Source organism: Gymnodraco acuticeps, unplaced genomic scaffold, assembly GCF_902827175.1.
Source record: "Gymnodraco acuticeps unplaced genomic scaffold, fGymAcu1.1, whole genome shotgun sequence".
NCBI classification, from domain to species: Eukaryota; Metazoa; Chordata; class Actinopteri; order Perciformes; family Bathydraconidae; genus Gymnodraco; species Gymnodraco acuticeps.
This window is the reverse complement of record NW_022990862.1, coordinates 5,588-77,676: the sequence shown is the minus strand read 5'-3', so window position 1 is coordinate 77,676 and position 72,089 is coordinate 5,588. Positions and strand designations below refer to the sequence as shown.

General features: G+C 45.5%; 3 protein-coding genes and 1 long non-coding RNA gene across 6 annotated transcripts in view; 1 reads left to right on the top strand and 3 right to left on the bottom strand.

Moving 5' to 3' along the window:
• Positions 1-14,423: 14,423 nt before the first annotated feature.
• On the top strand, positions 14,424-47,442 carry LOC117557414 (formin-like protein 2). The gene is given in 29 exon segments (XM_034233248.1): positions 14,424-14,831; positions 16,057-16,140; positions 16,276-16,356; positions 17,484-17,560; positions 17,864-17,947; positions 24,818-24,961; positions 25,363-25,489; positions 29,615-29,691; positions 29,858-29,951; positions 30,312-30,386; positions 32,669-32,779; positions 32,915-33,064; positions 33,153-33,254; positions 33,883-34,103; positions 34,345-34,448; positions 34,535-34,563; positions 34,565-34,617; positions 34,619-34,701; positions 35,947-36,071; positions 36,158-36,360; positions 40,279-40,513; positions 40,900-40,968; positions 41,109-41,189; positions 41,274-41,403; positions 41,521-41,681; positions 41,793-41,894; positions 42,008-42,103; positions 45,599-45,722; positions 45,815-47,442. Coding segments are annotated over 29 exon segments (3,228 nt in total). The 5' UTR covers positions 14,424-14,714; the 3' UTR covers positions 45,904-47,442.
• Positions 15,008-36,556, bottom strand: LOC117557416. Of its 2 annotated transcripts, none has more exons than XR_004570707.1 (4): positions 35,929-36,556; positions 33,113-33,262; positions 29,830-29,949; positions 15,008-15,750 (listed from the first exon to the last, which is right to left on the bottom strand). It is a non-coding gene; the product is annotated as an uncharacterized LOC117557416 (long non-coding RNA). The 2 variants fall into 2 exon arrangements; XR_004570708.1 differs by having other exon boundaries at positions 29,841-29,949.
• rgn (regucalcin) lies at positions 47,436-53,909 on the bottom strand. The gene is made up of 8 exons (XM_034233249.1): positions 53,788-53,909; positions 52,523-52,692; positions 52,253-52,435; positions 49,205-49,305; positions 48,403-48,517; positions 48,100-48,231; positions 47,865-48,019; positions 47,436-47,757 (listed from the first exon to the last, which is right to left on the bottom strand). Exons 2-8 carry the CDS (start codon positions 52,686-52,688, stop codon positions 47,707-47,709), a joined length of 903 nt encoding a protein of 300 aa, XP_034089140.1. The 5' UTR covers positions 52,689-52,692; positions 53,788-53,909; the 3' UTR covers positions 47,436-47,706.
• Positions 53,910-61,258: 7,349 nt separating this feature from the next.
• The window catches only part of vps16 (vacuolar protein sorting 16 homolog), a gene marked incomplete at its 5' end in the record, with an annotated part of 16,343 nt that continues 5,512 nt past the window's right edge, over positions 61,259-72,089 (bottom strand). The window contains 14 exon segments of one of the 2 annotated variants that reach the window (XM_034233250.1): positions 61,259-62,564; positions 62,644-62,747; positions 65,192-65,288; positions 66,142-66,224; positions 66,308-66,394; positions 66,526-66,603; positions 66,770-66,874; positions 67,003-67,100; positions 67,391-67,499; positions 67,592-67,726; positions 67,825-67,933; positions 70,487-70,522; positions 70,673-70,800; positions 70,888-71,019. In XM_034233250.1, the coding sequence (XP_034089141.1) occupies positions 62,426-62,564; positions 62,644-62,747; positions 65,192-65,288; positions 66,142-66,224; positions 66,308-66,394; positions 66,526-66,603; positions 66,770-66,874; positions 67,003-67,100; positions 67,391-67,499; positions 67,592-67,726; positions 67,825-67,933; positions 70,487-70,522; positions 70,673-70,800; positions 70,888-71,019 (1,440 nt within the window). 2 annotated transcript variants of the gene reach the window in all.

Sequence of the window (72,089 nt, the reverse complement as noted above, 5' to 3'; positions counted from 1 at the left end):
AAGTCCTAGGATTGTACACTTGGAAAATTCAAGTCCCTGACAGGGAGTTAGTAATACACATTAATGAATTTATACATAGAGAGGAAGTCTAAGCCTATAGGAGCATAAACTAGGGGCTGGTCCAAGGTAAGCCCGAGTTGAAGCTGCAAAGGGGACAAAGACCAGCGTTAATACAAGTTGAACACTGTGTACTAACAGAGGATTCCACATTAAACCAGCGCCAAAACTGCCTTCGCCACCTCAGACCGCCAAAACAACCACGTTCGCCACCTCAGACCGCCAAAACTAACGCGTTGACCACCTCAGACCGCCAAAACCACCACGTTCACCACCTCAAACCACCGCTGAGGTTGTCAACTTGGTGATTTTGGCAGTCTGAGGTGGTGAAGGCAGTTTTGGCGCTGGTTTGATGTGGAATCTTCTGTTAATACAAGTTGAACACTGTGTACTAATGCTGGTCTCTGTCCCCTTTGCAGCTTTAGTTCAGGCTGACCTTGGACCAGCCCCTAGTTTATGCTCCTATAGGCTTAGACTTCCTCTCGATGTATAGATTCATTAATGCATATCACTAACTCACCGTTAGGGACTTGAATTTTCCAAATGTACATTCTGTGTACAATTCTAGGGCTTTACATTGGAGACGCGGGTGCCCAAATGGACGGAAAAGAAAGACACCCTTACTTTTACCCCTGAGTGCACTAAAAATAAGCAAGGGTGGTCTACACCACCAAATCAATCAAACATCAACTTTTTGTAGAAAAAAAAAACACTGCAATTTCTGCAAAGACAATAAAAATGACAAAGTTGACCTACATGAAAATGAAGGATCCATGATGGTGTCAGAAAATGTCCCTGTTACTCCAAAGACGTTACGATGGGCTTCGAGCAGGACCACGGCAACAGGCTCTGTCACGCTCATGATCCAGACCCATCCTGTAATACTGCAAACCTGCAAGAGGAGGGAAACAAAAAATCCGGGGAGCGATGCCCCGGGGGTTGAGTTAGTGATATGCATTAATAAATGTATACCTAGAGAGGAAGTCTAAGCCTATAGGTGCATAAACTAGGGGCTGGTCCAAGGTCAGCCCGAGCTAAAGCTGCAAAGGGGACGGAGACCAGCGTTAATACAAGTTGAACACGGTGTACTAACAGAGGATTCCACATCGAACCAGTGCCAAAACTGCCTTAACCACCTCACACCGCCAAAACAACCTAGTTCACCACCTCAGACCGCCAAAACTACCACCTTAAGCGACCGCCAAAACCATCACCTCAAACGACCGCCAAAACAACTGTGTTCACCACCTCAAACACAACGCCTTCACCATCTCAAAAAACGACCGCAAACACAACCGCCTTGACCACCTCAAACGACAGCCAAAACTACCATATTCACAAACAACCCCATAACAACCATGTTCAATGCTTCAAAAAGTGCGTTTAAATCAATTAAACATCAACTTTTTGGAGAAAAAAAACACTGCAATTCCTGCAAAGACAATAAAAATGACAAAGTTGACCTACATGAAAATGAAGGATCCATGATGGTGTCAGAAAATGTCCCTGTTACTCCAAAGACGTTACGATGGGCTTCGAGCAGGAACACGGCAACAGGCTCTGTCACGGTTCATGATCCAGACCCATCCTGTAATATTTCAAAACCTGCAAGAGGAGGGACACAAACTCCGGGGAGCGGTGCCCCGGGGTTGAGTTAGTGATATGCATTAATGATTGTATACAGATAGAGGAAGTCTAAGTGTAGACCACCCTTGCTTATTTGTAGTGCCCTCAGGGACAAAAGTAAGGGTAACTTTCTGTCTGTCCATTTGGGCATCCGCGTCTCCAATGTAAAGTCCTAGGATTGTACACAGATTGTACATTTGGAAAATTCATGTCCCTAACGGGGAGTTAGTGATACACATTAATGAATTTATACATAGAGAGGAAGTCTAAGCCTATAAGAGCATAAACTAGGGGCTGGTCCAAGGTAAGCCCGAGCTAAAGCTGCAAAGGGGACAAAGACCAGCGTTAATACAAGTTGAACACTGTGTACTAACAGAGGATTCCACATTAAACCAGCGCCAAAACTGCCTTCGCCACCTCAGACCGCCAAAACAACCACGTTCGCCACCTCAGACCGCCAAAACCACCACGTTCACCACCTCAAACCACCCCTGAGGTTGTCAACTTGGTGATTTTGGCAGTCTGAGGTGGTGAAGGCAGTTTTGGCACTGGTTTGATGTGGAATCCTCTGTTAATACAAGTTGAACACCGTGTACTAATGCTGGTCTCTGTCCCCTTTGCAGCTTTAGTTCAGGCTGACCTTGGACCAGCCCCTAGTTTATGCTCCTATAGGCTTAGACTTCGTCTCGATGTATAGATTCATTAATGCATATCACTAACTCACCGTTAGGGACTTGAATTTTCCAAATGTACATTCTGTGTACAATTCTAGGGCTTTACATTGGAGACGCGGGTGCCCAAATGGACGGAAAAGAAAGACACCCTTACTTTTGTTCCTGAGTGCACTAAAAATAAGCAAGGGTGGTCTACACCACTAAATCAATCAAACATCAACTTTTTGTAGAAAAAAAAACACTGCAATTCCTGCAAAGACAATAAAAATGACAAAGTTGACCTACATGAAAATGAAGGATCCATGATGGTGTCAGAAAATGTCCCTGTTACTCCAAAGACGTTACGATGGGTTTGGAGCAGGACCACGGCAACAGGCTCTGTCACGGTTCATGATCCAGACCCATCCTGTAATACTGCAAGAGGAGGGAAACAAAAACTCCATGGAGCGATGCCCCGGGGGTTGAGTTAGTGATATGCATTAATAAATGTATATCTAGAGAGGAAGTCTAATTCTAGAGGAGCATAAACTAGGGGCTGGTCCAAGGTCAGCCCGAGCTAAAGCTGCAAAGGGGACAGAGACCAGCGTTAATACAAGTTGAACACTGTGTACAAACAGAGGATTCCACATCAAACCAGCGCCAAAACTGCCTTCGCCACCTCAGACCGCCAAAACAACCACGTTCACCACCTCAGACCGCCAACACCACCACCTTAAGCGACCGCCAAAACCACCACCTTAAGCGACTGCCAAAACCACCACCTTAAGCGACCGCCAAAACCACAACCTCAAACGACCGCCAAAACAACTGTGTTCACCACCTCAAACACAACGCCATCACCATTTCAAAAAACGACCGCAAACACAACCGTCTTGACCACCTCAAACGACAGCCAAAACTACCACATTCACAAACAACCCCATAACAACCACGTTCAATGCTTCAAAAAGTGCGTTTAAGTCAATTAAACATCAACTTTTTGGTGAAAAAAAACACTGCAATTTCTGCAAAGACAATAACAATGACAAAGTTGACTTACATGAAAATGAAGGATCCATGATGGTGTCAGAAAATGTCTCTGTTACTCCAAAGACGTTACGATGGAATTCGAGCAGGACCACGGCAACAGGCTCTGTCACGGTTCATTATCCAGACCCATCCTGTAATATTTCAAAACCTAAAAGAGGAGGGACACAAACTCCGGGGAGCGATGCCCCGGGGGTTGAGTTAATGATATGCATTAATGATTGTAGACAGAGGAAGTCTAAGTGTAGACCACCCTTGCTTATTTTTAGTGCCCTCAGGGGCAAAAGTAAGGGTAACTTTCTGTATGTTAATTTGGGCATCCGCGTCTCCAATGTAAAGTCCTAGGATTGTACACAGTTTGTACATTTGGAAAATTCAAGTCCCTAACGGGGAGTTAGTGATACACATTAATGAATTTATACATAGAGAGGAAGTCTAAGCCTATAAGAGCATAAACTAGGGGCTGGTCCAAGGTAAGCCCGAGCTAAAGCTGCAAAGGGGACAAAGACCAGCGTTAATACAAGTTGAACACTGTGTACTAACAGAGGATTCCACATTAAACCAGCGCCAAAACTGCCTTCACCACCTCAGACCACCAAAATCACCACGTTGACCATCTCAGCGGTGGTTTGAGGTGGTGAAGGCGGTAGTTTTGGCGGTCTGAGGTGGTGAACGTGGTTGTTTTTGCGGTCTGAGGTGGCGAAGGCAGTTTTGGCGCTGGTTTGATGTGGAATCCTCTGTTAATACAAGTTGAACACCGTGTACTAATGCTGGTTTCTGTCCCCTTTGCATCTTTAGTTCGGGCTGACCTTTGACCAGCCCCTAGTTTATGCTTCTATAGGCTTAGACTTCCTCTCGATGTATAGATTCATTAATGCATATCACTAACTCACCGTTAGGGACTTGAACTTTCCAAATGTACAATCTGTCTACAATTCTAGGGCTTTACATTGGAGACGCGGGTGCCCAAATGGACGGAAAAGAAAGACACCCTTACTTTTGTTCCTGAGTGCACTAAAAATAAGCAAGGGTGGTCTACACCACCAAATCAATCAAACATCAACTTTTTGTAGAAAAAAAAACACTGCAATTTCTGCAAAGACAAAAAAAATGACAAAGTTGACCTACATGAAAATGAAGGATCCATGATGGTGTCAGAAAATGTCCCTGTTACTCCAAAGACGTTACGATGGGCTTCGAGCAGGACCACGGCAACAGGCTCTGTCACGCTCATGATCCAGACCCATCCTGTAATACTGCAAACCTGCAAGAGGAGGGAAACAAAAAATCCGGGGAGCGATGCCCCGGGGGTTGAGTTAGTGATATGCATTAATAAATGTATACCTAGAGAGGAAGTCTAAGCCTATAGGTGCATAAACTAGGGGCTGGTCCAAGGTCAGCCCGAGCTAAAGCTGCAAAGGGGACGGAGACCAGCGTTAATACAAGTTGAACACGGTGTACTAACAGAGGATTCCACATCGAACCAGTGCCAAAACTGCCTTAAACCACCTCACACCGCCAAAACAACCTAGTTCACCACCTCAGACCGCCAAAACTACCACCTTAAGCGACCGCCAAAACCATCACCTCAAACGACCGCCAAAACAACTGTGTTCACCACCTCAAACACAACGCCTTCACCATCTCAAAAAACGACCGCAAACACAACCGCCTTGACCACCTCAAACGACAGCCAAAACTACCATATTCACAAACAACCCCATAACAACCACGTTCAATGCTTCAAAAAGTGCGTTTAAATCAATTAAACATCAACTTTTTGGAGAAAAAAAACACTGCAATTCCTGCAAAGACAATAAAAATGACAAAGTTGACCTACATGAAAATGAAGGATCCATGATGGTGTCAGAAAATGTCCCTGTTACTCCAAAGACGTTACGATGGGCTTCGAGCAGGAACACGGCAACAGGCTCTGTCACGGTTCATGATCCAGACCCATCCTGTATTATTTCAAAACCTGCAAGAGGAGGGACACAAACTCCGGGGAGCGGTGCCCCGGGGTTGAGTTAGTGATATGCATTAATGATTGTATACAGATAGAGGAAGTCTAAGTGTAGACCACCCTTGCTTATTTGTAGTGCCCTCAGGGACAAAAGTAAGGGTAACTTTCTGTCTGTCCATTTGGGCATCCGGGTCTCCAATGTAAAGTCCTAGGATTGTACACAGATTGTACATTTGGAAAATTCATGTCCCTAACGGGGAGTTAGTGATACACATTAATGAATTTATACATAGAGAGGAAGTCTAAGCCTATAAGAGCATAAACTAGGGGCTGGTCCAAGGTAAGCCCGAGCTAAAGCTGCAAAGGGGACAAAGACCAGCGTTAATACAAGTTGAACACTGTGTACTAACAGAGGATTCCACATTAAACCAGCGCCAAAACTGCCTTCGCCACCTCAGACCGCCAAAACAACCACGTTCGCCACCTCAGACCGCCAAAACCACCACGTTCACCACCTCAAACCACCGCTGAGGTTGTCAACTTGGTGATTTTGGCAGTCTGAGGTGGTGAAGGCAGTTTTGGCACTGGTTTGATGTGGAATCCTCTGTTAATACAAGTTGAACACTGTGTACTAATGCTGGTCTCTGTCCCCTTTGCAGCTTTAGTTCAGGCTGACCTTGGACCAGCCCCTAGTTTATGCTCCTATAGGCTTAGACTTCGTCTCGATGTATAGATTCATTAATGCATATCACTAACTCACCGTTAGGGACTTGAATTTTCCAAATGTACATTCTGTGTACAATTCTAGGGCTTTACATTGGAGACGCGGGTGCCCAAATGGACGGACAGAAAGACACCCTTACTTTTGTTCCTGAGTGCACTAAAAATAAGCAAGGGTGGTCTACACCACCAAATCAATCAAACATCAACTTTTTGTAGAAAGAAAAAACACTGCAATTCCTGCAAAGACAAAAAAAATGACAAGTTGACTTACATGGAAATGAAGGATCCATGATGGTGTCAGAAAATGTCCCTGTTACTCCAAAGACGTTACGATGGGTTTGGAGCAGGACCACGGCAACAGGCTCTGTCACGGTTCATGATCCAGACCCATCCTGTAATACTGCAAGAGGAGGGAAACAAAAACTCCATGGAGCGATGCCCCGGGGGTTGAGTTAGTGATATGCATTAATAAATGTATATCTAGAGAGGAAATCTAATTCTAGAGGAGCATAAACTAGGGGCTGGTCCAAGGTCAGCCCGAGCTAAAGCTGCAAAGGGGACAGAGACCAGCGTTAATACAAGTTGAACACTGTGTACAAACAGAGGATTCCACATCAAACCAGCGCCAAAACTGCCTTCGCCACCTCAGACCGCCAAAACAACCACGTTCACCACCTCAGACCGCCAAAACCACCACCTTAAGCGACCGCCAAAACCACCACCTTAAGCGACTGCCAAAACCACCACCTTAAGCGACCGCCAAAACCACCACCTCAAACGACCGCCAAAACAACTGTGTTCACCACCTCAAACACAACGCCCTCACCATTTCAAAAAACGACCGCAAACACAACCGTCTTGACCACCTCAAACGACAGCCAAAACTACCACATTCACAAACAACCCCATAACAACCACGTTCAATGCTTCAAAAAGTGCGTTTAAGTCAATTAAACATCAACTTTTTGGTGAAAAAAAAACACTGCAATTTCTGCAAAGACAATAACAATGACAAAGTTGACTTACATGAAAATGAAGGATCCATGATGGTGTCAGAAAATGTCCCTGTTACTCCAAAGACGTTACGATGGGCTTCGAGCAGGACCACGGCAACAGGCTCTGTCACGGTTCATGATCCAGACCCATCCTGTAATATTTCAAAACCTAAAAGAGGAGGGACACAAACTCCGGGGAGCGATGCCCCGGGGGTTGAGTTAATGATATGCATTAATGATTGTAGACAGAGGAAGTCTAAGTGTAGACCACCCTTGCTTATTTTTAGTGCCCTCAGGGGCAAAAGTAAGGGTAACTTTCTGTATGTTAATTTGGGCATCCGCGTCTCCAATGTAAAGTCCTAGGATTGTACACAGTTTGTACATTTGGAAAATTCAAGTCCCTAACGGGGAGTTAGTGATACACATTAATGAATTTATACATAGAGAAGAAGTCTAAGCCTATAAGAGCATAAACTAGGGGCTGGTCCAAGGTAAGCCCGAGCTAAAGCTGCAAAGGGGACAAAGACCAGCGTTAATACAAGTTGAACACTGTGTACTAACAGAGGGTTCCACATTAAACCAGCGCCAAAACTGCCTTCACCACCTCAGACCACCAAAATCACCACGTTGACCATCTCAGCGGTGGTTTGAGGTGGTGAAGGCGGTAGTTTTGGCGGTCTGAGGTGGTGAACGTGGTTGTTTTTGCGGTCTGAGGTGGCGAAGGCAGTTTTGGCGCTGGTTTGATGTGGAATCCTCTGTTAATACAAGTTGAACACCGTGTACTAATGCTGGTCTCTGTCCCCTTTGCATCTTTAGTTCGGGCTGACCTTTGACCAGCCCCTAGTTTATGCTTCTATAGGCTTAGACTTCCTCTCGATGTATAGATTCATTAATGCATATCACTAACTCACCGTTAGGGACTTGAACTTTCCAAATGTACAATCTGTCTACAATTCTAGGGCTTTACATTGGAGATGCGGGTGCCCAAATGGACGGACAGAAAGACACCCTTACTTTTGTTCCTGAGTGCACTAAAAATAAGCAAGGGTGGTCTACACCACCAAATCAATCAAACATCAACTTTTTGTAGAAAGAAAAAACACTGCAATTCCTGCAAAGACAAAAAAAATGACAAGTTGACTTACATGAAAATGAAGGATCCATGATGGTGTCAGAAAATGTCCCTGTTACTCCAAAGACGTTACGATGGGTTTGGAGCAGGACCACGGCAACAGGCTCTGTCACGGTTCATGATCCAGACCCATCCTGTAATACTGCAAGAGGAGGGAAACAAAAACTCCATAGAGCGATGCCCCGGGGGTTGAGTTAGTGATATGCATTAATAAATGTATATCTAGAGAGGAAGTCTAAGCCTATAGGAGCATAAACTAGGGGCTGGTCCAAGGTCAGCCCGAGCTAAAGCTGCAAAGGGGACAGAGACCAGCGTTAATACAAGTTGAACACTGTGTACTAACATAGGATTCCACATCAAACCAGCGCCAAAACTGCCTTCGCCACCTCAGACCACCAAAACAACCACGTTCACCACCTCAGACCGCCAAAACCACCACCTTAAGCGACCGCCAAAACCACCACCTCAAACGACCGCCAAAACAACTGTGTTCACCACCTCAAACACAACGCCCTCACCATTTCAAAAAACGACCGCAAACACAACCGTCTTGACCACCTCAAACGACAGCCAAAACGACCACATTCACAAACAACCCCATAACAACCACGTTCAATGCTTCAAAAAGTGCGTTTAAGTAAATTAAACATCAACTTTTTGGTGAAAAAAAACACTGCAATTTCTGCAAAGACAATAACAATGACAAAGTTGACTTACATGAAAATGAAGGATCCATGATGGTGTCAGAAAATGTCCCCGTTACTCCAAAGACGTTACGATGGGCTTCGAGCAGGACCACGGCAACAGGCTCTGTCACGGTTCATTATCCAGACCCATCCTGTAATATTTCAAAACCTAAAAGAGGAGGGACACAAACTCCGGGGAGCGATGCCCCGGGGGTTGAGTTAATGATATGCATTAATGATTGTAGACAGAGGAAGTCTATGTGTAGACCACCCTTGCTTATTTTTAGTGCCTTCAGGGGCAAAAGTAAGGGTAACTTTCTGTCTGTCCATTTGGGCATCCGCGTCTCCAATGTAAAGTCCTAGGATTGTACACAGTTTGTACATTTGGAAAATTCAAGTCCCTAACGGGGAGTTAGTGATACACATTAATGAATTTATACATAGAGAGGAAGTCTAAGCCTATAAGAGCATAAACTAGGGGCTGGTCCAAGGTAAGCCCGAGCTAAAGCTGCAAAGGGGACAAAGACCAGCGTTAATACAAGTTGAACACTGTGTACTAACAGAGGATTCCACATTAAACCAGCGCCAAAACTGCCTTCACCACCTCAGACCACCAAAATCACCACGTTGACCATCTCAGCGGTGGTTTGAGGTGGTGAAGGCGGTGGTTTTGGCGGTCAAAGCGGTAGTTTTGGCGGTCTGAGGTGGTGAACGTGGTTGTTTTTGCGGTCTGAGGTGGCGAAGGCAGTTTTGGTGCTGGTTTGATGTGGAATCCTCTGTTAATACAAGTTGAACACCGTGTACTAATGCTGGTCTCTGTCCCCTTTGCATCTTTAGTTCGGGCTGACCTTTGACCAGCCCCTAGTTTATGCTTCTATAGGCTTAGACTTCCTCTCGATGTATAGATTCATTAATGCATATCACTAACTCACCGTTAGGGACTTGAACTTTCCAAATGTACAATCTGTCTACAATTCTAGGGCTTTACATTGGAGATGCGGGTGCCCAAATGGACGGACAGAAAGACACCCTAACTTTTGTTCCTGAGTGCACTAAAAATAAGCAAGGGTGGTCTACACCACCAAATCAATCAAACATCAACTTTTTGTAGAAAGAAAAAACACTGCAATTCCTGCAAAGACAAAAAAAATGACAAGTTGACTTACATGAAAATGAAGGATCCATGATGGTGTCAGAAAATGTCCCTGTTACTCCAAAGACGTTACGATGGGTTTCGAGCAGGACCACGGCAACAGGCTCTGTCACGGTTCATGATCCAGACCCATCCTGTAATACTGCTAGAGGAGGGAAACAAAAACTCCGGGGAGCGATGCCCCGGGGGTTGAGTTAGTGATATGTATTAATGAATGTATACATAGAGAGGAATTCTAAGCCTATAGGAGCATAAACTAGGGGCTGGTCCAAGGTCAGCCCGAGCTAAAGCTGCAAAGGGGACGGAGACCAGCGTTTACAAGTTGAACACTGTGTACTAACAGAGGATTCCACATCAAACCAGCGCCAAAACTGCCTTCGCCACCTCAGACCGCCAAAACGACCACGTTCACCACCTCAGACCTTCAAAACCACCACCTCAAACGACCGCCAAAACAACTGTGTTCACCACCTCAAACACAACGCCTTCACCATCTCAAAAAACGACCGCAAACACAACCGCCTTGACCACCTCAAACGACAGCCAAAACGACCACATTCACAAACAACCCCATGACAACCACGTGCAATGCTTCAAAAAGTGCATTTAAATCAATTAAACATCAACTTTTTGGAGAAAAAAAACACTGCAATTTCTGCAAAGACAATAACAATGACAAAGTTGACTTACATGAAAATGAAGGATCCATGATGGTGTCAGAAAATGTCCCTGTTACTCCAAAGACGTTACGATGGGCTTCGAGCAGGACCACGGCAACAGGCTCTGTCACGGTTCATGATCCAGACCCATCCTGTAATATTTCAAAACCTGCAAGAAGAGGGACACAAACTCCGGGGAGCGATGCCCCGGGGGTTGAGTTAGTGATGTGATATGCATTAATGAATGTATACATAGAGAGGAAGTCTAAGCCTATAGGAGCATAAACTAGGGGCTGGTCCAAGGTCAGCCCGAGCTAAAGCTGCAAACTATTTTATCGTTAAAAAAGCACATAAAATCATTACTACTGAGTGCTATGGGAATAGAAGGCTCAATCGAGCTGTGGCTATCTGTCAGCCTGGCTACAGTGCTGAAAAGAAATCTTGCATTATTGTTATTCCCATCTATTAATGAAGAGTAGTAGGCTGCTCTCGCTTTACGCAGTGCTTTCTTATATTCATTGAGAGTAATATGCCAAATTAAACGAGATTCTTCAAGTTTAGTGGAACGCCATATCCTTTCAAGTTGTCTCGACTTTTGCTTTATTTTGCGGGTTTGGGCATTATGCCATGGAGCTAATCTTTGTTGTTTTATTTTCTTCTTTTTCAAAGGAGCAACAGAGTCTAATTTTATTCGCAGCGCATCTGTAGCACTATCAACAACATGATCAATTTGGGGTGGTGTACATTTTGTATAAGTTTCCTCCCCTACATGCAGACATGCCATCGAGTTAAGTATTGGTGGAATCTCTTCCTTAAATTTGGCTATAGCACTAACAGATAGTTTTCTCAAACAACCACATTCACCACCTCAAAACAACCGCGCTCGTAGAACGCTTTGAATTAGGGACATTTTATGGCACTGTTGGCCTGCCATAATTCAGCGCTCATACATCCTCATAGTTTCTACAGCAAAAAAGTGTCTAAACATCCGTTTTTTTCAAGGAAACCAGTGTCCAAACATCCGCACAGCAGCTTCCTCTTTAAACTGACGCAGCGCACACAGTCACTTTTACACGCGACACACTGCGCGAGGCTGCTGCTGTCCTTCACATTTCACAAACAATTGCAGAGCACCTGTTACCTCACCTGTGTGCATTTAAACATTATGGTGTGTAAATACAATAGAGACCTGCTCACCTGCTCGGTCTAAAAGAAATGGCACCTCAGTGTTCTCATTTAAATAGGGAGCACCTGATCAACGCGAACAAGTAACAGCTGACAAACAGATCATGTGACAAACAGGTAACAGCTGACAACATGTCTTTATTTATAATGTGATATCATTCAAACAGCAGATTTAAAACATATATATTTAAAGGGGACCTATCATGCAAAATGCACTTTTGTACGTCTTGTATACATGAACATGTGTCCCCGGTGTTCCAGGGAACTCACCAAGTGTCAGAAAATACAACCCTCTCTATTTTCCTCCATACCCAAATCTCTAAAAAAAAAAGGGGCTGCAACGGATCTGATAAAAACTGATCCAGATTTGAAAGTTCTCTGATGTCAATAAAGTGGCGCTACGGCTATTGTTCAATTCTCCACCTATCAGGGGAATGAGAGGTTGGGCCACGGCCGGCCATTGCTGCTCGAAAGCGCTGGAGACACTGTAGTACATATGCCAGGCCTGTAAGTGGCGCTGTAGTCTGAATCAAAAGCAGCGAAGAAGACTTCCCTTGCATGGTTGCCATGGTTGCCCTTCTGTCCGCTGTGGCTCTTTTTCTCCCTCCCCGAGGCAAGCGTTTCCTGCTTTAAAACAAATGAATAATGACTCTATATAATCATATGTAAGGGATAATGTGCAGCGACGCGGTCATTATGGGGAGAAGAACACCGACAGGCTGATCAGGAGCCCGACGCGAGGCGGAGGGATCTAGATCGGCATGAAGGTGTTATTATCCCGCTTATTACACGGCCACATTCTCAACAAAGTAACGACATGACTCCCAATATTAATTTAAATGCTTTTATGGATTTAGAAAATGATTTTATTGATTTAAAAAATAGTTGTATTGATTTAAATTGACATGCATCCGCTAAGAAAAATAGTCCGTTGTTACTTTGAACTAACGTAGCGGGGCAGGAAGTGCTTCGATAGCGTTCTTGAGGAGCTTTTTGATTACAGAATTGAAAACATCGTTGCTTGCTTTAAAAGTAGCACAATTCATTATGTCAAACCTTGAGAAGTATCTAGATATCCCTGCCCTAATGCCAAAGGAACTGACAACTGAATATGTGTCGCCGTTTGATGTCTATGTCTGGACCGCTGCGTAACAAGGAGGGTTTCTGCCCCATTACTTCTCTTCTTACTTCTATAAGAATAAGACACGGAGGACGGAGATCTCTTTTTGTCCCCCTCTTCTCCCCGCTGCAGCCTAGCAGCTGATCTCAAAGCATGCTCCCCTCTCCTGCAGGGGGGCGTGGTCAGCTGCAGGGGGCGTGGTCAGCTGCAGCTCACAGAATCAGCCCCCTGTAAAAACAGCGCTTGAAAGAGCAAATGGAACTAAATGAGGTGTGGCTAAAATGCAGGATATTTTTGGTATTTTGAAAAAAAATATATATTTATATAATTTATATAGGTATGGCCCTACAATATATTGTTCAAATATAGCATGATAGGTGTCCTTTAAACTACATTTAGGTCGGACAGTGTACCGGTTATACGGGGATACAAATGAATGTTGTCCAAATGAAATGAAATGCATTGATTGATTGATTGTTTCACCAACAGACTGAAGGGCTGCAGTAAACCAGCAGTAAAACATGATCAAATACGAGTCATTAAAACATTTATATCAAAAGTGAGGAAATTAAAGTTTGAAGGAATTAAACCGCTTTAATGTTGTTGTTGTTGTTATTATTATCTTTATTAATATCAAGCATTAGGGACCATGATAAACTCAGTCTTTTATCAGCTTTAATGGTTTGATTGAAAATATATTTTAATGTATATTTTAAAAAACAGCAAAGTGACACACACTCCAATATATACAGTATATGTACAGTATTTATACGTTTGTATAACTCCTCCTCCTCTGTCTCTGTCCGTGGTGCTGAAACCGTTAGAGAATCAGACTGACTGAGTGTGTGTGTGTGTGTGTGTGTGTGTGTGTGTGTGTGTGTGTGTAACATGTACAAATACATGATGATAAACACACACACATATATTTAGTAAATGTGTGTGTGTTTATTTGTAATCATATGTGGGCGGGGCTTGTGGCAGGTGGGGGGGGGGGGGGGTGCAGAGAGACAAAGACTGCAGCTGTGTGGGGGGGGATCTCTTTCTTCCTGTGGGGGAGGGGGGAGGATTAACCGGCTGATCTGCGACACGCGATACACATGCATACACACAAATGTATCTCTCTCTCTCACACGCGCACGCACGCACACACACTCTCACACTCTCTCTCTCTCTCGGCGGTGGAGCTCCATCAGCGGCGGAGAGTCGGAAGACAAAGAGAGAGAGAGAGAGAGAGAGAGAGAGAGAGAGAGAGAGAGAGAGAGAGAGAGAGAGAGAGAGGAGAGAGAGAGAGAGAGAGAGAGAGAGAGAGAGAGAGAGAGAGAGAGAGAGAGTGAGAGAGAGAGAGAGAGAGAGAGAGAGAGAGAGAGAGAGAGAGAGACACCTGACCGTGTGACGACAGACAGGAGGAGGGAGACAGAGAGACAGAGAGGCAGGCAGGCAGACAGAGAGGCAGGCAGACAGACAGAGAGAGAGACAGACAGACAGACAGAGAGACAGACAGACAGAGAGACAGACAGACAGAGAGACAGACAGGAGGGGCAAATGGAGAGACGGCCTCAGCGCGTCTGCATGATGGCGGACCACATGTTCCTGTGAGGGGGGGGGACGCGCTGTTCAGTGGGTGTGTTCCGACAGACCGACCGTGTGTGTGTCCGCCGTTTGGACCGTGTGTGGTCGATGTACCGGGGATAGTGATCAGTGTACCCGGGATAGTGATGGGGAACGCGGAGAGCATGGAGTCTCAGCTCGCGGTGATCCGGTCCAGAGCCGCTCCGGCCCGCCTCCCGATGCCCGAACCCGCCGAGCTGGAGGAGAGGTTCTCCATCGCGCTGGTAAATACACATATACATGAGATAGATATATATATATATATATATATATATATATATATATATATATATATATATATATATATATATATACATACATATATATATACATACATGAGATATATATATATATATATATATATATATATATATATATATATACACATACATGATATACACACTGCACACTATATATATATATACCATTATTTACATTATACACACACATCCATAATACACAAGCTACACAGAATAGACAACCACAATACCTTTTTAATACACGCGCGCGCACACACGAATAGCATGTTGTACTGTGACTTCATGGACACACTGATCAGGGATTATAGCCATCGTCTTTTTGCATATTTATTTTTTCGTTATTTTATTCTTTTTTTGGGGTTTTATGAATTTCACTTATTTGTATGTATTGTATTTAAGTATTATTCTGGTTTTCCTTCAGTAGTCAGGTTAGGATCCTCCATCTGTTGATAACAAACTGTTCAGACAGAATGTAGGCGAGTAAATACTGTACTAATATACAGTAGACAGTGTATATATATATATATATATATATATATATATAGGGTATCACTGTTATCACTACTATTACTGTTATCACTACTATTATTACTAACCCTCACAAATTGGGTTCAATCCGTGTTTTAATAACCCACCTCACAGCTGAGCTTTAAGCTCAAAACAGACATTGGTTACTGTAGTAACGGGTTGGGGGAGGGGGGGTTCAGTGTCTGATGTGACCACCACTGGCTTCACGCAGTGCAACACGTCTCCTTCACAGAGAGTAGATCAGGTCTGTGGTCTGTTGGATGTGGAGAGGCTGGATGTGGGGGTCCTGGTCTGGTGTGGGGGTCCTGGTCTGTAGTTCTGAGGCCGGTTGGATGCGCCAGATTCTCTGTGGAGACTGATGGTGGAAAAATGAACATTAAATGCACAGCTCTGACATTCAGTCAGAATTTGTGAACAATATTTGAGAGAAAACGGTCTTTTGTGTTCGTAGAAAAAGTCTTAGATCTTTGATTTCAGCTCATGGACAATGGGAGCAAAAACAAAAGTGTTGCGTTTCTATTTGTTCATATTATGATGTGTATCTGGTTCATATATATATATATACACACACAGTAGAGATATATGATGCGTATCTGGTATATATATATATATACACACACACACACAGTACAGATGTATGATATCTGCTTCCTCTCTCCAGAATTCCATGAACCTCCCTCCTGATAAAGTGCGTCTGCTCCGGTCCTACGACAGCGACAAGAAGTGGGAGCTGATCTGTGACCAGGTGAGAGGAGAACCCTTTAGAACCACTAACACTACACACACCTGCAGAGCTCACAGTGTGTGTATGTATGTATGTATGTATGTGTGTGTGTGTGTGTGTGTGTGTGTGTGTGTGTGTGTGTGTGTGTGCGCGTAGGAGAGGTTTCAGGTGAAGAACCCCCCCCACACCTACATCCAGAAACTGAGAGGCTTCCTGGACCCGGCCGTCACACGCAAGGTGAGCTGGGAAATGTAGTTTCTAGATGATGTCTTTACAACTAACTCTATCACAGGAAGTCTCTTCTCATCATCGCCACAATATAATATTCATATCTGTCTGTCTGTCTGCCTGCCTGTCTCTCTGCCTGCCTGTCTGTCTGTCTCTCTGCCTGTCTGTCTCTCTCTCTCTGCCTGTCTGTCTCTCTCTCTGTCTGTCTCTATGTCTGTCTCTCTGTCTGCCTGCCTGTCTGTCTGCCTGTCTGTCTGTCTGTCTGCCTGTCTGTCTCTATGTCTGCCTGCCTGTCTGTCTGTCTGTCTGTCTGCCTGTCTGTCTCTATGTCTGTCTGTCTCTCTGTCTGCCTGCCTGCCTGCCTGTCTCTCTGCCTGCCTGTCTGTCTGTCTCTCTGCCTGTCTGTCTCTCTCTCTGTCTGTCTCTATGTCTGTCTCTCTGTCTGTCTGTCTCTCTGCCTGTCTGTCTCTCTGTCTGTCTCTCTGTCTGTCTCTATGTCTCTCTGTCTGTCTCTATGTCTCTCTGTCTGTCTCTCTGGCTGTCTTTCTGCCTGTCTGCGTCTCTGTCTGCCTGTCTGTCTGCCTGTCTGTCTCTCTGTCTCTCTGCCTGTCTGTCTCTCTCTGCCTGTCTGTCTGTCTGTCTGTCTGTCTCTCTGTCTGTCTCTCTCTCTGTCTGTCTGTGTCTCTGTCTGCCTGTCTGTCTCTCTGCCTGCCTGTCTGCCTGTCTCTCTGTCTGTCTCTCTGTCTGTCTGTCTGCCTGTCTGTCTGTCTGTCTGTCTCTATGTCTGTCTCTCTGTCTGCCTGCCTGTCTGTCTGTCTCTCTGCCTGTCTGTCTCTCTGTCTGTCTCTCTGTCTGTCTCTATGTCTCTCTGTCTGTCTCTATGTCTCTGTCTGTCTCTCTGGCTGTCTTTCTGCCTGTCTGCGTCTCTGTCTGCCTGTCTGTCTGCCTGTCTGTCTCTCTGTCTCTCTGCCTGTCTGTCTCTCTGTCTCTCTGTGTCTCTGTCTGCCTGTCTGCCTGCCTGTCTCTCTGTCTGTCTGTCTGTCTGTCTGTCTGTCTGTCTGTCTGTCTGTCTGTCTGTCTGTCTGTCTGTCTGTCTGTCTGTCTGTCTGTGTCTCTGTCTGTGTCTCTGTCTGCAGAAGTTCAGACGGAGGGTTCAGGAGTCGACTCAGATGCTCAGAGAACTGGAGATTTCTCTTCGGACCAATCACATCGGGTATGTGACCTGTCTGTATCTCACCTGTCTGTATCTCACCTGTCTGTATTTCGCCTGTCTGTCTCTCGCCTGTCTGTCACCTGTCTGTCTGTCACCTGTCTGCCTGTCACCTGTCTATTTCTCACCTGTCTGTTTCTCGCCTGTCTGTCTCTCACCTGTCTGTCTCTCACCTGTCTGTCTCTCACCTGTCTGTCTGACACCTGTCTGTCTCTCACCTGTCTGTCTGTCTCTCACCTGTCTGTCACCTGTCTGTCTGTCACCTGTCTTTTTCTCACCTGTCTGTCTCTATCTGTCTGTCTACAGGTGGGTCAGGGAGTTCCTGAATGAGGAGAACCGGGGTCTGGATGTCCTCGTAGAATATCTGTCCTTCGCTCAGTACGCCGTCACGTGAGTCTGAACCCACACACACTGGAACCCCTTCCTGTTCCCAAGAGCAGAGGTTCTCAATTGTTTTTCAGCCAAGGACCCCTTACAAGATAGAGAATACACCAAGGACCCCCTCATTCTGATTTGTGATTTTGGGCTATATAAATAAAAATGTACTTGATTTGACTTGTATGTCCCTTGGAATAATCTGACGTAGCCTATTTTTTACACTTCTATAGTCTTAGTTATGTGAAAGAACAACACAAGAGAAAGTATTAGAAAGATATTAGATATGTATTAAAAATATTTGCACCATCTCAACACAGAATACCCATAAAACAATCAATCAATTAGCTGCAAGTAACACTGTACCTAAAGAAAATATCAAAGGGAAATCAAGAGAAAAGTGATCATTTGAAGTGCATTTCAGAACATACACACACACACACACATACATAAAGATAACACATCAAGTGTTTCACTCTTAGTTAAATGATTTATAAAAGTCAAATCACAAAATAAATGCAGGCTATAAACAATTGAACACATGCCTGCATTGCAACATATATCAAGTAAATTGCAAAACAACTGCAACTGCATTGCTACAATCCCAAACTACTACTTGTAATGGCAGCCAGCTCTGGACACTATTGGAGTGATGCAAGGCAGTCCATGAAGCTGATTGCTTCTCTCTGCAAGTGAAGACACGCAAGGTGTGGCCCTTAGTGTGGGTGGGACCTTGGACATGCTGTGTGATGTTAAAGCACTCCAATAGTGACAGAAACTCAGCGGCAAAGGTGCAGGTGCTGGAGTCCACGTGGATGTTAAAATCACCTAGCAGTAGTGTGGATGGGGACATGGAGCAGATTGAGGTGAGAAGCTCAGACAACTCAGACATGAATGAGGTGGAAGGTTTGGGGGGGCGGTACTTGCTGCTTTGAGGGGGCAGCCACTGAGAAGGCAATGCACTCAAGTGAGATTTTATTCGTCACAAGCAGCTGTTTGACAGGCAGGGATGCAACCTCATCAGGTATGGAAAAGGTGACAAGGATCTGAGCCCCTCGACCCCACGGAATATCGGCTTTAAAATGAGGAATAACAGGATGTTAGCAGTCAGAACAACTAAAGCAGCAGGTAATAATAACAGAAACGCTAAAGAGTCACATCTAATAGAAATATATAAAACCATTTATTTTAATTGTGTAGCAGTCAGTTTATCATTCTGGCAGCACTGTTGGGCATTTTGAAAATGTATTTTCATGCCTCTGTGCAAGGCTTAGTCTTTCTATCTTTATAGCCACTGGTGTAAAGTAACTAAGTTCATAAACTCAAGTACTACTTGGGTACAATTTTGAGATACTTGTACTTTATTTAAGTATTTCAATGTTTTGCTACTTTGTTCTTCTTCTCCTCTACAGTTCAGAGGTAAAAAGTGTACTATTCCTCCACCACATGTATTAATACCTTTAGTTACTTCACAGATCTGGATGAATGATGTGAAATCTAATCAAGTGTTAAATCAGACTTTAGTTCCACCTGGAGTAAATCCAACAGCTACCCTGCAGAATACAAAGTCATTCAAACTAGCTGCACCTTTACCAGCTTTGAGAACACTTTCATGATCAATCATTATAAAACACATCATATATATTATTCTGAAATGGACCAATCAAACAACGACTACTTTTACTGTCGCTACTTTCACTATATTTTGATGAGAACACTTTTACTTGAGGAACATTTTGAATGCAGTACTTTTACTGTAACAGAGTATTCCTACACTCTGGTACTTCTACTCAAGTACAAGACCTGAGTACTTCTACTTTTACTGTCGCTACTTTAACTATATTTTGATGATAATACTTTTGTACTTTTATTTGAGGAACATTTTGATTGCAGGATTGTTCCTACACTCAAGTACTTCTACTTTTACTCAAGTACAAGACCTGAGTACTTCTATTACTCTAGTACAAGATCTGAGTACTTCTACTTTTAATAAAGTACAAGATCTGAGTACTTCTACTTTTACTCTAGTACAATATCTGAGTACTTCTGCTTTTAATCAAGTACAATATCTGAGTACTTAGCCAGCTCAACGATAATATTGCGACAGAAAAACCTTTCAGTTCACATCACGCTCTGCCACTCCGACAGGGAGCTCTGCTCTGGACACCTGAACGGCCCGTTCTAACAGCTGTTCACCAGCGGTCAGTCTGTGCCACAGTGACTCCGGACCGCACAGTTAATATTAACGAACGCACCCGTAGTGTGGCTGCTGAAGCTAGACCATCATCGCGGAGCAGCAGATACATCCATGAGCAGAGCCGACAGGGAGGAAGACTCGAGCACACAGCTCGCGCTGCATATATAAAAAAAGAATGAATGATGACACATAACAGCTCGTGGCCGCAGATTACTCCGGGTCCCAGACCCCCCTCCATACCCCAAAAATATTTGTATTGCAGATCTACATGAATCACACTAACGACATATTTTGGATTCAAAATGGCGAATTTTGCCGAAAGGTGACAAGTTTGCATCCCTGGACAGGGATATCTGCTCTGTGGATGACTGCCAGCCCACCACCACGACCAATGGAGCGGGGCTGTTGGAGATAAGCATAACCTGGGGGTGGGGGGGGGAAGGCCAGGTTGAGTGTGAGGAAGTCCTGTTGGTTTTGCCATGTCTCAGTGAGGCAGAGAAAATCCAATTTCCTATCAATGATGATTTTATTAATAAGTGATGATGCTTTGTTGTTAAGGGAGCGGGTATTTAACAACATGAATGTGGGGGAGTTGTTATATGTTGCAATGGCTGGTAAAATAGTGATGCCATCAACACAGGCCAAGGGCTTCAGGTTAACACTGCACACGTGTAGTTTGTTGTGATGACGTAAGTGGGTGGTGACGGGGCGCCGGGACCACACAGTTGGGATAGTGTCAGCTGAGCCGGTGTAAACAAACCCACGTTTGGAACCTCTATGGACATACCTGGGTCTGCCAACTCGTAACAGCCCGAGGTATTCAATGACTGACAGACATAGAGGGGGTGTAGTGAAGTGGTTGATCCTAAAAAGTTGCGAGGCGGACTAACGAAGCATCACGATGGTATGATGCTAACGTTAGCACAGCGTTAGCTGTGGTCGCGGATCGGCCGGGAGAATGCGCTATCAGCCAAGAGTACAGATGAACCAGGACAGCAGGCAGCCTGTCCAGGAAGCGACTCGAGGACGGACAGCACTGAGGAGAGATGGTGGAAGTTGAAGAAGTTTGCCGCAGAGGAGCACCGGTGGTGGCCAGTAGGGCTGTCCCGAATACCATTTTTCGGGCTCCGGATATTCGGTAGTAATCAGCAGCGAATATTCGAATATTCGGTGCGGAGAGATTTTTATTTTTTTTTTTAAATGTCATAACACGCTCCGAGACACCTGACAACACGCTGTTAAGCAGAAGCGCAGAAAGAGCATAGGCCTCTATTACGATTTATATTTATTTATTGTCTCAGTACTCGCATACATTAAAACTAAATGTGTCCTCTGCATTTAACCCAGCCGCAGCGCAGCGCAGCGCAGCGCAGCGCAGCGCAGCGCAGCGCAGCGCAGCGCAGCGCAGCGCAGCGCAGCGCAGCGCAGCGCCCGGGGACCAAATCCGGTTCCAAATTCCGTCTATAACGTTTTACAACCTGAAGATACAAAACACATATTTCATATTATAACAACAATACTTTTAATAACATAGCCGTAACAGTAGGCCTAACAGGGTAACACTTGTTACCGATACAGTAAACAGTATTTAAATAAATGAAGAACGAAAAATAAATAAACGAACTGTATGCCAATAATTGCCTTAGCCCCAGATGTTCCCACATTGCTCCTATTATTTTCACTATTCGGATCAAATTGAAAAACTAATATAAAAAACAATTCGGTTGCTCTCAACTATTTTCCAAGCAAAGTAAGAGCACGATTGTATCATGTGTAACGTTACGGTTTAAACGGCGGATAAAGCAGCTTCATCGTGGCAACTTGCCAACAGCTAAGCTAAGCTAGGCTAATACTTACAGCATCCGGTGACTTTTCAGAGTTGTTGTGCCACCGGCCAGTTTCTCGTCGCATATTCTTACCGTCGTCCAATTTAAAATGGTCCCACACAGCCGGAGTCTTCGGCATTTTGTGTTCAGGTGTGTGAAACGAGGTGAAGCGAGGTGAAGCGTGCCGTTTGCGTTCGTGACTGTGAGTGCACGCGATGTCAGGAGCACAGCACAGGCTGAGATTGTATATATTTCCTCATTTTAACAGTGCAATTCAAAAGTATAAATATAGTATAAGAATATGGCAATTCGCCTTTATTGATGGCATACATTTAGCAACAAAAATTAAATAAATTGAAAAAAAAATTAAAAACGAATATCCGAATAATAAAATTGAAACCCAAATAGTTGGCCAACGAACGAATATTCGAATAGTCGAATATTCGGGTACAGCCCTAGTGGCCAGAGCAGGCTAGCCTGAGCAGGTAGAACAAGGCTAGCTTCTGATCGCCGTCAGACTGGCTGGGTGGAGGACCGTTGTTGTGTCTTTTGTGGCAGAACAAAATCAAACAGCAGCTAAGCAGGTGATACAGTGAAGCAGGATCGGGACTCAAAACGGGAAAATGAGACGGAGAATGAGGCTTGTCGTCAGATGGAGCCACTAACGTTAGCGATAGCGTTAGCCCTGAAGCAGGAGCAACATTAGCAGGTGTAGCAGGGTGGACAGGTCGGAAGCGGAGCATCCGTAAAAAGTTGCCATCGGGTGTTACAAAAGTGTCCAGAACAGCGTGTGCAAGCCACTGCACGTATGGAAACTGAGGTAGAAACGTTGGTCCAAAACTCGGCAGATACATTTTCGGACAGAGAAGCGGCGAACAGACAACGCCAGCGTCCTCTCTCTCCAAAAGTGTTGCGTCACAAAAATAAATAAATAAAAAAAATAAAAAATCTAATGAATCTGAAAACTTTTCACGGACCCCCTGGCAGAGTGCCGCGGACCCCACTTTGAGAACCACTGCCCTAGAGAACCGACTGAACCAAGACAAGCCGGTGTTTTAACGTACCTGTCTTTATAGAACCGACTGAACCAAGAGAACCCCGTGTTTTAACGTACCTGTCTTTATAGAACCGACTGAACCAAGAGAACCCCGTGTTTTAACGTACCAGACTTTATAGAACCGACTGAACCAAGAGAACCCCGTGTTTTAACGTACCTGTCTTTATAGAACCGACTGAACCAAGAGAACCCCGTGTTTTAACGTACCTGTCTTTATAGAACCGACTGAACCAAGAGAACCGGGTGTTTTAACGTACCTGTCTTTAGAGAACCGACTGAAGCAAGAGAACCCCGTGTTTTAACGTACCTGTCTTTATAGAACCGACTGAACCAAGAGAACCCCGTGTTTTAACGTACCTGTCTTTATAGAACCGACTGAACCAAGAGAACCGGGTGTTTTAACGTACCCGTCTTTATAGAACCGACTGAACCAAGAGAACCCCGTGTTTTAACGTACCTGTCTTTATAGAACCGACTGAACCAAGAGAACCCCGTGTTTTAACGAACCTGTCTTTATAGAACCGACTGAACCAAGAGAACCCCGTGTTTTAACGTACCTGTTTTTATAGAACCGACTGAACCAAGAGAACCCCGTGTTTTAACGTACCTGTCTTTAGAGAACCGACTGAACCAAGAGAACCCCGTGTTTTAACGTACCTGTCTTTATAGAACCGACTGAACCAAGAGAACCCCGTGTTTTAACGTACCTGTCTTTAGAGAACCGACTGAACCAAGAGAACCCCGTGTTTTAACGTACCTGTCTTTATAGAACCGACTGAACCAAGAGAACCAGGTGTTTTAACGTACCTGTCTTTATAGAACCGACTGAACCAAGAGAACCCGGTGTTTTAACATACCTGTCTTTATAGAACCGACTGAACCAAGAGAACCCCGTGTTTTAACGTACCTGTCTTTATAGAACCGACTTATCAAAGAGAACCCCTTGTTTTAACGTACCTGTCTTTATAGAACCGACCGAACCAAGAGAACCGGGTGTTTTAACGTACCAGACTTTATAGAACCGACTGAACCAAGAGAACCCCGTGTTTTAACGTACCTGTCTTTATAGAACCGACTGAACCAAGAGAACCCCGTGTTTTAACGTACCTGTCTTTATAGAACCGACTGAACCAAGAGAACCGGGTGTTTTAACGTACCTGTCTTTAGAGAACCGACTGAACCAAGAGAACCCCGTGTTTTTACGTACCTGTCTTTATAGAACCGACTGAACCAAGAGAACCCCGTGTTTTAACGTACCTGTCTTTATAGAACCGACTGAACCAAGAGAACCCCGTGTTTTAACGTACCTGTCTTTATAGAACCGACTGAACCAAGAGAACCGGGTGTTTTAACGTACCTGTCTTTAGAGAACCGACTGAACCAAGAGAACCCCGTGTTTTAACGTACCTGTCTTTATAGAACCGACTGAACCAAGAGAACCCCGTGTTTTAACGTACCTGTCTTTATAGAACCGACTGAACCAAGAGAACCGGGTGTTTTAACGTACCTGTCTTTATAGAACCGACTGAACCAAGAGAACCGGGTGTTTTAACGAACCTGTCTTTATAGAACCGACCGAACCAAGACAACCGGGTGTTTTAACGTCCCTGTCTTTAGAGAACCAAGTGTTCTAATGTTCTTGGCTTTATAAAACTGATTGAACAGACGGACCAAGTGTTTCAACCTGATCGTCTTCATGTGGTGAACGCAGTAGGTTTAGCTTGTATGAGGAGAACCCTCTGATTCTGGTTCTGTTGTTGGCAGGTTTGACTCTGAAGGAGAACCTGACTGTGGTTATGTTGTAGGTTTGATGGGGAGCAGGTGGAGGTTGGAGGCGAGGCGTCCTCCATCGACTCGCCCTGGAGCCGCTCCATCGAGGATCTCCACGGAGACGCTGGCCTCCCCTCGCCCTCCTCCTCCGGACCGAGAGCTGCCCGACACTCCATCAGGTGAGAGAACCGGAGACACTGAGAGACACTGAAGACACCTGAGAGACACTCCTGAGAGACACCTGAGAGACACTGGGAGACACTCCTAAGAGACACTCCTAAGAGACACCTGAGAGACACACCTGAGAAACACTGGGAGACACTGAGAGACACTCCTAAGAGACACTCCTTAGAGACACACCTGAGCAACACTGGGAGACACTGGAGACACCTGAGAGACACTCCTAAGAGACACTCCTTAGAGACACCTGAGAGACACACCTGAGAGACACCTGAGACACTTAGAGACACCTGAGACACTCAGAAACACACAGACACCAGAGACATCCAGGGACACTGGAAACAGTCTCTCAAAGGATAGGAAACAGATAATAAATACATTAACAACATGTGTTCTGCAGCTCTGCGATGGTGACTCGCTCCAACACACTGCCCAGTCGCCGGACTCTGAAGAACTCAAGACTCGTCTGCAAGAAAGACGACGTACACGTTTGTGTCATGTGTCTGAGAGCCGTCATGAACTACCAGGTACTAGCATACTACCAGGTACTAGCATGCTATTTAAGCAATAGCTCACGACAGGCCGTGGTATATGGTCATTATATCACAGTTAAGGGGCGTGGTTCAACAACACCCTTAACCATATATCACGGCCTGAAGTGAGCTTTTGATTTTATAACACGGTTACCAAGTGTGGCAATATGAAAGAAAAAGACACACTCTAATTTAAATAGTTTTTATTAACAAATAATGATGTTCAAAATAAAATAGTCCCTCCGTTGCCTTCTGCACAAAACATAGTGCGAGGTGGTTGCTATTAGGGCTGTGCAATTAATCGTATTTTAATCGCGATTACGATTATGGCTTGCGACGATTAGGAAAACAGCATAATTGACAAAATACGATTATTTTGCTGGGTGCGCTTTCGCCCCTCCCTAAAAGCCCACTCGGCCACGTGGGAGTGACATGTGTTGTGAGTGTTCAGCGCAAGCCAAGATGTCAGAACAAGAGCAGCAACTAGTTAAAAAGAAGGGTCGCGGGGAGATTCCCAGTCGATCGCGAGATGTGTCTAAAAATAGAACAACAATATTCTGTTTTATCGTTAATGTCCTGTAACATAATGTTCCCGTGCCAGAATAATGCACTTGAACGCATCAAAGCTTTGTGATTGGCCGGCCTCACCCCATGTGTCCGGGCGTGGCTGGTGAGCAGTGAGTGCACTAGTTCGCTGACGTTGTCCGTGTCAACAGCATGGATGGTCAACAGGAGTGACAGTCCGCACACACACACAAGACCGCAATTATGGCAGAAGCAAAAAAGCCCAAAATATATAATTTTCACTCCAAGTGGGAGGATCATTATTTTTGTATCTATTCCAATTCAAAGTCCATCTGTCTCATCTGCAATGCGAGCGTGGCTTTATCGAAGAAGGGTAATTTAGGAGCGGCATTTCAAAACAGTGCACAAACGCTGCGAGACGGAATTCCCTCCTAATTCGGCCCTACGCTCCCAAAAGGGGAGGGGCCTGAAAGGACAGCTAAATGCACAGCAGTCCATTTTCATCAGGCCCAACAACAAGAGCAAGGCTGCTACCAGAGCATCTTATCGTGTCAGTCACGTTCTTGCGAAACACATGAAGTCTTTCAAAGACGGCGAAGTTGTGAAAGAAGCATTCCTGGAGGCTGCGACGCGCTTTTGTGGGACAGTAAAAATAACAGCAGCATTTCAACAGGTTTTTGATATAATAAAAACTCAATTTAAATACCGTTATTAATCTGCTGTAAGTTTTAGTTTGTTTGAATTTATTCATGATAATTATTGTACAAAATGGTATAAGAATGCAAACATTAAGATCTGTTCTGTTTAAATTGATTATAGTCTATCAGTTCAGAAACTAGTGTTGCTTGCATCCTATTTTAAAGGCATTTCTTTTTATACTCTAATAAAATGCAACAAAAAAGGGTTTGATTCTATTAATGTTGTCTTTTTTATTGCACTGTTGCTGCAGCAGATTACTGTGTAGCTTCAGATCTGAGTTGTCTTATTAGTAAGCCTAATTTATACTTTTGTAGCAACACTATTTTTATATAATGGCAAAGAAAGGGTTCTTCAGAGTCTTTTCTTTTTTTCCTGTGTCATATGTGGCAGCACTGCCACAAGTTCCTCTTCAGAGAGGGTCTTCAGTACAGGTGGCAATATCGTCACCTGCCTGCGCTCATCTCTGAAACCAGACCATGTAAACAGCCTGGTATTTCTTGCAAAAAATCTTTAAGAGATGACATGAGCAGCCCTACCAGCATTTGCCATGGTGGCCAAAACATTTTTATTTGGTCTTAAATTGTAGTTCAACATTTATTTCCTGTTACTTCTGGACCATGACGGTTGGCCAGCCTTCAACGTTTAACTGAGTGGAATATGTTGAATATGTTTTACCAAAATGTTGGCTATATGTTAAGGAGTTTTCAGTAGGTTGTGACAGTGCACTGCAACATATTTGATTTCATTTATTTGGGTCTAATTTATTTTTATTTATCATATTAATATATGTTTAGTATGGTTTTGGAAGTGCGCTCCAACACATTTATTGATCTTGTTTATTGGTAAAATATTATTTGTTTTAAAGTTCAATAAATGGTCAATGAATAATCGTCAAAATAATCGTAATATCAATTATTGACCAAATAATCGTGATTATGATTTTTGCCATAATCGCACAGCCCTAGTTGCTATGCAACAACACTAACAGCTAGTGAACATATTAGACAGAGAGCGTTGATCCATTATCTGGCTCTTTATTCACATTCATGTGTTTGTTGCTGTTTATTGTGCAGCCACTGAAAAACTGTCCAGCATCAGTAGCATGGCTGACACCCTAACCCTGGAAGGTCACCAGTTCAAGTCCCGGCAAGACCAAGTGCTACCGAGGTGTCCCTGAGCAAGGCACCGTTCCCTACACTGCTCCCCGGGCGCTGTTCAAAATGTCAGCCCACTGCTCCTAACACTAGGATGGGTCAAATGCAGAGAAACAATTTCCCCACGGGGATTAATAAAGTATATCAAATCAAATCATGTCGTCGTTTAGGTGCTCTCTGGAGATAGGCACTGCTCAATCCACTCCTCCATAGTGAGACACCCCAGAGATCGAAGGCTAGTAAGGGATAATGTGCAGCGAGGCGGTCATTATGGGTAAAAGAACACCCGACAGGCAGATCAGAAATAGTTTGTTGTTACTCTTTGAACTACGTCGCAACGCCAAACGTTTTTGCGGATGTTTTTGATTACAGATTTGAAAACATCGTTGCTTGCTTTAAAAGTAGCACAGTTCATTATGTCAAACCTTGGGAAGTATCTAGATATCCCTGCCCTGATGCCAAAGGAACTGCACACTGAATATGTGTCGCTATTTGATGTCTATGTCTGGACCGCTGCGTAAAAAGGAGGGTTTCTGCCCAGTTACTTCTCCGCTGTTTTCTTGTCCCAGTTTGAAAAGCGAACTACATGCAGTTTGCTTTTCAGCCCAACTTTATACAGTTAAATCGACCGGACTTCTTTCTGCAGATGTGAGCATCCTTAACAACAGTCAATAAGTCCTTGCTGCACATTATCCCCTACATGTTTCCATCTTAAGCTTTGTTAGTTAGTTAGTTTGGTAACGGACATAATGTAACAGCTGTAACGGTTGTAGCTTTTCTCAGACGCGGAGGAATACTGACTTGTTGTGAAAAGTATCTACAATTCTACCCGTGATATACGCTTATTATATCACGGCTAAGAACCAATCAGATTGCTTGATTTGACTTGTCCGTTTTATAATGATATTTATATATATATATGTATATATATCAGGGTTTCCGCTAGGATTTTTTCTCGCCGGTCAAATGTCCGGGCAGAATTTATTTTACCGGATACATTTGAAACTTACCAGTCATATTTCAATAATAATAATAAGAGTTGTGTAGCAGAGTTTCCGTTAGCAGGTAATTACCGGACTATGAGCAGATATGCTGATGTTTAAAACTCAGTTCACAGGGCTCATTTTTATATTGCTTCAGTCTATAATCGTAACAGATCGAAAAAATTCAGATTCATTTTTCAATAAATGATTCCACAAACAACATAATTGTTACATTCAAACAAACTACTTGTAGTAGATGAAGTACATTATTCAAAAGTTTACATTCACTTTGAATAATCACACGGGAGAAACGGATGCTCTCTTTTCCCAACTCTCTCCCTCCCTCCCTCCCTCTCTCTCCTGACAGCCCGTCAGTTTCTCATGCAGCTCGCTAAACAGTGGGCGGGGCTTCAGGTGATTATGCAGAGCTGCGTGTCTCTGTCAGACTCAGCAGCTGATCTGATCTCTCTCTCGCGTCCGGTTACACTTCACTCGCGTTTATGTCCATATCGATCAGATCCAGCTCTCCTGATCGGCCTTTATAGAGAGCACCGATCAAACTATTAACAGTGAATATCGGCCGATAATGACCGGCTGATCTATCGGAGCATCCCTAATTATTACCAGACATTTTGACCGGCAGGTTTTGAATTTACCGGTTTTTAATACATTTTACCAGCTAAAAACCGGTAATTACCGGCTAACGGAAACCCTGATATATATATATATATATACTGTAATTCTTCCTGTGTCCCCAGTACGGATTCAACATGGTGATGTCTCACCCTCACGCCGTCAACGAAATCGCCCTCAGCCTCAACAACAGAAACCCCAGGTACACACACACACACACACACACACACACACACACACACACACACACACACACCAGGGATCCACTGCATAACTACTTTACTGTGTTCTGCTTATGTCTTTAGTGAATATATAAACGTTTTAACTGTCTGTCTCTCACCTGTCTCTCACCTGTCTCTCGTCGTCAGGACAAAGGCTCTGGTGTTGGAGTTGCTGGCTGCAGTTTGTTTGGTCAGAGGAGGACATGAGATCATCCTGTTGGCCTTCGACAACTTCAAAACTGTAAAGAAACCACACACACATAATAAATGTCTCGTGGGCTGGTTGGTTGGTTGGATGGATGGATGGATGTTTGGTCTGTTGGTCGGTTGGTCGGATGGTCGGATGGGATGGATGGATGGATGGATGGATGGATGGATGGATGGATGGATGGATGGATGGATGGATGGATGGATGGATGGATGGATGGATGGATGGATGGATGGATGGATGGATGGATGGATGGATGGATGGATGGATGGATGGATGATGGATGGATGGATGGATGGATGGATGGATGTGATGTTCGGTCGGTCGGATGGATGGATGGATGTTTGGTCTGTTGGTCTGTTGGTTGATGATTTATAAATCTATGTGTTGCAGGTGTGTTCAGAGTCAATGCGTTTTGAAAAGTTGATGGAACATTTTAAGAACGAAGACGACAACATCGACTTTCTGGTATGGAGAATTTAAACAGTTTGAACTTTGTTCAGGTAACTCCCACCCTTCATGTTGACCTGCAGGTCTCCTGGTGGTAAAAACATCATACTGTAATAACTGGTAGCTGAGGACAGTGTGTTAGATGATAATACTTTGAACATGACATGAACCGTGACGACCTCCTAACCTATCAAGCTCTCCTCTCCTCTTTCTCTGCTTCGATCTCTCAGGCAAAAAGCACTTTCTTTCAAGATAAGATCCAATCTTCCTATTCCAATCCTAAAAAACTATTTTCCATCTTCTCCACCCTCTTGGACCCTCCAAAAGCTCCTCCCCCCCTCCTCACTTCTGTCAAGCGACTTTGTTACCCACTTTGAAAAAAAGGTTAATGATATTCGCTCTTCTTTTTCTGACTCACCTTTACTCACCGCTGGGTCACCAGACCTTCCTTCCACCAACACACTAACCTCCTTTTCCCCTCTCTCTCCAAGTGAGGTTCTTACCCTCATTACCTCTGCCCGCCCTACCACCTGTCCTCTGGACCCTATCCCTTCAAACCTCCTTCAGACTATCGCTCCTGATATTCTACCGTTTCTCACCCATTTCATCAACACTTCTCTAACTTCTGGTCACTTTCCAAACAGTCTCAAGGAGGCAAGAGTAAACCCTCTCCTAAAGAAACCCACTCTCAACCCGTCTGATGTTATAAACTACAGGCCTGTCTCTCTCCTCCCGTTCCTGTCTAAATCACTTGAACGCGCTGTCTTTAAACAACTCTCCTGTTATCTCAATCAGAACAACCTTCTGGATCCGCACCAGTCTGGTTTCAAGGCAGGTCACTCCACAGAAACTGCTCTCATTGCTGTCACGGAGGAACTGCACACTGCCAAAACTGCATCCCTCTCCTCTGTCATCATCCTGTTGGACCTGTCTGCTGCATTCGACACGGTGAATCATCAGATCCTCCTTCGCACTCTCCAAAAACTTGGAGTTTCAGGCTCTGCACTTTCCCTCCTCACCTCATACCTGAAAGACCGTACCTACAGGGTGACTTGGAGAGGGTCTGAGTCCGACCCTTGTCAATTAACTACGGGGGTCCCTCAGGGCTCTGTTCTTGGTCCCCTCCTCTTCTCCTTGTACACAAACTCGCTCGGATCAGTCATTAGCCCGCATGGTTTTTCTTACCACTGCTACGCTGACGACACCCAATTAATTCTGTCCTTTCCCCGCTCAGAGACCCAGGTCGTCGCACGCATCTCTGCTTGTCTAGCTGACATCTCTCAGTGGATGTCTGCTCACCACCTCAAGCTCAACCTTGACAAGACTGAGCTGCTCTTCCTCCCGGGAAAAGATTGTCCAACTCTTGACCTGACAATCAACATCGGCACCTCAGTTGTTTCCCCGACTCAGACTGCAAGGAATCTGGGTGTGACCCTAGATAACAACCTGTCCTTCACTGCAAACATCGCTGCTACAACCCGCTGCTGCAGATACACGCTTTACAACATCAGGAAGATACGTCCCCAGCTGACTCAGAAAGCGACTCAGGTTCTGGTCCAGGCTCTCGTCATCTCACGCCTAGACTACTGCAACTCCCTCCTGGCTGGTCTACCTGCATGTGCCATCCGACCTCTGCAGCTCACCCAGAATGCAGCGGCTCGTCTGGTTTTCAACCTTCCTAAATTCTCCCACACCACTCCGCTCCTCCGCTCCCTTCACTGGCTTCCGGTAACTGCTAGAATCCACTTCAAGACACTGGTACTTGCTTACCGTGCTGCGAATGGATCTGGCCCTTCCTACATCCAGGACATGGTTAAACCGTACACCCCAGCGCGTGCACTACGCTCTGCATCAGCCAAACGACTCGTTGCGCCCTCGCTGCGAGGGGGACCCAAGTTCCCATCGGCGAAAACACGTGGGTTTGCAATCCTGGCTCCAAGATGGTGGAATGAGCTCCCCATTGACATCAGGACGGCAGATAGCTTGCACATCTTCCGGCGCAAACTGAAAACTCATCTCTTTCGACTCCACTTCGAGCGTTAGAACTATTAACGAAGCACTTTTATACTAATAAAGGACTGGATTACCTAAAGCCAGTTGAGTAGCACTTGAAATGTTTGGCTCTATGAAACCTGATATACTTATATGATTCTGTTTTCTTCAAGGTTGTGTCTTCCTGGTCGAATGTACTTATTGTAAGTCGCTTTGGACAAAAGCGTCAGCTAAATGCAATGTAATGTAATGTAATGTAACATTGGTTGCTAAGTAACAGTGTGTTGTTGTTGTTACCGGTCTCTCAGGTGGCCTGCATGCAGTTCATCAACATCGTGGTTCACTCGGTGGAGGATATGAACTTCAGAGTCCACCTGCAGTATGACTTCACCAAACTTAACCTGGACGAGCACCTGGAGGTAAACACATAACCCTCTGTCAGCCAATCACAGGCCTGTAAGACGTCCCATGACCCTATGTCAGCCAATCACACGCCTGTCTCTCTGCCCTAACCCAACCTGTCTCCCTGCACTAACCCCACCTGTCTCCCTCAGAGGCTGAAGCACACAGAGAGCGACCGGCTGCAGGTTCAGATTCAGGCGTACCTGGACAACGTGTTTGACGTTGGGACGCTGCTGGAAGACGCAGAGACCAAGACTGCTGCTCTGGAGAGGGTGGAGGAACTGGAGGAGAACCTGGGCACGGTGAGACAGATACCTGTCTATTCCCGTCTGTCTCTATGTGTCTCTTACCTGTCTTTCTGACCTGTCTGTCTCAATGTCCGTCTCTAAGATGTCTGCCCGGGTGCTGGACGTGGAGAACGAGGCGATGCTGAAGATCGTGGAACTGGAGAAGCAGCTGATGCAGACCAACAAGGAGCTGGACCAGATCCGGGTCAGAACCTTTAGAAAGATGTATCATGTTTAATAATCATTTCTATAAACTGTGGAGCTTTATAGAGAGATAACATGTGTATGACTGGTATGTCATACACATGTTATCCACACTCGAGCCAGTGTGGTTAACATGCTGTCTGTTAACCGTTAACATGCTGTCTGATAACCGTTAACTGTCTGTTAACCGTTAACATGCTGTCTGTTAACCGTTAACTGTCTGTTAACCGTTAACATGCTGTCTGTTAACCGTTAACTGTCTGTTAACCGTTAACATGCTGTCTGTTAACCGTTAACTGTCTGTTAACCGTTAACATACTGTCTGTTAACCGTTAACTGTCTGTTAACTGTTAACATACTATCTGTTAACCGTTAACATACTGTCTGTTAACCGTTAACATGCTGTCTGTTAACCCGTTAACATGCTGTCTGTTAACCGTTAACATACTGTCTGTTAACCGTTAACATGCTGTCTGTTAACCGTTAACTGTCTGTTAACCGTTAACATACTGTCTGTTAACCGTTAACATGCTGTCTGTTAACCGTTAACATACTGTCTGTTAACCGTTAACATGCTGTCTGTTAACCGTTAACATGCTGTCTGTTAACCGTTAACTGTCTGTGAACAGGACGTGTACGCCAGCAGTAACTCTCAGGTGCACACGCTGCGGCGGATCGTGCGGGAAAAGGACCAGACGATCCGGAGACAGAGTCGTTTGGAGCGCCAGGCTCAGGAGGCTCAGCAGGCCGGAGGACCAGGAGCTCCACAGCCCCCGAGAGGAGAGGGAGACGGGGGGGTGGGGGACTCTGCCTCCCCCTCACCTCCACCCTGTCCTAACCTGTCCCCAAGGTGAGAGGCTACCTGGAGGTCAATGGTTCTCTGAATCTATTTGTGGTTGTTCTCCTGAAATAAGGTCTGTGGTTAACACGAGCTGAAGAGTTGTTTTGTTCTACTGGTGGATTTAGAAATGGAGGTTGATAACAAGAGTCTAAATGAGCCGCCTTTAGCTGAGCGGTCCTGTGAGCTACTTTATTTGAATGTGATTTATGCAGTTTATCGCTCATAACCAACCAATGATTGATCTCCACAGTCCAGAGACCGTAGCGTATCACAGCATGGCTCCAGGGATGGGCGGAGCTACGGGGATGCTTGCCCCGCCCCCTCCCCCACCTCCTCCACCAATGCCAGGCACAGGTCGGTTTCACCTCCACCAATCAGAGCGCTGGATTGGTCTTCAATCATAAAGAGAAAGTAATCTTGTTTCCTGTTTAACTTTTCAGTTTCCAATGGGTCGTTTCCTGCTCCTCCTCCCCCCCCCTCCACCACCTCCTCCCCCCCCTCCCTGTCGGACTAGTGAACTTTCGTCCTGCCCCCCCCCCACCTCCCCCTTGCGCTCCCCCTCTCCCGGGCTCCGGACCCACTGTCATCTTTAACTCCGGACTCGCAGGTAAAAACACACATTTAGATATGTATGTATTGTGGGACAGATGTGTATATCATTTATATAAAAACATGTTTTCTATAACAGCTGGGGGGTTTAGAAATGTTTGTGTTTTATTTTTGTTGTTTTTCTCTCTTCTGCTGACAGAGGGTCCTCTCAAGTTATTCTGTATGTCTTCTACAATCTTTAAACATCTCTCACTTTTAACCTCTTTTATCTTATGGTTAACCTGAATACCTGCCTCTGCTCACCTGTCTCTCTGCTCACCTGTCCCTCTGCTCACCTGTCTCTCTGCTCACCTGTCCTTCTGCTCACCTGTTTCTCTGCTCACCTGTCCCTCTGCTCACCTGTTCTTCTGCTCACCTGTCACTCTGCTCACCTGTCTCTCTGCTCACCGTCCTTCTACTCACCTGTCCCCCTGCTCACCTGTCCCCCTGCTCACCTGTCCCTCTGCTCACCTGTCTCTCTGCTCACCTGTCCTTCTGCTCACCTGTTTCTCTGCTCACCTGTCCCTCTGCTCACCTGTTCTTCTGCTCACCTGTCACTCTGCTCACCTGTCCCCCTGCTCACCTGTCCCCCTGCTCACCTGTCCCCCTGCTCACCTGTCCCTCTGCTCACCTGTCTTTCTGCTCACCTGTCCCTCTGCTCACCTGTCTTTCTGCTCACCTGTCTCTCTGCTCACCGCTCACCTGTCTCTCTGCTCACCTGTCTCTCTGCTCACCTGTCTCACTGCTCACCTGTCCCTCTGCTCACCTGTCCCTCTGCTCACCTGTCCCTCTGCTCACCTGTCCTTCTGCTCACCTGTCCTTCTGCTCACCTGTCACTCTGCTCACCTGTCACTCTGCTCACCTCTCTCTCTGCTCACCTGTCCCTCTGCTCACCTGTCCCTCTGCTCACCTGTCCCTCTGCTCACCTCTCTCTCTGCTCACCTGTCTCTCTGCTCACCTCTCTCTCTGCTCACCTCTCTCTCTGCTCACCTGTCTCTCTGCTCACCTGTCTCTCTGCTCACCTCTCTCTCTGCTCACCTGTCTCTCTGCTCACCTGTCTCTCTGCTCACCTGTCTCTCTGTTCACCTGTCTCTCTGTTCACCTGTCTCTCTGCTCACCTGTCTCTCTGTTCACCTGTCTCTCTGCTCACCTGTCTCTCTGCTCACCTGTCTCTCTGCTCACCTGTCTCTCTGCTCACCTGTCTCTCTGCTCACCTGTCTGTCTGCTCACCTGTCTCTCTGCTCACCTGTCACTCTGCGTGCAGCGGTGAAGATAAAGAAGCCGATCCAGACCAAGTTCCGGATGCCGGTGTTGAACTGGGTGGCTCTGAAGCCGAGCCAGATCAACGGGACCGTCTTCAACGACATCGACGACGAGACCATCCTTGGGGTAACAGACTGACATTATAATACCTGTCTGTCTCTCTGTATGTCTCTCTGTACCTGACTGTCTCTCTGTACCTGTCCCTCTCTCAGGACATTAACGTGGAGGAGTTTGAGGAGCTGTTTAAGACGAAGGCTCAGGGTCCGGCGGTGGACTTGACTCTTTCCAGACAGAAACTTCCTCAGAAAGCTCCGTCCAAAGTTTCTCTGCTGGATGCCAACCGGTCTAAAAACTTGGCCATCACTCTGAGGAAGGCGGGTCAGGGGTCAGAGGTTATCTGTCGCGCCATCCACACGTAAGACAACAACAGCACGAAGTGAAATCTCTAGATTGCCGGATGAATGTTGGTTGGATGTCAGCTGGTTGTTTGCTGGATATTTGCTGAATGTTTGCTGGATGTTTGCTGGATATTTGCTGGATGTTGGCTGGATGTTGGCTGGATGTTGGCTGGATGTTGGCTGAATGTTGGCTGAATGTTGGCTGAATGTTGGCTGGATGTTGGCTGGATGTTGGCTGGATGTTTGCTGGATGTTTGCTGGATGTTTGCTGGATGTTTGCTGGATGTTGGCTGGATGTTGGCTGGATGTTGGCTGGATGTGGGATGTTGGCTGGATGTTGGCTGGATGTTGGCTGGATGTTGGCTGGATGTTGGCTGGATGTTTGCTGGATGTTTGCTGGATGTTTGCTGGATGTTTGCTGAATGTTGGCTGGATGTTGGCTGGATGTTGGCTGGATGTTTGCTGGATGTTTGCTGGATGTTTGCTGGATGTTTGCTGGATATTTGCTGGATGTTGGCTGAATGTTGGCTGGATGTTGGCTGGATGTTTGCTGGATGTCAGCTGGATGTCTGCTGGATATTTGCTGAATGTTGGCTGGATGTCAGCTGGATGTCGGCTGGATGTCGGTTGGATGTCGGCTGGATGTCGGCTGGATGTTGGCTGGATGTTTGCTGGATGTTGGCTGGATGTTGGCTGGATGTCGGTTGGATGTCAGCTGAATGTTGGCTGGATGTTGGCTGGATGTTGGCTGGATGTCGGTTGGATGTCAGCTGAATGTTGGCTGGATGTTTGCTGGATGTTGGCTGGATGTTGGCTGGATGTCGGTTGGATGTCAGCTGAATGTTGGCTGGATGTTGGCTGGATGTTGGCTGGATGTCGGTTGGATGTCAGCTGAATGTTGGCTGGATGTTGGCTGGATATTTGCTGAATGTTGGCTGGATGTCAGCTGGATGTTGGCTGGATGTTGGCTGAATGTTGGCTGGATGTTTGCTGGATGTTTGCTGGATGTTGGCTGAATGTTGGCTGGATGTCAGCTGGATGTCGGCTGGATGTCGGCTGGATGTCGGTTGGATGTTGGCTGGATGTCGGTTGGATGTCGGCTGGATGTTGGCTGGATGTTGGCTGGATGTTGGCTGGATGTCGGTTGGATGTCAGCTGAATGTTGGCTGGATGTTGGCTGGATGTTGGCTGGATGTTGGCTGGATGTCGGTTGGATGTCAGCTGAATGTCGGCTGGATGTTGGCTGGATGTTGGCTGGATGTCGGTTGGATGTCAGCTGAATGTTGGCTGGATGTTGGCTGGATGTTGGCTGGATGTCGGCTGGATGTTGGCTGGATGTCGGTTGGATGTCAGCTGAATGTTGGCTGGATGTTGGCTGGATGTTGGCTGGATGTCGGTTGGATGTCAGCTGAATGTTGGCTGGATGTTTGCTGGATATTGGCTGGATGTTGGTTGGATGTCAGCTGAATGTTGGCTGGATGTTGGCTGGATGTCAGCTGGATGTTTGCTGGATATTTGTTGGATGTTGGCTGGATGTTGGCTGGGACTTTGCTGAATGTTGGCTGAATGTTGGCTGGATGTTGGCTGGATGTTGGCTGGATGTTAGTTGGATGTCAGCTGGATGTTTGCTGGATATTTGCTGGATGTTGGCTGGATGTTAGTTGGATGTCAGCTGGATGTTTGCTGGATATTTGCTGGATGTTGGCTGGATGTTAGTTGGATGTCAGCTGGATGTTTGCTGGATATTTGCTGGATGTTGGCTGGATGTTGGCTAGATGTTAGTTGGATGTCAGCTGGATGTTTGCTGGATATTTGCTGAATGTTGGCTGAATGTTGGCTGGATGTTGGCTGGATGTTTGCTGGATGTTTGCTGGATATTTGCTGGATGTTGGCTGAATGTTGGCTGGATGTTGGCTGGATGTTTGCTGGATGTCAGCTGGATGTTTGCTGGATATTGGCTGGATGTTGGTTGGATGTCAGCTGAATGTTGGCTGGATGTTGGCTGGATGTCAGCTGGATGTTTGCTGGATATTTGTTGGATGTTGGCTGGATGTTGGCTGGGACTTTGCTGAATGTTGGCTGAATGTTGGCTGGATGTTGGCTGGATGTTAGTTGGATGTTAGTTGGATGTCAGCTGGATGTTTGCTGGATATTTGCTGGATGTTGGCTGGATGTTAGTTGGATGTCAGCTGGATGTTTGCTGGATATTTGCTGGATGTTGGCTGGATGTTAGTTGGATGTCAGCTGGATGTTTGCTGGATATTTGCTGGATGTTGGCTGGATGTTAGTTGGATGTCAGCTGGATGTTTGCTGGATATTTGCTGAATGTTGGCTGAATGTTGGCTGGATGTTGGCTGGATGTTTGCTGGATATTTGCTGGATGTTGGCTGAATGTTGGCTGGATGTTGGCTGGATGTTTGCTGGATGTCAGCTGGATGTTTGCTGGATATTTGCTGGATGTTGGCTGAATGTTGGCTGGATGTCGGCTGGATGTCGGTTGGATGTCGGCTGGATGTTGGCTGGATGTTTGCTGGATGTTGGCTGGATGTTTGCTGGATGTTGGCTGGATGTTGGCTGGATGTCGGTTGGATGTCAGCTGAATGTTGGCTGGATGTTGGCTGGATGTTGGCTGGATGTCGGTTGGATGTCAGCTGAATGTTGGCTGGATGTTTGCTGGATGTTGGCTGGATGTTGGCTGGATGTTGGCTGGATGTCGGTTGGATGTCAGCTGAATGTCGGCTGGATGTTGGCTGGATGTTGGCTGGATGTTGGCTGGATGTCGGTTGGATGTCGGCTGGATATTTGCTGAATGTTGGCTGGATGTCAGCTGGATGTTGGCTGGATGTTGGCTGGATGTTGGCTGAATGTTGGCTGGATGTTTGCTGGATGTTTGCTGGATGTTGGCTGAATGTTGGCTGGATGTTCAGCTGGATGTCGGCTGGATGTCAGGCTTGGATGTCTGGCTGGAATGTTGCTGAATGTCAGCTGGATGTCGGCTGGAATGTCGGCTGGATGTCGGCTTGGATGTCGGCTGGATGTCGGCTGGATGTCTGCTGGATGTTGGCTGGATTGTCGGTTGGATGTCAGCTGAATGTTGGCTGGATGTTGGCTGGATGTTGGATGATGTCGGTTGGATGTCAGCTGAATGTTGGCTGGATGTTTGCTGGATGTTGGCTGGATGTCGGCTGGATGTTGGCTGGATGTCGGTTGGATGTCAGCTGAATGTCGGCTGGATGTTGGCTGGATGTTGGCTGGATGTCGGCTGGATGTTGGCTGGATGTCGGCTGGATGTTGGCTGGATATTGGCTGGATGTTGGCTGGATGTCGGTTGGATGTCAGCTGAATGTTGGCTGGATGTTGGCTGGATATTGGCTGGATGTTGGTTGGATGTCAGCTGAATGTTGGCTGGATGTTGGCTGGATGTCAGCTGGATGTTTGCTGGATATTTGTTGGATGTTGGCTGGATGTGGCTGGACTTGCTGATGTTGGCTGGAATGTTGGCTGGATGTTGGGGATGTTAGTTGGATGTAGTGGATGTCAGCGGATGTTTGCGGATATTTGCTGGATGTTGGCTGGATTGTTAGTTGGATGTCAGCTGGATGTTTGCTGGATATTTGCTGGATGTTGGCTGGATGTTAGTTGGATGTCAGCTGGATGTTTGCTGGATATTGCTGGATGTTGGCTGGATGTTAGTTGGATGTCAGCTGGATGTTTGCTGGATATTTGCTGGATGTTGGCTGGATGTTAGTTGGATGTCAGCTGGATGTTGGCTGGATGTTGGCTGGATGTCGGCTGGCTGTCAGCTGGATGTTGTCTGAATGTCTGCTGGATGTTGGCTGACTGTTGGGTGGATGTGATTGTCGGCTGTCTGATAGCTGGATGTTGGCTGGATGTTTGAACTGTCGGCTGACTGCAGTCCCTCTGTATGTCCTCAGGTTCGACCTCCGGACGGTGAGAGTGGACTTCGTTGAATGCCTGATGCGTTTCCTGCCCACGGAGGCCGAGGTGAAGCTGCTCCGTCAGTACGAGAAAGACAGAAAACCTCTGGAGGCTCTGAGCGATGAAGACAGGTTCATGATGCAGTTTAGCCGCATCGAGAGGCTCAACCAACGCATGACCATCCTCACCTTCATGGGCAACTTCAGCGAAAATCTGCAGATGCTGACGCCGGTGAGAGCTTACAGACAAACAGGTTACAGACAGAAAGGTTACAGACAGACAGGTTACAGACAGACAGGTTACAGTGAGACAGACAGGTGACAGACAGACAGGTGACAGACGGACAGGTTACAGACAGGTGATAGACAGACAGGTGACAGACAGACAGGTTACAGACGGACAGGTTACAGACAGGTGATAGACAGACAGGTTACAGACGGACAGGTGACAGACAGACAGGTTACAGACGGACAGGTTACAGACAGGTGACAGACAGACAGACAGGTGACAGACAGACAGGTGATAGACAGACAGGTGACAGACGGACAGGTGACAGACAGGTAGAAAGGTAGAAAGACAGCTAAACTGATCTCTCTCTCTCTCTTGTGTTTCCTCAGCAACTCCACGCCATCATCGCTGCTTCAGTTTCTATCAAATCCTCTCAGAAGCTCAAGAAGATCCTGGAGGTCAGTCTGAGTTTATAGAGATACACACTTTACACTGCGTTAAATACACAGTGTGTGGTATACTGCCGGTGTGTGTATTCAATATGTCATATAATGAATGTGTGCGTATACAATCTGTTTTATAATGAATGTGTCTGTAGATCATCTTGGCTCTGGGGAACTATATGAATAGCAGCAAGAGAGGAGCTGTTTACGGATTCAAACTGCAGAGCTTAGACCTGGTAACACACACACACACACACAAACACACACACACACACACACACACACATAGTGTATCTGAGTGTTATGTGTGTGTGTTCCAGCTGCTTGAGACCAAGTCCACAGACAGGAAGCAGACGCTGCTGCATTACATCGCCAACGTGGTGCGAGAGAAATACCCGACGAAGAGCCTGTTCTACAACGAGCTGCACTACGTAGACAAGGCTGCTGCAGGTGAGCCAATCAGAGCGCTGCTACACACATACACTTGTCTATCTGTCAGCCAATCAGACAGTGCTATACACCTGTCAGTCTCACCTGTCTCACCCTGTGTGTCTCACCTGTCCTCAGTGAGTCTGGAGAACGTTCTGCTGGACGTGAAGGAGCTGCAGCGCGGCATGGATTACAGCTGGAGAGAATTCAGCGTCTCGCACAACGCAATCCTGAAAGATTTCATCAGCCGCCACGAAGCACGACTCAGCAAACTGACCGAGGAAGCACACATCGCACAGGTACACACACACACACACACACACACAGAGGAAGCACGACTCAGCAAACTGACCGAGGAAGCACACATCGCACAGGTACACACACACACACTGACAGTGTGTTTCTCTCAGGATGCGTTTGAAGACGCAGTGAAATTCTTCGGAGAAAGTTCGAAGACGATGCCTCCGTCCGTCTTCTTCCCCATCTTCGTCCGATTCATCAAAGCGTACCGGGTGAGCTTCTTTATCATCATCTTCGTCTGGATTTTGCCTCCTGATGTTTTTAATCTTTATGTGGGAGCTGGGTCTAATCTGTGTGTGTGTGTGTGTGTGTGACTGACTGTCAGCTGGCCGAGGAGGAGAACGATCAGAGGAGGCGTCAGGAACAGATGCTTCTGGAGAAACTGGAGCAGGAGGAGCAGCAGGAGGAGGAGAGCACCAAGGTCTGAGGATACTAATATTTTATTTTTATTTATTTATTTATCCTTTATTTATCCAGGAATGTCCCATTGAGATACAAGATCTCTTCTTCCAGGGAGTCCTGACCAACACGGCACACAACAAGTTTCAACATAAAACAAGGGCATTAAACAAAAAACATACAATTCAAATATAAATACAGAAGGCCATTTGTGCAGTGGCAAGAAGCATAATCACATCAGCAATAGCATCAGGTAAAACAGTTACATGTTTCATGAAGGGCTAATCGTAGCATACCTTTAAAAGCATTTACAGTAGGAAGTGCCTCTCGAGAAAGTTTTACTTGCAGCGTATTCCATAAAAAGGGAGCATAGTGGGAGAATGCAGCTTTACCAAGCTCTGACTGCATCAAAGGAACATTTAAAAGCATCCCATTTGCTGCTCGTCTGGTATTAAAAAAGCAAGTATAAAAGGACAGAAGTCTGGAGATATATAAGGGCAGCTTACCTAGCAATGACTTAAGGATAAAAATCAACATGTGTGATTGTCTTCTTTGGTACAGAGAGGACCATCCTAGGGACTGATACAAAGTGCAGTGGTGGGTGCGAGAGCCTGCACCCGTTACAAAACGTATAGCAGTATGGTACGCAGAATCCAGCTTTTTAAGCAGGGAGGAAGGAGCATGCATATAGATCACATCGCCATAGTCTAATACAGACAGAAAGGAACTCTGCACAATTCTCTTCCTGGCTTCAGACGGGAAACATTTCTTTAAACGGAAGAAAAAGCCCAGTTTAGGTCTAAGTTTTCTCAGTAGGTTCCCAATATGAACATCAAAGGCCATCTTTTCATCAATCCATATGCCCAGATATTTGTAGGATGCTACTTTGTCAAGGCATGTCCCTTCCAGTGTCAGAATCGGAGGGACAGCTGTATTAGCTCGAGAGCGAGAGAAGGTCATGTACTTGGTCTTTTTTGCATTAAGGACCAGTCTTAGCCTTAGCAAGGAGTGTTGCAGTGTATTAAAAGCATCCTGTAGAAGCTCTATGGCCTGGGTTAAAGAGGAAGCCACTGTGTAAACAACTGTATCATCGGCGTATAAATGAAACCGTGCTGGGTTTATCCCATTTCCTAGTTCATTTATAAAGATGGAGAATAAGACAGGGGCCAAAATAGAACCTTGTGGAACACCTTTGTTTACAGTAAGAGCAGCTGAGGTATAATCTTCTACTGAGACACACTGAGTTCTTTCAGATAGATAGTTTTTAAACCAGCTCAAAGCCATTTTGCCAAGACCTATGCAGCCAAGCCTCTGCAGTAGCAATGCATGATCCACAGAATCAAAAGCTTTAGACAGATCAACAAACAATGCTGCACAGTGTTTTTTCTTGTCTAGTGCTTCAATTATGTCATTTGAGACTAGCATAGCCGCTGAAGTAGTAGCTATGGCCTGATCTGAAGCCTGACTGAGACTCGTTAAGAATATTATGGTCAGTTAGAAACTTTTTCAGTTGTTCGTTTACAAGAGATTCAAAGACTTTGGCCATTACAGACAGTCTGGAAATAGGGCGATAATTATTTAGGTCAGAGGGGTCTCCGCCCTTTAACAAGGGGAGAACCATGGCCGACTTCCAGGAGCTAGGCAATTCACCAGCACAAAGACTGAGATTCAAAATAGAGGTTATGGGTTCTGCAATCAGACCTGCAGCAACTTTGAAGAAGAACGGCTCTATCTTGTCTGGGCCTGAAGATTTATTTACATCTAGGCTCATTAAAGCTTTGTGAACCTGAGAGGTCAAGATGGGGGCAAAGGTGAACAGTTGATCAGGGTCAAGTGGCGGAGGACCTGGCTCTCCTTCTGCAGCAATCATCCCTGAGTTGCTAGAATCAAAGATTGAGCCAGCAGAAATAAAATAATTATTAAAGCTGTCTGCAATATCCATTTTGCCCTTGATTTCACTCTGATTTACCCTTAAGAGATCAGGAAGGCTGTTTGGAGTGATAGAACCTGAGGAGGATTTAACAAGTTTCCAAAACTTTGCAGGGTTATTCAAGTTGTCATGTATTGCATTAAGATAGTAGGCACATTTAGAGTCTTTAATCAGCTTAGTGCATTTGTTTCTTAATGTCCTATACAGATTCCAATCTAATGGAATATTCGATTTCTTTGCTTTAGCCCAGGCAGTGTCTCTCTGTCGAATGAGAGAGGATATAGAATCATTAAACCAGGGGTTGTCTTTACCGCTTATCCTAGATGTCCTAAAAGGAGCATGCTTGTCACATATAGCCAAGAAGGTGGATTTAAAATAATTCCATGCTAACTCAACATCGGTCATAAGTGAAACAATGTGTAAATCACTATTAAAAACATCATGTAGAAACGCCTGCTCATCGAAATGTTTGAATCGCCTCTTGTGAATGAGACGTGGCTTTCCTTTAGGGATCTTACAGGTTCTCACACAAGCAATTGCGCAGTGGTCGCTTATATCATTACAAAACGTGCCTACTGCGGAGAAACGGTGAGGTGCGTTTGTAAGAATAACATCAATCAAAGTGGACTTCTCTAAATCTTTTTGGTTTAACCGAGTTGGCGAGTTAACTAGTTGCACCAAACAGAGAGAGTCATAAGTGTCCTTGAAAGAGTTTTGTAAATCCGTTTGCCAGTCCCAGTTTAGGTCTCCGAGTAAAACCATCTCGGATTTAGTCCAGTTATGGAGAAGATTGGAGAGTATATTCGTGGCTTCGCTTGAGGCAGCGGGCGGGCGGTAGCATCCGACCACTATAATGTCTGAACCACTTGGGAGCGATAGTTTAATTACAGAGAGTTCAAAGCATTTTGGTTTTGTTAGGGATTCGATGCAGGTGCAGTCTAAATGGTTTTTAACATAAATCGCAACCCCGCCCCCTTTTCCCACACGGTCTGTTCTAAAGACATTGTAATCTTTTATATTTATCATATCATTTGTAATCGACTTTTTGAGCCACGTCTCAGAAAGGACAATGATATCAGAGTCAGTCGAATCGGCCCATATTCTGATGGAGTCCATCTTATTAATCATGCTGCGAACATTAAGGTGAAAAAGACGTAATCCGTCTTTCGTTCTAAACTCCTCTGGCGTTTGCAGCTGAGACAGTTCTGGGCCTGGATTCGGTTTCACGTTACCCGACATCAGGAGTAGGAGAATTAGAAGCCAGGTCCTCCTCGCTGGGCTGGTCGGCTTGCCGTCGCAAGTGCGCGCTGCATAGGGGGAAAGTCTCCCATTTCCCTGGGCCCATAGACAGCGTAGTCCTCGCGGCAGAACCCCGGGTAGATGAGACGTCCATGAGAGAAGGTCCTCCGCGAGCAGCGGGGTTGTCATCATGGCAAAAACTCTTACTGGATCCGGGGAAGCCATGGTGCCTGGGGTAGGCACCATGGCTTCCCCGGATCCAGTAAGAGTTTTTGCCATGATATATACTGTATATTAACTACTGGTATTGTTTATTGTTGTTATTTATTACTTACATGTTCTCCCCAGTCCCCCTCCCACCGGGGGAAGCGCCAGCAGCTGGAGCTTCTCTCTGAACTCCGACGAAAACAAGGGAAGGAAACGCGGCACGTTTATGAAGGGAAGGACGGAGCCATCGAGGACATCATCACAGGTACTCATATACTACTATACTGCTCTCTGATTGGCTGGTATCTGTCTGCTCTCTGACTGGCTGGTATCTGTCTGCTCTCTGATTGGCTGCAGCTCTGAAGACCGTCCCCTTCACTGCTCGTTCGGCCAAACGCAGCTCTCGCTTCTTCTGTGACGCGGCTCACTCCGAGGAGCACTACTGATGACGACACACAGGAGGAACCGGAGGAGAACTGGAGAACCGGAGTAAAGTGAAGGACATGGTCTGTTTGATGATCAGCTGACACGAGTGGCGGCTGGTTCTCATAGTTCTGTCGTCGCGGCTCGGAAGAGAGGGAACAGTTTTTGTTTTGGTGTTTCTTTACGCACACATTAAACCATGAATTAAGTCATGGAAACGCACCTTCAGTCTGACGGGTTCTCCGCTGGACCTTCAGTCTGACGGGTTCTCCGCTGCACCTTCAGTCTGACGGGTTCTCCGCTGCACCTTCAGTCTGACGGGTTCTCCGCTGCACCTTCAGTCTGACGGGTTCTCCGCTGGACCTTCAGTCTGACGGGTTCTCCGCTGGACCTTCAGTCTGACGGGTTCTCCGCTGGACCTTCAGTCTGACGGGTTCTCCGCTGGACCTTCAGTCTGACGGGTTCTCCGCTGCACCTTCAGTCTGACGGGTTCTCCGCTGGCACCTTCAGTCTGACGGGTTCTCCGCTGCACCTTCAGTCTGACGGGTTCTCCGCTGGACCTTCAGTCTGACGGGTTCTCCGCTGGACCTTCAGTCTGACGGGTTCTCCGCTGGACCTTCAGTCTGACGGGTTCTCCGCTGGACCTTCAGTCTGACGGGTTCTCCGCTGCACCTTCAGTCTGACGGGTTCTCCGCTGCACCTTCAGTCTGACGGGTTCTCCGCTGGACCTTTCAGTCTGACGGGTTCTCTGCTGGACACGCCCACTAATCGATGGGACTAATCAGCACTTTGTTTTCTACATTTCTGCGACGTCGTGTTTATATGTTGTGATCGGTCAGAACCACACCAACCTGAAATCAGAGTTCTGCAGGTTCTGTGGTTCTTAAAGATCTGTGGTTCTAGAGTTCTGCAGGTTCTGTGGTTCTGAAGGATCTGTGATTCTGGAGTTCTGCAGGTTCTGTGGTTCTATGTTCCTGTCTGTATCTGTACAGGGTTCTGCGGTTCTGTTTGACGAGCCTTGCAACAGCGGGGGGGGGGAACATGTTATCTGTGAAAAACACCAGTGTGACTGCTGTGTGAACCTGTTAGCTCGAAGCGTAGCCACACCATGTAAAACACGTCTGTTAGCATGGCTGTTAGCACGGCTGTTAGCACGATGACGCTAACGATCATATATATTCTCACAGTATCATCATGTTAACTAAAATAAATATTCAGAGGAACAGGAAGTGACAGGTTCACACAGCAAGGACTTTAATAACAAAGACATTAGGAAATAACTACGTATTTAAAACTGTAAATATTAAAACAGCAAATATTAATCATAAGATAAAGTCTGAGAATGAAAACCGGATCTGATCCGTCAGGAAAACACATCCTGATAAATGTGAATAAAGGACTTTTGTTTCTGAATAAATTAAAAGGGGTATTTGTGTAGCCCCCCCCCCCCCCATAAAGACTTACAGCACAAAGTTTTCTACGTGTACAGAAACATTTTCTAGGCGTGTTGTTGTTGTTGTGTTGTTCTGCACTTTGTGTCAATAAACGCACCGTGTCTACGAGACGCTCTCTTTATTTCAAACTGATTTATCATTGGTGTGGTTACATTCACTACATTACCCATAATCCTCAGCTGCAGATCATTATCTTCATTATTATACAAAGTTACATAAAATAGGTATAATTTCTCCAGTCTGATTGGCTCTCACAGTGTCCACCTCTCTGATTGGCTGTCACAGTGTCCTCCTCTCTGATTGGCTGCCTCCGTATATAGATCACAGTTTATCATAATGTGATAAGAGTCAATGATTTGAGACAGCTGAGGTTTATCCAGAGAACGAGACTGAGGGACGACCTTTGACCCCAAGTCCTGAGACCTACACACACACACACACACACACACACTTTAGTATGGACATGGCAGCATCATGCTCGTTATATAATTGTATTTTTTTTGATAAGCATTATTTTTGGAGCCGCTCACCCTGAAGACCCCCCCGGCCAGCGGCTGCTTCCTCCGCTCTGATTGGTCCAGGCCAAGACTGGCTGAGGTCACGTAAAGGTCGGAGAAGTCCGGACCCCCAAAACAACAGGAAGTGGTCTTTGTCACCGGCAGAGAAACAGTCTGCAGACACACACCTGAAACAACAACAACAACTACACCTGAGACTACAGGTACACCTGAGAGAACGCACAGGTACACTGAGGTTCTGACTGACCGGTTTCGGGGTCGATGTTGAGCACTCGCCCTCCGTTATAAATCGCCACCCAGAGACGACCGTCCGCGTCCACCGTCATCCCGTCAGGAAGCCCCTCCCCCTCGGCCAGGTGGTACACAACACGCCGGTTACCTGGGCAACACAGGTATACAGATTAAGATTGTGTACCACATTCAAATATATTTACTGCAGTACAAGCACAAGATGATAAATGAATATTTACTGCAGTATAAGTACATATTTACAGCAGTATAAGTACATGTTTATTGCAGTATGAGTACACGATAATAAATACTCAGATACCGAGACGTCCAGAGTCTGAGTCGTAGTCGAAAGCGTCGACGGTCAGAGACAAACTGTCGATGTAAAAAAACGTTTTCTGATCCAGAGACCAGTCCATCCCGTTAGAGATGTCCACCTGAGAGACAGACAGGTACAGACAGGTAGAGACAGGTACAGAGAGACAGGTACAGAGAGACAAGTACAGACAGACAGGTACAGAGAGACAAGTACAGACAGACAGGTACAGACAGACAGGTACAGAGAGACAGGTACAGAGACACAAGTACAGAGAGACAGGTACAGAGAGACAGGTACAGAGAGACAGGTACAGAGACTACAAGTACAGACAGAACAGACAAGTACAGAGACAGACAGGTACAGACAGACAGGTACAGACAGACAAGTACAGACAGACAAGTACAGACAGACAGGTACAGACAGACAGGTACAGACAGACAGGTACAGAGAGACAAGTACAGACAGATAGACAGACAGGTACAGACAGACAAGTACAGACAGACAAGTACAGACAGACAAGTACAGACATACAAGTACAGACACACAGGGACAGAGAGACAAGTACAGACAGACAGGTACAGAGAGACAAGTACAGACAGACAGGTACAGACACACAGGGACAGAGAGACAAGTACAGACAGACAGGTACAGACAGACAGGTACAGACAGACAAGTACAGACACACAGGGACAGAGAGACAAGTACAGACCGACAAGTACAGAGAGACAGGGACAGAGAGACAGGTGAAGAGAGGTCAGAGGTCAATAGCAGAAGTGTGTTAACAAGTGATTAAAGGTGAGGTCACCTGTGTCAGGTGTTTGGTCACAGAGAGGTCAGAGGTCACAGAGAATAGAGACCCTTGTTGTCTCTGAACCTCCGCCGGTCGCTTCTCCCTCCCCATTGTACCTGAGACACACAACTGAACTGTTACTAGAACATAGTTAGCAGAACAGAGTTAGCCTATCATAGTTAGCAGAACATAGTTAGCCTATCATAGTTAGCCTAACATAGTTAGCAGAACATAGTTAGCCTAACATAGTTAGCAGAACAGAGTTAGCCTATCATAGTTAGCAGAACAGAGTTAGCAGAACAGAGTTAGCAGAACATAGTTAGCAGAACATAGTTAGCAGAACAGAGTTAGCAGAACAGAGTTAGCCTATCATAGTTAGCAGAACAGAGTTAGCAGAACAGAGTTAGCAGAACATAGTTAGCAGAACATAGTTAGCAGAACATAGTTAGCAGAACAGAGTTTAGCAGAACAGAGTTAGCAGAACAGAGTTAGCAGAACAGAGTTAGCAGCAGAAACAGATTAGCAGAACAGAGTTAGCAGAAACAGAGTTAGCAGAACAGAGTTAGCAGAACAGAGTTAGCAGAACAGAGTTAGCAGAACATAGTTAGACAGAACAGAGTTGCAGAACAGAGTTAGCAGAACAGAGTTAGCAGAACAGAGTTAGCAGAACATAGTTAGGCAGAACAGAGGTTAGCAGAACAGAGTTAGCAGAACATAGTTAGCAGAACAGAGTTAGGCAGAACAGAGTTAGCCAGAACAGAGGTTAGCAGAACAGAGTTAGCAGAACAGAGTTAGCAGAACAGAGTTAGCAGAACAGAGTTAGCAGAACGAGTTAGGCAGAACAGAGTTAGCAGAACAGAGTTAGCAGAACAGAGTTAGCAGAACAGAGTTAGCAGAACAAGTTAGCATAACAGAGTTAGCTACATAGTTAGCAGAACATAGTTAGCAGAACAGAGTTAGCAGAACATAGTTAGCAGAACATAGTTAGCAGAACATAGTTAGCAGAACAGAGTTAGCAGAACAGAGTTAGCAGAACAGAGTTAGCAGAACAGAGTTAGCAGAACAGAGTTAGCAGAACAGAGTTAGGCAGAACAGAGTTAGCAGAACAGAGTTAGCAGAACAGAGTTAGCAGAACATAGCATATCAGGTTAGCAGAACAGAGTTAGCAGAACAGAGTTAGCAGAACTAGTTAGCAGAACAGAGTTAGCAGAACAGAGTAGCAGAACAGAGTTAGCAGAACAGAGTTAGCAGAACCGAGTTAGCAGAACATAGTTAGCAGAACAGAGTTAGCAGAACAGAGTTAGCCAGAACAGAGTTAGCAGAACAGAGTAGCGAACCTAGTTAGCAGAATAGTTAGCAGAACATAGTTAGCAGAACAGAGTTAGCAGAACAGAGTTAGCAGAACAGAGTTAGCAGAACATAGTTAGCAGAACATAGTTAGCAGAACAGAGTTAGCAGAACAGAGTTAGCAGAACATAGTTAGCAGAACAGAGTTAGCAGAACAGAGTTAGCAGAACAGAGTTAGCAGAACAGAGTTAGCAGAACATAGTTAGCAGACATAGTTAGCAGAACATAGTTTAGCAGAACAGAGTTAGCAGAACAGAGTTAGCAGAAACAGAGTTAGCAGAACAGAAGTTAGCAGAACATAGTTAGCAGAACATAGTTATGCAGAACAGAGTTAGCAGAACAGAGTTAGCAGACAGAGTTCGCAGAACAGAGTTAGCAGAACAGAGCAGAACATAGTTAGCAGAACATAGTTAGCAGAACAGAGTTAGCAGAACAGAGTTAGCCAGAACATAGTTAGCAGAACAGAGTAGCAGAACATAGTTAGCAGACAGAGTTAGCAGAACAGAGTTAGCAGAACATAGTTAGCAGAACAGAGTTAGCAGAACATAGTTAGCAGAACAGAGTTAGCAGAACAGAGTTAGCAGAACAGAGTTAGCAGAACAGAGTTAGCAGAACATAGTTAGCAGAACAGAGTTAGCAGAACAGAGTTAGCAGAACAGAGTTAGCAGAACAGAGTTAGCAGAACAGAGTTAGCAGAACAGAGTTAGCAGAACAGAGTTAGCAGAACATAGTTAGCAGAACAGAGTTAGCAGAACAGAGTTAGCAGAACAGAGTTAGCAGAACATAGTTAGCAGAACAGAGTTAGCAGAACAGAGTTAGCAGAACATAGTTAGCAGAACAGAGTTAGCAGAACAGAGTTAGCAGAACAGAGTTAGCAGAACAGAGTTAGCAGAACAGACAGAGTTAGCAGAACATAGTTAGCAGAACCAGAGTTAGCAGAACAGAGTTAGCAGAACATAGTTAGCAGAACAGAGTTAGCAGAACATAGTTAGCAGAACAGAGTTAGCAGAACAGAGTTAGCAGAACATAGTTAGCAGAACATAGTTAGCAGAACAGAGTTAGCAGAACAGAGTTAGCAGAACAGAGTTAGCAGAACAGAGTTAGCCTAACAGAGTTAGCAGAACATAGTTAGCAGAACATAGTTAGCAGAACAGAGTTAGCAGAACAGAGTTAGCCTAACAGAGTTAGCATAACAGAGTTAGCCTAACAGAGTTAGCAGAACAGAGTTAGCAGAACAGAGTTAGCAGAACAGAGTTAGCCTAACAGAGTTAGCAGAACATAGTTAGCAGAACAGAGTTAGCAGAACAGAGTTAGCAGAACAGAGTTAGCAGAACAGAGTTAGCCTAACAGAGTTAGCAGAACATAGTTAGCAGAACAGAGTTAGCAGAACAGAGTTAGCAGAACAGAGTTAGCAGAACAGAGTTAGCCTAACAGAGTTAGCAGAACAGAGTTAGCCTAACAGAGTTAGCAGAACATAGTTAGCAGAACAGAGTTAGCAGAACAGAGTTAGCCTAACAGAGTTAGCAGAACAGAGTTAGCAGAACATAGTTAGCAGAACATAGTTAGCAGAACATAGTTAGCAGAACAGAGTTAGCAGAACATAGTTAGCCTATCATAGTTAGCAGAACATAGTTAGCAGAACAGAGTTAGCAGAACAGAGTTAGCAGAACAGAGTTAGCAGAACAGAGTTAGCCTAACATTGCAGGTTGCACCCACCTGCCAGCAGGCGTCCTCTCGGATCCACCTTCCCATCGTTCAGACGGTTGTTCGGTTTGTCCTCGTCCAGCTCCACCAGTGATGTCATCATCTGAGTCGACCATTCAACAGCCACGATGCTGCGACCCATGCCTGCCAGGTAACCCCCAGAGACACGAGGAACCACGAAGCTCACGAAGTCCGCTGAGGAGAACCATCAATATAATCTGTGTGAATATTATTATAATAAAGAATCACCTCTGAGTGATTGCTGCATGCCGATTGGCTCACCTGTCTCCACAGACTCGCTCTGATTGGTCGTTGGCCTCCAGCGGTGGATTTTCTGCCCGGCGATATCGACAAACATCAGCGTCTGTTGGGACTCCTCCCACAGCGGCCCTTCTCCAATCAGAGCGCCCACCTTTATCACGCACTCTACTTTAACCGATGACATCATCAGACTGGACCAATCACAGAAGAGAACCATGGAAAAAACAGGAAAACAAAAACTTTTACAAAATGAAAGCACAGTGGAGTTTTCATATTATATTTTAAAATTCATGTTACAGCTGTAAATAAACAAGTACTGCATTATATAAAGGGGGGGGGGGGGGTGAATATTTCTCCCTGGCAACACTTTCTGGATCAGAGCTTCAAAATGAAATGCTAAATGGTCATTTAAAGAGTCACTGAAGAGACTTTAGACTGGGTCATTTAAAGAGTCACTAAAAAGACTTTAAACTGGGTAATTTAAAGAGTCACTAAAGACACTTTAGACTGGGTCATTTAAAGAGTCACTAAAGAGACTTTAAACTGGGTCATTTAAAGAGTCACTAAAGAGACTTTAGACTGAGTCATTTAAAGAGTCACTAAAGAGACTTTAGACTGGGTCATTTAAAGAGTCACTAAAGAGACTTTAAACTGGGTCATTTAAAGAGTCACTAAAGAGACTTTAGACTGAGTCATTTAAAGAGTCACTAAAGAGACTTTAGACTGGGTCATTTAAAGAGTCACTAAAGAGACTTTAGACTGGGTCATATAAAGAGTCACTAAAGAGACTTTAAACTGGGTCATTTAAAGAGTCACTGAAGAGACTTTAAACTGAGTCATTTAAAGAGTCACTAAAGAGACTCAGCACTTCAATACCACACTCTTTCTGCTGCTGCCTTGCTCATGGGCTCTTTACTCACTGCTGGAGTAAAACTACCCCGTTTCTGAGAGGAAAGACATTCGGCTCATATTTAACAAGTTTTGGTGTCAGTCACATGACTTCCACACACACACACACACACACACACACACACTTTAAACTGGGTCATTTAAAGAGTCACTAAAGACACTTTAGACTGGGTCATTTAAAGAGTCACTAAAGAGACTTTAAACTGGGTCATTTAAAGAGTCACTAAAGACACTTTAGACTGGGTCATTTAGAGTCACTAAAGAGACTTTAAACTGGGTCATTTAAAGAGTCACTAAAGAGACTTTAAACTGGGTCATTTAACACACACACACACACACACAGCTGCTGCAGGAACACAAACTGTACACACACTCACCTGCTGCAGGAACCCACACTTTGAACAAACTCCCGAATGTACTTTTAGCTCCGACCCCCACAACCAGCTGACTCGCATGAACACGCCGCTGACCAGACAGGAAGTACCTCCCCACCAAAATAAAAGCTCTCCATGCTAGACAGCAGGGATCACCAACTACATTTGTCCAAGGGCCAAAATGTATCCAATAGACACTACTGTTCTGTAATCAGTTACTAAATACTGAATACATGGCTCTGAAAGTAATCAGAATACAGTTACAGTTACGTGTCTTAAACGTTGGAATCGGGTCTACTTTAACGTATTCAGATTACTTTTAGAATACTTTTGGAATACTTTCTTTTTCCATAACAGATGGGTATGTTTTGGGGAACAGGAGACACGTATTTTACTGTTTTAATGGCTTATCAAGAACTCAAACACAACATCTTGGTGTCATTCTGGACAGCTCTCTCTCATCTGCTCCCACATACAAAACATCACCCAGACTGCATTCTTTGTACTGTCTTAAAACCTTTCCTTAGAATATGTTATGAATTGTAAGGTGTCCTTGGGTGCTTTGAAAGGCGCCCCTAAATAGAATGAATTATCATTATTATTTATTATCTGAAACGATGTTATAACTTTTAAAACTGTTTCCAGTCACTTGCCCCATGCCTTCAGCAGCAGCAGGCCATTCACTTTGATTTCATCCCATTATGAAATGTCATAATTTCGACAATAAAGAAATGCTACATAAACGTTATCTTGCACATTTTATCTAACCATCTCCGTTTCTAACTTTCAATATATTTAAAAGAGATCTCTCTCTCTCACCTGCGTGCGGGGGCACACATTATTCATTCTTGTTCCAACATGTGTAGTTAACATATTAAACTAGGGCTGTGCAATTCATCGTATTTTAATCGCGATTACGATTTTGGCGTGCAACGATTACGAAAACAACGTAATCGAAATAAAACGATTATTATTTTTATTTATTTTTTTAAAAATGTAAATATTATTTTCTTTTTTTTATTCTTTTTTCAGTTGAATTATACTCAAAGTTCAGGGTAATCAACTCTTAAAAACATACGGTTAACTTTTTTTTTTTCAATAAATGGATGTTTTCAAAGTAAATGGATAATCGTTTTTAATAATCATGATATCAATTATTGACCAAAATAATCGTGATAATGATTTTTGCCATAATCGCACAGCCCTATATTAAACTATTCTCACATTTTACTTTTTGATAATTAACGTTACTTTTCAATTTTTAGGTTTTATAATGAAGAACCAAAAAAGGCAGATAGGTGATTAAAAATAAATATTTAAAAATAAAAGCCAGGAGGAAAGAATGTCTGAAAACAATGTAATTGTAAATCAAATACTGAAATGACACACTCATCATGTCTCATACACACATCATATAATTATGTATATATCCTGCTTCAATTCACAGGGTGTAAAACCAGGCCCAGTAGAGAACATGGCTGTGATGTTTGCACAGATAATAAAGCTGGTTGGCAAGAAGGAAGCCATATTCATTCGACCACACAACGCAGAGATACATGTGGCGTCAAACCAGAGAATGATTAGATAAATAGAGAAAACGGATATAATTTGTAAGTGAATTTATTAATGTGTTTAATAAATTCTGGCTAGGACAACCACACAAACGGCAGCAACTTTCCCTCTGCTTCATTCTTTTCTCCTGTTCAACAGGCTTATTATCTGATTATCAGCACAGCGGACTTGTAACACTAGCAGCAGTGGAGATGGAGCATCAGAACCTGGAGAATACAGCAACAACAACAAGGATCCATTTGAAGATAGGTAAATATTACAGTAATAGTGTACTTTCATTGTGTGGGTGTAACATAGTTAAATAGAGAGAGAGGGGAGAAACATTCCACTTGGACTTTATATTTTAATGAACTTAGTAATTATTGTCCTGTATTTCTTTCCGATTTCACAGCTGCAAGAACCTCCATCTGTGCCTGCACCCAGGTCAAGATCTACCGTGGCTCAAGGGCCTTCACCAGAGCCACCACCACCAAGGACCAGCAGACCAGCATCACTACAGCAGCCTCCACCTCCATCTGTGCCTGCCACAAGATTAAGATACACCTCGGTACAAAGGCCTCCACCACAGCCATCACGATCAACCCAGCCAGCAAAGAAGTCTCGCCTAGCACACCTCCCTCCCTCCGACACAGCCACCAGCAGCCCATGCACCATCACCCCCACCTACACAGCAGCCAGACCCACTGTCTTGGAAGACAGACAAAGACCATGGCACTGCTCCCCCTGTCTTTACATTTATAATGAATAGTTGGTTGAGAAAGTTCTGATATTGTCAGGGTTCGTACAGTCATTAAAAACCTGGAAAAGTCATGGAATGCAATATTTTTCCCAAAGTTTTGGAAAAGTCATGGAAATATAACTAAAGTTGCATCAAATATAATTTATATGTTATCTAATCGCCGAAATAGTAATACTATAATGATAATAAATACTGTATCGTATAATGAAATGTAAAATGGCAACTGTGGCAGTATTTAGCTGGTGAGAGATGTTTACAATCATGCCCTCTAGTCTACAGGAGCTACTATTTGATATAAAGATGCCAGGGAAGTGCAGTTTCAACAATGTATGGCTTCTAAAGAATAAGTACCAATTGTGGTTATCAAAAGACATTGACCCAAGACGTGCTAAATGCAAACTGTGTTGTAACATATTCAATATTTTGAATATGGGCGAGGCAGCGCATGCTAGCCACATGAAAGAGTCATTTAAAATCATTGGTGAAAAAGTGTATGAACCCTGTATTGTAAATATTGAGATTTTACAGTTTCTTATGTTAACATAAATAGTTGGTTGAAAAAAAAAGTTGTAATGCTCAATTTGTATTTGTACACATCACATGAACCTCAGTATGGAATATGAAGTCATGAATCAGTCCTGATGTAACTTTTCTGTGGTGAAAGTAGAGTGATATAACTATTTTACTCCAAATTCTAATTTACACATTTTCATTTTAGACATGAACAACAAATGTATATAGGCCTATAGTGTAATTCATATATTTCACTACTTTTGTGAACCAAAAACGTTGGTAAACCAAATCTGAAGCACAAAAAAAAATGGATGACATGAGTACATCTGTGTTTTCACAAGAGTTTTTAAGTTTTCCAAAAATCTGATTTCTAAGCTAAGTATCTCATAAAACAGTGCTCTAAGTCTAAGGTGAGTGACATTGCATTTCTAGCAAGACCAGAGACTGAACAATTTTGATATCTTACACCATGCCATGTTATAAGAAGTGCATTTAAAAGGTGACTTAAGGAGACATAAATACCCTTCACTTCAGTAAGATAAGGTAAGGCGATTTTATTCCAAAAATCTGATTTCTAAGCTAAGTATCTCATAAGACAGTGCTCTAAGGTGAGTGACATTGCATTTCTAGCAAGACCAGAGACTGAACATGTTTGATATGTTACACCATGCCATGTTATAAGAAGTACATTTAAAAGGTGATTTAAGGAGACATAAATACCCTTCAGTAAGATAAGATAAGGCGATTTTATTTTTAAAAGACAATGAAGGCAGGTTATATTGATTGATATATTTATTATATTGAAAGCCAAATTAATACGTAACACATTTTGTGTGTAAAAATGATTTACACATAAATAAACACAACACGTGTTGTCCCTGAGCACACTCTGTAGGTGTGTTGAAATTCAACACATGTTGTGTCATTTTTGACACATCCCTTCTAAGAGTGTACAGCAGACAGTAGCTAGCAATTTTCGACAGATACAGCCCACTCAAAAATATATTGTTTTATATAAAATTAATTAATTTATATATATATATATATTAGCTGTACACTTTACGAATATAATAGTTTTTTATGGACAACTTTACCATTCAATCTCGTCCAACTGATCTTGCAGCTGTCACTCCTCGGCTCTTGGTAGTTCAGGCATTTATCAAACCTGGCAACTCCGGGTTTCCTGGCAGCTGTCAATCAAAGTCCAGTGGCTCCGCCCCAAAGTGCCAGAAACTTTTCACGCGCGCGTAGACAGACTCAGCGAGGCTGATACTCCCGCGAGCGAGCAAGAGTGTATGGAAAGCCATTTGCGTCACAATTCGCGCGTTTATTCGCGCGTAGTTTCGCGCGGATTAACGGGTAGGTCCGTTTATTCGCGCGAAACAACGCGCGAATAAACGGGGAGGTCCGTTTTATAAACGGGGAGGTCCGTTTAAATTCAAAGTCTCAGTAACCAATCAGTGAAGAGCAAAACCAGACCAAAGCAATCTGTAGATGAAAAGTTCCTGACATTTTGAGGCTGTAAATTGTACGTTATTCCAGATTCAGGGGACTACATGCCCCTAACACACAATGTGCACATTTTACACATTGTGTGTCATAAATGTGTAACCAAGATGAACACACTCATTTGTTATTTCTGCACATTTTGTGTTATATTTCTTTAACCAGAATTAACATTTGATTGTGTAATATCTGCACATTGTGTGTCAATGACGATTACTGGAAGTACCAGGTGGTGGATATGGTTTTTATTCAAAAAATCGAATGCAAGAATACATTCATTGGACATTTATTTACAAGGATTTCATTAGCACAATATGTCATTAAGAAAATAATTGTTAACATTTAAAAATATTAATATTGTTCTAATTCATCAAATGTTGACAGAATAGATCATTCATAAAATCACACCTTATACCTATACAAACTTAATCTTCAGCAAACTATTGTTGTAAATGACTTTCAGCTGAGGGAATATAGTGATGAGATTCTTCACAAGGACCACCTTTTCAGTGTTGGATGGATAATTAAGGATAAAAATGAATGACAAGTGAGCTATTTTTTATTTATTTTTTAAATAGAATACAACAGTTCTAGCATACAAATATTACAAATGCGTGATAATAAAGCAATTGGTTATAAAGAATGTCCTTTTGTATCAAGCAAATAAAAAAACAATTTTTACAACCAATTATATTTATATATGCAATTTTCGACAGATACAGCCCACTCAAAAATATATTGTTTTATATCAAATTAATTTATATATATATATATATATAAGCTGCACACGAATATAATAGTTTTTTATGGACAACTTTACCATTCAATCTCGTCCAACTGATCTTGCAGCTGTCACTCCTCGGCTCTTGGTAGTTCAGGCATTTATCAAACCTGGCAACTCCGGGTTTCCTGGCAGCTGTCAATCAAAGTCCAGTGGCTCCGCCCCAAAGTGCCAGAAACTTTTCACGTGCGCGTCGACAGACTCCGCGAGGCTGATACTCCCGCGAGCGAGCAAGAGGGCTGTCTCTCTCTCGCAGAGCCGCTCGCGGGGGTTTAATCTGCGCGCGAGGGTCATTTTATGCGCGTGTAAAAGCACATTTTCCGCTCGTGAGTAGCTTGTTTTACGCGCTAGAATATTGACCCAAATCTGCACTCTTCACAACGAAGGATCACTTCTTCTTCAAGGCAGGGAAGGTTTTGCAGTACGCAGTCTACTGTCCCGCAGCTGCTGCCTCTCTGTTGAACTCCGGTACTGCACACAGTGGTTACTGCGAACGCCGTAACCACGCCGCAGTCACCCCCATCGTGCGGGCCGGATGAGAATGTCTGGCGGGCCGGATGTGGCCCGCGGGCCGCCAGTTGGTGGTCACTGCGATTAAAGCTTTCTCAATACTCTAATTCCCCTCCTCGACTCCTATCCTCGTGTCTTAGTCCCGCCCACAGGAGATGCGAGTCGAGGAGGGGAACCGAGGAGAGAGGAATCGAGGAGTCGAGGAGGGGAACCGAGGAGAGAGGAGTCGAGGAGGGGAACCGAGGAGAGAGGAGTCGAGGAGGGGAACCGAGGAGAGAGGAATTGCGGAGTCGAGGAGTCGAGGAGGGGAACCGAGGAGAGAGGAGTCGAGGAGAGAGGAGCCGAGGAGAGAGGACTCGAGGAGAGAGGAGTCGAGGAGGGGAACCGAGGAGAGAGGAGCCGAGGAGAGAGGACTCGAGGTGGGGAGCCGAGGAGAGAGGACTCGAGGAGGAGAGAGGAGTCGAGGAGGGGAGCCGAGGAGAGAGGAGTCGAGGAGGGGAACCGAGGAGGGGAGCCGAGGAGAGAAGACTCGAGGAGGGGAACCGAGGAGAGAGGACTCGAGGAGGGGAGCCGAGGAGAGAGGACTCGAGGAGGGGAGCCGAGGAGAGAGGACTCGAGGAGGGGAGCCGAGGAGAGAGGACTCGAGGAGGGGAGCCGAGGAGAGAGGACTCGAGGAGAGAGGACTCGAGGAGGGGAGCCGAGGAGAGAGGACTCGAGGAGGGGAGCCGAAGAGAGAGGAGTCGAGGAGGAGAACCGAGGAGAGAGGAGTCGAGCCGAGGAGAGAGGATGGGAAGCGAGGAGAGAGGAGGGGAAGCAGCAGGCGGTTAGAGGAAGGAGAACTCCTCTCCTCTGAGCGGTCATTTTGAAGAGACGTCCATTAATGATGACAGGAGGCAGCAGCCCTCTGTCTGATGGACAGATGTGTTCATGACCACTTCTATATTTACTTTGATTCATTCACAGTGCGGTGTAATGAGACATTAACAGGCTACAGATGCGGACACACACACACACACACACACACACACACACACACACACACCTCTCACCTCTCACCTCGGTTAGAGCTCCTCCAGAGAGCCTCCTCTCTCCTCTCTCCTCGGTTAGAGCTCCTCCAGAGAGCCTCCTCTCTCCTCTCTCTCCTCGGTTAGAGCTCCTCCAGAGAGCCTCCTCTCTCCTCGGTTATAGCTCCTCCAGAGAGCCTCCTCTCTCCTCTCGCATAGCTCTCCAGAGAGCCATAGCTCCTCCAGAGAGCCTCCTCTCTCCTCGGTTAGAGCTCCTCCAGAGAGCCTCCTCTCTCCTCGGTTAGAGCTCCTCCAGAGAGCCTCCTCTCTCCTCTCTCCTCGGTTAGAGCTCCTCCAGAGAGCCTCCTCTCTCCTCTCTCATAGCTCCTCCAGAGAGCCTCCTCTCTCCTCTCTCCTCACTCCTCGGTTATACCTCCTCCAGAGAGCCTCCTCTCTCCTCGGTTATAGCTCCTCCAGAGAGCCTCCTCTCTCCTCTCTCCTCGGTTATAGCTCCTCCAGAGAGCCTCCTCTCTCCTCTCTCCTCGGTTATAGCTCCTCCAGAGAGCCTCCTCTCTCCTTGGTTATAGCTCCTCCAGAGAGCCTCCTCTCTCCTCGGTTATAGCTCCTCCAGAGCCTCCTCGACGCTCGATCCTCGATTCTCGATGTGCATTTAGAGAAATGAGATGTCCTTCAACATGGCGCGCTGAAATTCATTTCCGGGTCACTACCGGAGGACCGAGGAGTCGAGGAGGGGAAATTAGAACATTGAGAAACCTTCTGATGATGCTTATTGAGTTTATTTAGAAACCCTTAATGTGTCTGAAATACAAAGAAAGGAAACCAACAAACAAATGTTAGTACTTTTATTTATTTCTTACACTGAGGCAGAATATCACAAATAAATGTAAAAAAAGAAATTTCACAATAAAACATCCGGTTGGTTCTCGGACAGAAACACAGAAGAAGAACCAATTCCTCTTCTTCTCTTTAATATTCACGCTGTGTCTGAAGTCAAAGTACTGCCATCACTATTTAGGGTCAGGGTCAGAAGGGTTAGGGTCAGAAGGGTTAGGGTCAGGGTCAGAAGGGTCATCCATCTGTCTGAAGGATCACTTTATGGCAGCAGACGGTCTGCTGTCTGTCTGAAGGAGGATCACTTTATGGCAGCAGACGGTCTGCTGTCTGTCTGATGGAGGATCACTTTATGGCAGCAGACGGTCTGCTGTCTGATGGAGGATCACTTTATGGCAGCACGTCGACGGTCTGCTGTCTGTCTGATGGAGGATCGCTTTATGGCAGCAGATGGTCTGCTGTCTGTCTGATGGAGGATCGCTTTATGGCAGCAGACGGTCTGCTGTCTGATGGAGGATCGCTTTATGGCAGCAGACGGTCTGCTGTCTGTCTGATGGAGGATCACTTTATGGCAGCAGACGGTCTGCTGTCTGTCTGAAGGATCACTTTATGGCAGCAGATGGTCTGCTGTCTGTCTGAAGGATCACTTTATGGCAGCAGATGGTCTGCTGTCTGTCTGATGGAGGATCACTTTATGGCAGCAGACGGTCTGCTGTCTGTCTGATGGAGGATCGCTTTATGGCAGCAGACGGTCTGCTGTCTGTCTGATGGAGGATCACTTTATGGCAGCAGACGGTCTGCTGTCTGTCTGATGGAGGATCGCTTTATGGCAGCAGACGGTCTGCTGTCTGTCTGATGGAGGATCACTTTATGGCAGCAGACGGTCTGCTGTCTGTCTGATGGAGGATCGCTTTATGGCAGCAGACGGTCTGCTGTCTGTCTGATGGAGGATCGCTTTATGGCAGCAGACGGTCTGCTGTCTGTCTGATGGAGGATCACTTTATGGCAGCAGACGGTCTGCTGTCTGTCTGATGGAGGATCACTTTATGGCAGCAGACGGTCTGCTGTCTGTCTGATGGAGGATCACTTTATGGCAGCAGACGGTCTGCTGTCTGTCTGATGGAGGATCACTTTATGGCAGCAGACGGTCTGTCTGAAGGAGGATCACTTTTTGGCGACGGTGGCGGCGCGGTTCAGCCGGTCAATGAGCAGCCGGTCGGAGGTGGAGCTTCGAGAAAGAACCAACGCCATCTCTGACTCGTTCTTTCTCTCGATGGCAGCGTCCGCCGCTCCCTCCAGGTCGCTGAGGAGAAGAGAAGAAGAGTCACTGATGATGTCACTGATGACCACACTGATGACCTCACTGACGGTGACAGTCTTACCTGACGGCCAGGTGTGCTCTGACCCTCTGCTCCGGCATTACCTTGGAGACGTACTTCTTGGCTTCAAACCTGTTGTTGCTCTTCATGCAGACGTCCACAAACGCCTGAGAAACACAGAGCGTCCATTATCACCATATATTACAATATCACCATGTGATGACATCACAATATCACTATATATATCACTACGTGATGACATCACAATATATATATCACAATATCACCATGTGATGACATCACAATATCACCACGTGATGACATCACAATATATATCACCACGTGATGACATCACAATATATATCACAATATCACCACGTGATGACATTACAATATATATCACAATATCACCATGTGATGTCATCACAATATCACTATATATATATTACAATATCACCATGTGATGACATCACAATATCACCACGTGATGACATCACAATATATATCACCACGTGATGACAACACAATATATATCACCACGTGATGACATCACAATATATATTACAATATCACCATGTGATGACATCACAATATCACCACGTGATGACATCACAATATATATCACAATATCACCACGTGATGACATCACAATATATATCACAATATCACCATGTGATGACATCACAATATCACTATATATATCACTACGTGATGACATCACAATATATATCACAATATCACCACGTGATGACATCACAATATATATCACAATATCACCATGTGATGACATCACAATATCACTATATATATCACAATATCACCACGTGATGACATCACAATATATATATCACAATATCACCACGTGATGACATCACAATATATATATCACAATATCACCACGTGATGACATCACAATATATATATCACAATATCACCACGTGATGACATCACAATATATATATCACAATATCACCATGTGATGACATCACAATATCACTATATATATCACAATATCACCACGTGATGACATCACAATATATATATCACAATATCACCACGTGATGACATCACAATATATATATCACAATATCACCACGTGATGACATCACAATATATATCACAATATCACCACGTGATGACATCACAATATATATCACAATATCACCATGTGATGACATCACAATATCACTATATATATCACAATATCACCACGTGATGACATCACAATATATATATCACAATATCACCACGTGATGACATCACAATATATATCACAATATCACCACGTGATGACATCACAATATATATATCACAATATCACCACGTGATGACATCACAATATATATATCACAATATCACCACGTGATGACATCACAATATATATATCACAATATCACCACGTGATGACATCACAATATATATCACAATATCACCACGTGATGACATCACAATATATATATCACAATATCACCACGTGATGACATCACAATATATATCACAATATCACAATATATATATTACAATATCACCATGTGATGACATCACAATATATATCACAATATCACCACGTGATGACATCACAATATATATATCACAATATCACCACGTGATGACATCACAATATCACTATATATTAAAATATCCCCATATGATGGAATTATGATGACACGATATTATGATATTCAGAAGACATGATATAATGACATTACAATGATATCATATTATGATGTCACGATATGATGACATTATATAATGATGTCACGATACTATGATATTATTATGTCACAATATGATGATATTATGATGTCAATATATTATGATGTTATATCACGATATTATGATGTCACGATATTATGATGTCACGATATGTCACTGATGACATGATATTATGTTGTCATGATATTATGATGTCATGATATTGTGATGTCATCATATTGTAATGTCATGATATGTCACGATATGATCAATCAATCAATGTTTATTCATATAGCCCAATATCACAAATGTTACATTTGTCTCAGTGGACTTCACAGTTTGTACAGAATATCAGTATGACAATACGACACCCTCTGTCCTTAGACACTCTGTCCTCAGACACTCTGTCCTCAGACCCTCTGTCCTCAGACCCTCTGTCCTCAGACCCTCACATCGTACAAGGAAACACTTCCGGAGAAAACCCACAGTGATGATGACATCATTATAATGATGTCACTGATGACATGATATTATGATGTCACTGATGACATGATATTATGATGTCACTGATGACATGATATTATGATGTCACTGATGACATGATATTATGATGTCACTGATGACATGATATTATGATGTCACTGATGACATGATATTATGATGTCACTGATGACATGATGTCACTGATGACATGATATTATGATGTCACTGATGACATGATATTATGATGTCACTGATGACATGATATTATGATGTCACTGATGACATGATATTATGATGTCACTGATGACATGATATTATGATGTCACTGATGACATGATATTATGATGATGCTATCAGGCTATGATATGACAAAGAATAGCTACTCGAGCTGAGCATTTCGAGGATTAACAGGCTGGGCAGGGCTTCCTCTCACCAAGTAGCCAATAGGAGACTTCTTGCTCTTGGAGAACTTCTCTAGCTCCTCCCACTCCTCTTTCTCCGCCAAAGACTTCAGCTTCAGCCACCAATACCTGAGAGACAGGGGAACACGTCAGCCAATCAGAGCTCAGGTAGCGGTTAGTGTGTGAACAGCCTCATGCAGTAAGCCTGAGTCCCCAGCTGACTCAGAAAGCGACTCAGGTTCTGGTCCAGGCTCTCGTCATCTCACGCCTAGACTACTGCAACTCCCTCCTGGCTGGTCTACCTGCATGTGCCATCCGACCTCTGCAGCTCATCCAGAATGCAGCGGCTCGTCTGGTTTTCAACCTTCCTAAATTCTCCCACACCACTCCGCTCCTCCGCTCCTCCGCTCCCTTCACTGGCTTCCGGTAACTGCTAGAATCCACTTCAAGACACTGGTACTTGCTTACCGTGCTGCGAATGGATCTGGCCCTTCCTACATCCAGGACATGGTTAAACCGTACACCCCAGCGCGTGCACTACGCTCTGCATCAGCCAAACGACTCGTTGCGCCCTCGCTGCGAGGGGGACCCAAGTTCCCATCGGCGAAAACACGTGGGTTTGCTATCCTGGCTCCAAGATGGTGGAATGAGCTCCCCATTGACATCAGGACGGCAGATAGCTTGCACATCTTCCGGCGCAAACTGAAAACTCATCTCTTTCGACTCCACTTCGAGCGTTAGAACGATTAACGAAGCACTTTTATACCAATAAAGGACTGGATTACCTAAAGCCAGTTGAGCAGCACTTGAAATGTTTGGCTCTATGAAACCTGATATACTTATATGATTCTGTTTTTTTCAAGGTTGTGTCTTCCTGGTCGAATGTACTTATTGTAAGTCGCTTTGGACAAAAGCGTCAGCTAAATGCAATGTAATGTAATGTAATGTAATAAGCCAATCACAGAACAGTTAGCCGTCTCACCTCTTGTCAGGAACTCTGAAGTCTCTGTAGAGCTGCTCCGCCTGTTTGTGGAGACCCAGAGCCAGCAGAGCCTCCATGGTGGCCTGGAAACCAAGGAGACGGTTAACCCCGCCCCTTTATTTAACAACAGCCCCGCCCCTTTATACATGTGGCACGCCCCCTTTACCTGTAGAGAAAGTCCCAGAAGCCCCGCCCCTTTCTCATCGTCTAGTTTGCGTTGGAATCTCAGCAGACGCATCTCGTCCTCTGTGGCCTGAAACAAAAAACATGTTAGATTATGTTAGATCCAGGTCTTCACAGGTGAGGTGTTACCTGTCCGACAGGTGAGAGCAGATAGAGCATTACCTGTGACACACTTCAGTTTAATATATCCGAGAGGATTACCTTTGCTGAGAACTCGTTCTTTGCCTTGTTGTACTCGTCCACAGCGCTCTGCAGGAGAGACAGACGGCTGTCCAACCTCTGCAAGACAGGTGAGACAGACAGGTGAGATACAGACAGGTGAGACACAGACAGGTGAGACACAGACAGGTGTGAGACACAAACAGGTGAGACACAGACAGGTGAGACACAGACAGGTGAGACACAGACAGGTGAGACACAGACAGGTGATATGAACAGGTGTTACCTTCTCTCTGTAGCTGGCAGTAACTTGGTAGTTGGCCAGTTCCTGGTGATCGTCGTCCTGGTTATACAGGTCCTTCAGAGTTTCCTGTTCCTGCAGCTTACAGAACTGAAAACAACAACAAACTACAGGTAATAAACTACAGGTTAATAAACTACATGTTATTAACATGTTGTTTATTAACCTGTGGTTTAGAACAGGTTAATAAACTACAGGTAATAAACTACAGGAAGTACCTGTCTGTAGAGGCTCAGAGCCACAGGCTGGTTCCTCAGGGTCATGAAGAAATCTCCTCTGTTCATCTCGTTCTTCAGGTACGTCACCACCGTGTACACTTAGGGGGGGAAACATACTCACATCATCTACACATGACACAGGTGACGGCGGGGCTACTACACAGGTGTGGCTAAGATACAGGTGTGGGCAGGGCTAACACTCGGGTGTGGGCGGGGCTAACACTCAGATGTGGGCGGGGCTAACACTCGGAGGGGAATAACATACAGGTGTGGGCAGTGCTAACGCTCGGGTGTGGGCGGGGCTAATACTCAGGTGGGGCTAACATACAGGTGTGGGCTAACATACAGGTGTGGGCAGGGATAACACTCAGGTGTGGGCGGGGCTTACCCAGGTCGGTGTCTCCGCTCTCCACAGCCTTACTGAGGGCCAGCTGACTCCTCTTCATCTTCAGCAGCAGAGGAACCTGTTCTCCAGAGCGGGCCTCAAAGTCCAGGAGCTGAAATATATATATATATATATATATATATATGTACACTTGTACATACTGTGTATATAAATACACAGGTGTGTGAAGGTGTAATGACTCACCTTGATGGCCAGCTCCGTGCGGCCACACTCGTAGGCTTTAGCTGCGATGTGAGAGTAAGACACACCAGGTGAGTCTCCCACCTTCACACATACCGCCCGGGCAATCGCCTCATCCGTCAGGTCCTTCTGCTGCACCTGTACAGGTGAGGCAGGTGAGGCAGTCGAGACAGTAAGACAGGTGAGTGAGAGAGACAGTGAGACAAGGGACTGAGCGAGACAGTGAGACAGGTTACCTTGCAGGAGGCCCAGTGCTTGAGGACTCGGCTGACTCCCTGGTAATCTGGAATCTTCAGGTAACGACAGATCTCTATCGCTAACGGGTAAAATTGTCTGTACACCAACCTGAGAGACACACAGGTAAGAGACGGACAGGTGAGAGACAGACAGGTAGAGACACACAGGTGAGAGACAGAAAGGTAGAGACAGACAGGTAGAGACACACAGGTGAGAGACAGACAGGTGAGAGACAGAAAGGTAGAGACACACAGGTGAGAGACAGACAGGTGAGAGACAGAAAGGTAGAGACAGACGGGTAGAGACACACAGGTGAGAGACAGACAGGTAGAGACACACAGGTGAGAGACACACAGGTGAGAGACAGACGGGTAGAGACACACAGGTGACAGACAGACGGGTAGAGACAGACAGGTGAGAGACAGACGGGTAGAGACAGAAAGGTAGAGACAGACAGGTAGAGACACACAGGTGAGAGACAGACGGGTAGAGACACACAGGTGAGAGACAGACGGGTAGAGACAGACAGGTGAGAGACAGACGGGTAGAGACAGAAAGGTAGAGACAGACAGGTAGAGACACACAGGTGAGAGACAGACGGGTAGAGACACACAGGTGAGAGACAGACGGGTAGAGACAGACAGGTGAGAGACAGACGGGTAGAGACAGACGGGTAGAGACAGACGGGTAGAGACAGACAGGTAGAGACAGACAGGTGAGAGACAGACGGGTCGAGACACACAGGTGAGAGACAGACGGGTAGAGACAGACAGGTGAGAGACAGACAGACAGGTGAGAGACAGACAGGTAGAGACAGACGGGTAGAGACAGACGGGTAGAGACAGACGGGTAGAGACAGACAGGTGAGAGACAGACAGGTAGAGACAGACAGGTAGAGACAGACAGGTAGAGACAGACAGGTAGAGACAGACAGGTGAGACGGACAGGTGAGACGGACAGGTAGAGACAGACAGGTGAGACGGACAGGTAGAGACAGACGGGTAGAGACAGACAGGTAGAGACGGACAGGTGAGAGACAGACATGTAGAGACAGGCGGGTAGACACAGACAGGTGAGACGGACAGGTAGAGACAGACAGGTGAGAGACAGGCGGGTAGACACAGACAGGTGAGACGGACAGGTAGAGACAGACAGGTGAGAGACAGGCGGGTAGACACAGACAGGTGAGACAGACAGGTACAGACAGGTAGAGACAGAGAGGTGAGAGACACACAGGTAAAAGACAGACAGGTGAGAGACAGAAAGGTAGAGACAGACAGGTAAAGACAGGCGGGTCGAGACAGACAAGTAGAGACAGGCGGGTAGAGACAGACAGGTGAGAGACAGACGGGTAGAGACAGAAAGGTAGAGACAGACAGGTAGAGACACACAGGTGAGAGACAGACGGGTAGAGACACACAGGTGAGAGACAGACGGGTAGAGACAGACAGGTGAGAGACAGACGGGTAGAGACAGAAAGGTAGAGACAGACAGGTAGAGACACACAGGTGAGAGACAGACGGGTAGAGACACACAGGTGAGAGACAGACGGGTAGAGACAGACAGGTGAGAGACAGACGGGTAGAGACAGACGGGTAGAGACAGACGGGTAGAGACAGACGGGTAGAGACAGACAGGTGAGAGACAGACGGGTCGAGACACACAGGTGAGAGACAGACGGGTAGAGACAGACAGGTGAGAGACAGACAGACAGGTGAGAGACAGACGGGTAGAGACAGACGGGTAGAGACAGACGGGTAGAGACAGACGGGTAGAGACAGACAGGTAGAGACAGACAGGTAGAGACAGACAGGTGAGACGGACAGGTGAGACGGACAGGTAGAGACAGACAGGTGAGACGGACAGGTAGAGACAGACGGGTAGAGACAGACAGGTAGAGACGGACAGGTGAGAGACAGACATGTAGAGACAGGCGGGTAGACACAGACAGGTGAGACGGACAGGTAGAGACAGACAGGTGAGAGACAGGCGGGTAGACACAGACAGGTGAGACGGACAGGTAGAGACAGACAGGTGAGAGACAGGCGGGTAGACACAGACAGGTGAGACAGACAGGTACAGACAGGTAGAGACAGAGAGGTGAGAGACACACAGGTAAAAGACAGACAGGTGAGAGACAGAAAGGTAGAGACAGACAGGTAAAGACAGGCGGGTCGAGACAGACAAGTAGAGACAGGCGGGTAGAGACAGACAGGTGAGACAGACAGGTACAGACAGGTTCAGACAGACAGGTACAGACAGGTAGAGACAGACAGGTGAGAGACAGGCGGGTAGACACAGACAGGTGAGACAGACAGGTACAGACAGGTAGAGACAGAGAGGTGAGAGACACACAGGTAAAAGACAGACAGGTGAGAGACAGAAAGGTAGAGACAGACAGGTAAAGACAGGCGGGTCGAGACAGACAAGTAGAGACAGGCGGGTAGACACAGACAGGTGAGACAGACAGGTACAGACAGGTAGAGACAGAGAGGTGAGAGACACACAGGTAAAAGACAGACAGGTGAGAGACAGAAAGGTAGAGACAGACAGGTAAAGACAGGCGGGTCGAGACAGGCGGGCAGAGACAGACAAGTAGAGACAGGCGGGTAGAGACAGACAGGTGAGACAGACGTGTAGAGACAGACAGGTTGGACTCACCTGTCGATCAGCACCTGTAGAGTCATCTGTTTGAATCTGAGGTCAGAGGTCAAGGATCAAATTGCATCAGGTGATGACATCACTACAGGTAACAGACTGCACTACATGTCCCATGATGCACCTGTGAGTGAGGCTAACTACAGGTAACAGACTACAGTTCCCATGATGCCCTGTGTTAGAGGATACTGAGTGTGGGTGAGAGGCAGACCCACGCTGCTCTCTCTCACTGAGTTCAGAACCCTCAGCTCTCTGCAGGTCAGAACAAACGGGTCGGGAACAAAGTCCGTCAGGAAGCACTTCCCAAAGGACGCTGCCTACAACACAGAACAACAACACAGAACAACAACACAGAACAACAACACAGAACAACAACACAGATTTATACCTGAGATAGAACTCACCCTGAGCAGGTCCTTCTGGGTAATGGAGTCGTACTCGTGTCCTGCCGCCTCCACACACTGACGGACTGCTTCTCCCAGCATGCTTTGCTCCTTTATCTCCCTCAGGTACTCATCAGCCTTCTGACTGGACTTCTACAGAGAGACACACAGGTAGTCAGACAGGTAGACAGTCAGAAAGAGAGTCAGAGCGACAGGTAGAAAGTCAGACAGACAGACAGACAAAGAGACAGGTGGACAGTCAGATAGGTGGACAGTCAGACAGGGAGTCAGTCAGACAGGGAGTCAGTCAGACAGGTCGACAGTCAGACAGACAGGTAGTCAGGTAGACAGTCAGACAGGTAGTCAGTCAGACAGGTGGACAGTCAGACAGGGAGTCAGGTAGACAGTCAGACAGGGAGTCAGTCAGACAGGTAGTCAGTCAGACAGGTAGTCAGTCAGACAGGGAGTCAGTCAGACAGGTAGACAGTCAGACAGGGAGTCAGTCAGACAGTCTGACAGGTAGACAGTCAGACAGGGAGTCAGTCAGACAGGGAGTCAGTCAGACAGGGAGTCAGTCAGACAGGGAGTCAGTCAGACAGGGAGTCAGTCAGACAGGTAGTCAGTCAGACAGGGAGTCAGTCAGACAGGTGGACAGTCAGACAGGGAGTCAGGTAGACAGTCAGACAGGTAGACAGTCAGACAGGTAGTCAGTCAGACAGGTAGTCAGTCAGACAGGTAGTCAGTCAGACAGGGAGTCAGTCAGACAGGGAGTCAGTCAGACAGGTAGACAGTCAGACAGGGAGTCAGTCAGACAGGGAGTCAGTCAGACAGGTAGACAGTCAGACAGGTAGACAGTCAGACAGGGAGTCAGTCAGACAGGTAGTCAGTCAGACAGGTAGACAGTCAGACAGGTAGACAGTCAGACAGGTAGTCAGTCAGACAGGGAGTCAGTCAGACAGGGAGTCAGTCAGACAGGTAGACAGTCAGACAGGTAGACAGTCAGACAGGGAGTCAGTCAGACAGTCTGACAGGTAGACAGTCAGACAGGGAGTCAGTCAGACAGGGAGTCAGTCAGACAGGGAGTCAGTCAGACAGGGAGTCAGTCAGACAAGGAGTCAGTCAGACAAGGAGTCAGTCAGACAGGTAGACAGTCAGACAGGGAGTCAGTCTGACAGGTAGACAGTCAGACAGGGAGTCAGTCAGACAGGTAGACAGTCAGACAG

Bases quoted from the DNA above. Each gene is read 5' to 3' on its own strand.
- rgn (XM_034233249.1), bottom strand. From the start codon at position 52,688: ATGATGTCATCGGTTAAAGTAGAGTGCGTGATAAAGGTGGGCGCTCTG. The intron at 49,306-52,252 runs GTGGGTGCAACC...TGTGTGTCTCAG, and splicing joins GAGAGGACGCCTGCTGGCAG to GTACAATGGGGAGGGAGAAG. The intron at 48,232-48,402 runs GTATCTGAGTAT...TGTGTTGCCCAG, and splicing joins CTCAGACTCTGGACGTCTCG to GTAACCGGCGTGTTGTGTAC.